The sequence below is a fragment of the Somniosus microcephalus genome, chromosome 7, assembly GCF_052327205.1.
Source record: "Somniosus microcephalus isolate GS21.2 chromosome 7, FLI_Smic_1.0, whole genome shotgun sequence".
NCBI classification, from domain to species: Eukaryota; Metazoa; Chordata; class Chondrichthyes; order Squaliformes; family Somniosidae; genus Somniosus; species Somniosus microcephalus.
Genome location: NC_140993.1, coordinates 163,942,109 through 164,014,197, shown reverse-complemented (window position 1 = coordinate 164,014,197; position 72,089 = coordinate 163,942,109). Strand labels below are relative to the sequence as shown.

The window sequence follows — 72,089 nt, the reverse complement described above, 5'->3', positions numbered from 1 at the left end:
ATGAAAAGGTCATGCCTACCTTTTTGAGTGTAATCGGGCCGAACACATTCAATTTACTTCGCAGCCTCGTGCAACCAGATAAGCCAGGAACTAAAACATATAAGCAACTAGTGGAAATTCTTGGAGCACATTTTTCACCAAAACCTCTGGTTATTGCTGAGAGATTTAGATTTCATAAATGGAATCAAGAGGAGGGGGAATCAGTGACAATGTTTATTGCTGCTTTAAAAAGGTTGTCGGAACACTGCCAGTTCAAGGAGGTGCTGAATGACACCATTAGAGACAGACTTGTGTGTGGTCTGCAAAATGCAGCCACACAGAAGCGCCTTCTTACTAAGGACAACCTTACTCTTGAAAAGGCCATTGAAGTTAGTGTCTCCATGGAGATGGTGGAAAAGGAGGCTCACCAGTTGAGTTCAACAGGGATAGTTCACAAGGTGTCGTCTGAGCCTAAAGGTGCGCGGAACGGCACATGTTACCGTTGTGGGAAAACGGGCCATCGCGCTAATGACTGCTGGTGTACGGAGCTGGAATGCCGAAATTGTGGCAAAAAGGGTCACATTGAACGCGCCTGTAGAGGTAAAAAAAGAACAGACAGAGCTGGGAAGCATGGAAGCAAAATGTCTGTATTTGGACAAGAGAGGAAAAAGAGTGTTCATTCAGCGCAGTATGATGGAACAAGCAAAACAGAGGGGAGCGACACCTCTGAGGAGGAAGAGGTGCACATACTGACGGTTGCAGGTGATTTAAATGGCTACTGGGTGTCACCACTGGTGGAGGGACAATCAGTGCGGATGGAGGTGGACACAGGCGCGGCTGTGTCCCTTGTTTCAGACACTGTCTACAACAAAATGCTAAAGCATCTTACCCTTCAGCCAACAAACATTGTGCTAAAGACGTATACCGGTGAACCTGTGGCCATGAGAGGCGTCATTGAGGTGACAGTTAAATTGAACGGGCAGACTGCAAAACTGCCACTATATGTGGTAAAGGGAAATTACCCATCGCTACTGGGACGTGCGTGGCTAGAGAAAATCACGCTGGACTGGCCTGCAGTCCGCATGATGTCAAAAGGGGAGTCAGGTCTGACTGCAGTGTTAAACAAACATGCAGAACTCTTCAATGGGGAACTTGGGAGCATGAAAAAGATCAGCGTGAGACTGGACATTAAACCTGACAGCAAGCCGAAGTTTCACAAAGCCCAACCTGTACCCTATGCAATTAGGCCAAAAGTTGAGGCTAACTTGGAGGCCTTAGTCGAGAATGGAGTCCTAGAGCCTGTGAGCGTGAGCAAATGGGCCACACCCATTGTTCCTGTCCTGAAAAAGGATGGATCTGTTCGAATCTGCGGGGATTTTAAAGTGACTATTAACCCGGTGCTGTCTGCGGAACAGTACCCTCTTCCCCTCATTGATGATCTTTTTACGGGCCTGGCCGGAGGGCAAAAGTTCAGCAAAATAGACTTATGCCAGGCTTATCTACAAATGCATGTCGATGACAAATCAAAGGAGCTGCTGACAATTGTGACACACAAGGGGCTATACAAGTACTGCCGCCTTCCGTTTGGAATTACGTCGGCCCCTGCTCTATTCCAAAGGGCAATGGATCAGATTTAGAGTGGACTGCCAGGAGTCCAGTGCTACCTGGACGACATCCTTGTCACTGGGACAAATGAGGAGGATCATCTTCTGAACTTGGATGCGACACTACAACAACTGAAAGAGTACGGACTCAGAGTTCGTAAAGACAAATGTGAATTCTTTCAGTCTTCAGTTGAGTGCCTGGGGCATGTGATTGACACTACTGGCCTGCATAAGGCGCCATCAAAGGTCAAGGCGATCGTGGAGGCCCCAGCACCCCAGAATGTGAGCCAGTTACGTTCATTTCTGGGGCTACTTAACTACTATGGGAAGTTTATTCCAGACTTAGCAACATTGCTGAAGTTGTTACATCAGTTGCTATGTCAAGGCAAAATATGGAAATGGACTGAACTGTGCAACGAAGCTTTCGCCCAAGCAAAGAACACATTGCTGAAATTGGAGGTCCTGACCCACTTCGACCCAAAGCTACCCGTGCAGCTAGCATGTGATGCATCATCATATGGTGTGGGAGCAGTCATATCCCACATCATGCCTTCTGGTGAAGAGAAACCTATCGCCTTCGCATCACGCATCTTGAACAAGGCCGAGAGTAACTATGCGCAGATCGAGCGCAAGGCCTTGGGAATCGTTTTTGGAATTCGAAAATTTCATCAGTACCTGTTTGGGAGAAGGTTCACACTCCTGACGGACCACCGTCCATTGACTTCAATCTTCGGGCCCCACACCGGAATTCCGTCTCTCGCTGCAAGCAGGATGCAAAGGTGGGCTTTATTGTTGTCAGGACACACATACGACATCAAATATCGCAAATCAGACTTGCACGGCAACGCAGACGGTCTCTCGAGGCTACCCTTGCCTGTTACTCCCCCAGAGCCTCGTCAGATAGACATCTTCTACTTTAGACAAGTGGAGGGAGCACCTGTCACTGCAGTTCAGGTGCAAAGGTACACCCACAATGATCCAGTCCTGTCTGAGGTAATGGATGATGTCATTCGAGGGAGAGCTATAGGAGATTCTCCTAGTTTGAAACCTTACGTTTCAAAAAGAAATGAGCTCTCCGTCCAGGCAGGTTGTCTTCTTTGGGGACGCCGTGTCATCATTCCGCCACCTCTGCGGGAACCTATACTGCAACAACTTCATACAGGCCACAGTGGGATGGTTCGGATGAAGGAAATGGCAAGAAGCTACTTCTGGTGGCCAGGTCTCGATGGGAATATTGAGGAGGAAGCCAAAACATGTTCCCCATGTCAAAGGGTCCGGAATGTTCCACAGCTGGCAACCCTACACCCCTGGGATTGGCCTGCAGAAGTGTGGCAGCGAGTACATGTGGACTTCGCCAGTCCTTTCGAAGAGAAGATGTTTATGGTGGTTGTGGATGCTCGTAGCAAGTGGCCGGAGGTCGCTGTGATGAGATCTACCACGGCAGAGAAAACAATTGAGAAACTTGGTGAGATGTTCAGCCGTTATGGCTCACCGGAACAACTCGTAAGTGACAACGGTCCACAATTTGTATCACAGGAGTTTGCAACCTTCCTGCATGTGAATGGTGTCCAACACATCAGGTCTGCGCCCTATCATCCCTCTACTAACGGCCAGGCAGAAAGGTTTGTGCAAACTTTGAAGCACGCCTTGAAGGCATCGCAAGGTCAGGGCTCAATCCACCAACGTCTGAACAGCTTCCTGTTGTCCTACAGGAACGAGCCGCATGCCACAACCAAAACTTCCCCCGCTTCGCTCATGATGAAGAGGCAGTTGCGGACACGTTTTGACTTACTCAAACCTCCAAGGGCAGAACAGGTTGTCCATTGTCAACAACAAGCTCAAGTTGAAAAGAGAGAGAAAAGAGCCAAGGAGAGACGGTTTCACCCTGGAGAGCACGTCCTAGCTCGAAACTACAACACTGGACCGAAATGGGTTCCTGCTACGGTGATTGCGCAGACGGGCCCTGTGTCTTACACGGTTGAGACTGCTGAGGACGTCATCTGGAGAAGACACACATATCAACTGTTGCTAGGAGCAGAGACAGCCACAGAGGCTCCAATGGCTGGTTGGCCTGAACTGTTTCCGGATGATACCGCAAACCAGCATCCTTTGCCACAGTGCTCTTCTCCAACACAGGAAGTCAAAGAGACTGTTCCACCTGTGCAAACTCCTGACTTTCAACTGACACAGGCACCTTCTCCATCTAGGCCTGTGTCAATGCCTACTGCTGTGGAAGCCAGCGATGACCGCCGGTATCCTGTCAGAGAGCGGCGGCCTCCAAGACGCTTGGATCTGTAGGCTTAGTGACTTACCCACAAGACTGGGGCGGAATAAACCCCAGGGTAAAGTCAGGGTTTGAGGCAGTCTACCTCTACCCTAGGTTCGTTGAGTGCATTGAAAGTAACTTACCTGTTGAGGAATAATGTGGACCTTCCATTTAAGAGGGGAGGAAATGTTATGTATTGTGTGTTCTATTGTGTGTTCTCCTCCCACCTGTGGTGGCGCTGTCACAGGAGATAAATGGTTGGGTGTTCTCTGTTAAGTTTAGCTCTCTTTGTTCAGAACTTTCCAGAACTTCCTTTCCTTCCAATAAAGCACTTCATGTTTGAATCTCTGAGTTCTGAGTCCTAAATTGTGTCTAGGTAGAAAGGTACCGACACAACACATATTAGCACAAGATGTGTTTTTCGAGAGGGTTAACCAGATCCTGATCCCAATCCCTGTATAAGTTGGGTTTAACTTCCCCTTTAAACCATTTGGTTTGAACTTTCCAGTGATTTTTGTCCATTCATAGATTGAAATTCATCTTTGGGCGGGAGCACGCAACGGGCTGAATCACATTGGCTGCCTGCAATACACCCCGCCCACTGTTCAACTCCGTTGAAGTGACTGACATTGGCCGGGGCAATTTTAACCTAACCCGTCATTGAAGTCAACCAAGAGTAATATTGGGCAGGGTGTAAAACCGATGTTCCACACAACCCATGATTTTGCTGGGGGGGCAGGTTTTCTTGGGCAGCAGCAGGAGATACATTGAGGGCAGGAGATACATTGGAGCCGAGTGTGCAGATGTAATTTGATCATTTTGAGGTTATACATTCTGTCCTTGTTTTTATTAATTATTTGATTTCGTATTATAGTTAAATAGCAAAACATATGGCAATTTGGGAAAGAGAGTTGGTTGGAGCATCCAATTTTTTCTCTGGTGTGTCTATTATCGCCACCATCAGCCAATGAGTTGGAGGCGGGCCAATATATACAGCAGGCCTTACAGCAAACAAAGTCTATTTACAGATTCTATTTTTAAATAGAGTCTCTACGTACCACAACAAACAGAACTCACGCATGACCAAAACTGCAGCATTTTCTCCAGCAAAAGGCAGTGAGAAGAGGATAATTAGATAACACAAATTGTGTGCTTAAAATCCATCCCAGTCACTTAGAGCAGTGGGGTCTCCAGGCGGGATTGATGGGGGAATTACCCAATCATCTCCACTTTGGTCGGGAATAATGGTATCACTATATGCAGCCAAGTTTCTCTACAATACAGATTGAGGAGCTGGGCGGCGCAGTGAAATGCTAGTGGCACCAGTGGCAGATCAATGTAATTACTGCATGACATATTTACACAGACAGTTTCCATTCAAATGTGGGCATTGGAATTTGTAATAGAAAAAATTGCCAGGGAATTGCAAAAGATTATATATGTATAAATAAATTACTATGGAGAACTATCTTCTTAGAGCCTGAGCCAGCAGAGCTGTGACACAAAAACCAAAAATTCTGGAAATACTCAGAAGGTCAGGCAGCATCTGAGGAGAGAGAAACAGTTAACGTTTCAGATCAATGACCTTTAGTCAGATTGGAAAAAGTTAGAGATGTGATAGGTTTTAAGCAAGTACAGAGGCAGGGAAAGCAGGGAGGGGAAGAAAGAACAAAAGGGAAGGTCTGTGGAAGGCAGGAGCGATTAAATGACAAAATGGACGATGGTGAAAGGAGATGGTAATGGGACAAGTAAAGAAACAAAAGATGAGTCTAGAGGAGGTGTAAATGGGAATATCTGAATCATCAGCAAAAGCTGCCATCTGAAAAAATGGGGGCAGAGGTAATGATCTGAAATTGTTGAACTCAATGTTGAGTCCAGAAGACTGTAAAGTGCCTAGTGGAATGATGAGGTGCTGTTCCTCGAGCTTCATTGGAACAGTGTAGGAGGTCAAGGACAGAGAGGTCAGAGTGGGAGTGGGGTGGAGAATTAAAATGATGGATTTCCCTCCCCCATCCCTGCCTCTGTACTTGCTTAAAACCTGTTACATTGTCATTTAATTTCTCCTGCCTTCCACAACGTTAACTCAAATTTCTCTCCACGGATGTTGCCTGACCTGCTGAGTTTTTCCAGCATTTTCTGTTGTTATTACCCTTTCAGACTTTCCCTTTTGTTCTTTCCTCCCCCCACCCCCTTTCATTGCCCCTGTATTTGCTTAAAACCTGGTGCATCTCTAACTTTTTCCCATTCTGATGAAAGGTTAACTCTGTTTCTCTCTCCACAGATGCTGCCTGGCCTGCTGAGTATTTCCAGCATTTTGTTTTTATTTCAGATTTCCAGCACCCACAGTATTTTGTTTTTGTAGAGAGCTGTGACACCTGCTGCAAGGATACCTACAGATACCATGCTGTACAGGGCTATTACATGCAAGGACACCAACAGGTAGCTGTTGCCTGGAACTTTGCTCCCTGCAGGCATTAGCCGAGAGATTCCTTATCTATCCTTTTTTTCCCCTTTCTTGAACATTTGCCACCCTCCAGTCTTTTGGCAGAATTTCCATTTCCAAAGATTTGAAATGAATAGTTGGTGCCTCAGTTATCTCATCCTCAATTTTCTGGGATGTATACCATCTGGATTTTGCGGCTTTTCTATTATTTTTCCTATACCATTTTTAATCCGTGTTCTTTTGAATTTTTATCTCCATTACTGACCATTGCACATCGTCCTACTTTCCTCAAAGACTGATGGAAAATATTTAATAAGTATCTCCACCATCCTCTCGCTCGTGAGTGAAAGAATGCCAACTTCATTTCTAAGTGATCCTAAAACGTCTTTGTTGTGCATTTCTTAAATGTTGTCAGAAATCTTATTTTGAGGCTAGTTGGCCCTCCATTCTGCACTCCCGGTTACCTGCTGTAGGCCTGGAAATCGTCCACTGGTTATAGACACACATTCCAATTCTGCACTGGCTACTTAACAGTCCATATTTGTTGAATGCCTGGTTGAGAAGTTTTAGAGGCAGAGGAGCAATGCAACACTACCAGGGGTCAACTGATCTGAGCAAAAATGCAGTTAAGTGTTTTAAAGCAACTTTAAACTGGCTCCTTGGTCATGCTTGTGAAACAAGTGTTTGGGATTTTCTTGGGGTGGGTGGGGAACAGAAGGAAAGGCATGGGTGCTTAGGATAGAGGCGAGGTTTTAGAGGACAAGAGGTTGTAGAGAGCTGTGGTTGGACAGCCTGGTCCCTCGGGCTGGTCAGGTGTGAGCAGCGGGCAAATGAGAATGAAGGTTGCAAAGTTCCATCAATTCATTCAGGCTGCAAGTTTCCACGAATTGCTTCCCTTATAAAAGTGTTTCCCCAGTAATGCATACAACTGTTATACAGTAATTACCAACTGTAGATCAGCAATTACAATAGAAGTGCTAAATATGCTTTAAATACTGAAAGCTTTCCAAACTCAGTGATGGGAAACCCTTTTAGAAATCCTAACCCTATGCCCCTTGAGGAAATCCCAACTATTTTATCTTGGATCCGGTAGGGGACTGAACACTCCACTATTGAAGAAACATGGCAGGGAGCCCATTTAACTACAAATAATGTAAAATCAAAGAATCATATCAAATTTAAGACACAATGTATGACTTAATAATGTCTATGTGCTCTGGCCCAATATGAGCTGATCAGAGAGAGCCAACATGGTTTTAAGGGTAAATCATACCTGATTAATCTAGCTGAGTTTTTTGAAGAGGTCACGAATAAGGTCGATAAGGGAGTGTCGATGGATGCTACCTATATGAACTTCCAGAAGGCACTCTAAGATGCCACAAGATTTAGCAAAAATTAGCACAAGGAAGTAGTGGTAGCCTTTTGACTTGGAGGTAGGAGATAGTGGGGATAAAGGGTTCAATCGCTAATTGGCAGGATGTGACAAGTGGTGTCCCCCAGAAATCTGTTCTGGGGCCTCAACTTTTCACCATATTTATTATGATTTGGATGAAGGAAGAAAGTTGTATATCCAAATTTGCAGATTACACTAAGTTAGGAAGGACAGAAAGTAGTGCAGATGGGAGCAGGAAGTTGCAAAGGGACATAGATTGAGTGGGGAAATTGAGTATTTTCTAAAAATGGTTAGGAACTGTAGAGGAGCAGAGAGATTCGGGAGTTTTTCTTTATTTGTTTTTATGGGATGTGGGCGTTGCTGGCAAGGCCAGCATTTATTGCCCATCCCTAATTGCCCTTCAAAAGATGGTGGTGAGCCGCCTTCTTGAACCGCTGCAGTCCATGTGGGGAAGGTACTCCCACAGTGCTGCTAGGTAGGGAGTTCCAGGATTTTGACCCAGCGACGATGAAGGATCAGTGATATACTTCTAAGTCAGGATGATGTGTGACTTGGAGGGGAACTTGGAGGTGGTGGTGTTCCCATACGTCTGCTGCCCTTGTCCTAGATGGAAGAGGTCACGGGTTTGGGAGGTGCTGCAGTGCATCTTGTAGATGGTACACACTGCAGCTACAATACGCCAGTGCTGGAGGGAGTGAATGTTTAAGTTAGTAGAGGGGGTGCCAATCAAGCAGGCTGCTTTGTCCTGGATGGTGTCGAGCTTCTTGAGTGTTGTTGGAGCTGCACTCATCCAGGCAAGTGGAGAGTATTCCATCACACTCCTTACTTGTGCCTTGTAGATGGTAGAAAGGCTTTGGGGAGTCAGGAGGTGAGACACTCGCTGCAGAATACTGAGCCTCTGACCTGCTCTTGTTGCCACAGTATTCATGTGGCTGGTCCAGTTAATTTTCTGGTCAATGGTGACCCCCCCAGAATGTTGATGGTGGGAGATTCGGTGATGGCAATGCCATTGAATGTCAAGGGATGGTGTTTAGACTCTCGCTTGTTGGAGATAGTCATTGCCTGCCACTTCTGTGACGCGAATGTTACCTGCCACTTATCAACCCAAGCCTGAACGCCGTCCAGGACTTGTTGCATGCAGGCATGGACTGCTTCATTATCTGAAAAGTTGTGAATGGCGCTGAACACTGTGCAGTCATCAGCGAACATCCCCATTTCTGACCTTATGTTGGAAGAAAGGTCATTGATGAAGCAGCTGAAGATGGTTGGGCCTAGGACGCTGCCCTGAGGAACTCCTGCAGCGATGTCCTCGGGCTGTGATGATTGAAGGTTAATCACCACAACCATCTTCCTTTGTGCTAGGTATGACTCCAGCCAATGAAGAGCTCCCACCCGCCCCCCCCATTGACTTCAGTTTTACTAGGGCTCCTTGATGCCACACTCGGTCAAATGCTGCCTTGGTGTCAAGGGCAGTCACTCTCACCTCACCTCTGGAATTCAGCTTCTTTGTCCATGTTTGGACCAAGGATGTAATGAGGTTGGCAGCCAAATGGTCTTGGCAGAACCAAATCTGAGCAGGTTATTGGTAAGTGCCGCTTTATAGCAGTCGATGACATCTTCCATCACTTTGCTGATGGTTGAGAGTAGACTGATGGGGCGGTAATTGGCCGGATTGGATTTGTCCTGCTTTTTGTGGACAGGACACACCTGGGCAGTTTTCCACATTGCCGGCTAGATGCCAGTGTTGTAGCTGTACTGGAAGAGCTTGGCTAGAGGCTCGGCTAGTTCTGGAGCACAAGTCTTCAGCACGATAGCCGGAATGTTGTCAGGGCCCATAGCCTTTGCTGTATCCAGTGAGCTCAGCCATGTCTTGATATCACGTGGAGTGAATCGAATTGGCTGAAGACTGGCTTCTCTGAGGGTGGGGACCGTCGGAGGCCAACATGGATCAACCACTCAGCACTTCTGACTGAAGATGGTTGCAAACGCTTCAGCCTTGTCTTTTGCACTAACATGCTGGGCTCCACCATCATTGAGGATGGGGATATTCATGGAGCCTCCTCCTCCTGTTAGTTCTTTAATGGTGCACCACCATTCACAACTGGATGTGGCAGGTCTGCAGAGCTTTGATCTGATCCGTTGATTGTGGGATCGCTTAGCCCTGTCTATAGCATGCTGCTGTGTTGCAGCTTCCCCAGGTTGGCGCCTCATTTTTAGGTGCACCTGGTGCTGCTATTCTACACTCCTTATTGAACCACGGTTGGTCCCCTGGCTTGATGGTAATGGTACAGTGAGGGATATGCGAGGCCATGAGGTTACAGATTGTGGTGGAATACAATTCTGTTGCTGCTGATGGCCCACAGCGCCTCATGGATGCCCAGTTTTGAGCTGCTAGATCTGGTCTGAATCTATCCCATTGAGCACGGTGGCAGTGCCACATAGAAACATAGAAGATAGGAGCAGGAGTAGGCCATTGGGCCCCCTCGAGCCTGCTCCGCCATTCAATGAGATCAGGCTGATCATCCAAATTCAGTACCCTGTCCCTGCCTTCTCCCCCTATCCCTTTAGCCTTAAGAAATATATCTCCTTCTTGAATATATTTAATGAATTGGCCTCAACTGCCTTCTGTGGTAGAGAGTTCCACAGGTTCACCACTCTCTGGGTGAAGAAATTCCTCATCTCTGTCCTAAATGGCTTACCCCTTATCTTTAGACTGTGACCCCTGGTTCTGGACTCCCCCGCCATTGGGAACATCCTTCCTGCATCTAGTCTGTCTAGTCCTGTTAGAATTTTATAAGTTTCAATGAGATCCCCTCTCATTCTTCTAAACTCCAGCGAGTGTAAGCCCAATCGACCCAATCTCTCCTCATACATCATTCCTGCCATCCCAAGTATCAGTCTGGTGAATCTTCGCTGCACTCCCTCCATGGCAAAAACATCCTTCCTCAGATAAGGCGACCAAAACTGCACACAATACTCAAGGTGCGGTCTCACCAAGGCCCTGTACAACTGCAGCAAGACGTCCTTGTTCCTGTACTCAAACCCTCTCGCTACGAAGGCCAACATACCATTTGCCTTCTTAACCGCCTGCTGCACCTGCATGCTTACCTTCAGCGACTGGTGCACAAGGACACCCAGGTCTCGTTGCACTTTCCCTTCTCCCAATCTACTGCCGTTCAGATAATAATCTGCCTTCCTGTTTTTGCCACCAAAGTGGATAACCTCGCATTTATCCACATTATACTGCATCTGCCTTGCATCTGCCCAATCACCCAACCTGTCCAAATCGTACTGGAGTTTCTCGGCATCCTCCTCACAGCACACACGCCCACCCAGCTTTATGTCGTCTGCAAACTTGGAGATATTACATCTAGTTCCCTCGGCTAGATCATTAATATATATTGTGAATAGCGACACAAGTACACAAATCATTAAAAAGGTACAAAAAGCAATAAAAAAGACAAATGGAATGTTGATTTTTCTCTCAAGGGGGCTGGAATACAAACAGGAGAAAGTCATGCTTCAGTTGCAGAGCTTTGATCAGACCTCATCTGGAGCACTGCATTCAGTTTAGGGCACCGCACCTCAGGAAGGGTAGATTGGCCTTGGCGGGGATGCAGCACATGATACCGGGACTAAAAGGGTTAAATTACGAGGACAGGTTGCATAAATGTGGCTTGCATTCCCTTGAGTATAGAAGATTGAGAGGTAATCTGATCGAGGTATTTAAAATGTTAAAAGATTTGATAGGGTAGATATTGAGAAACTATTTCCTCTGGTGGGGGAATCAAGAACAAGGGGACATAATCTTAAAATTAGAGCTAGGCTGTTCAGGAATGAAATCAGGAAGCTGTTCTTCACACAACATTCTTCCCCAAAAGTCTGTGAAGCTTTCAAGACTGAGATACACACAGATTTTTGTTAGATAAGGGCATCAAGGAGCAAAACAGATAAATGCAGCTGATGTGATCAGCCATGATCCAACTGAATGGCGGAGTAAACTCAAGGGGCTGAATGGCCTACTCCTGCTCCTAACGTTCCTATATCGCAGCGAATACCTTAAAGAACTTATTGCCAGTTCTGAGATGCAAGAGGCTAGAATGCTTTTCTCAAATAGCACCCCACAACCCAATTCGCACATCTGGGACTTCCCTCCCAGTACTCCCACATGCACCAACTCCCCTCCTCAATGCTCCCTCACTCCACCACTATTATCCCACACCCAGAGAGTGCCTTCCCACACCCACCAATATCCTTCCAACATTATCACACTCAACACATCAATCCCAGTACTTCCAGACACTGGAACTCCCCCTCCCACTAATCTGACACCCAAGGACACCACCCTCAACACAGCAACTGCCCGCCCGATCCTTCCACTACTCCACCACCCTCCCAATATCACCAAACCACATCACCCCATGCCCTCCTTTGGTACATCTGCAAGCTCCCTACATATGTGCAACATCTCCCATCATCTCCCTCTGGACCTTGAATATTTTAATGTTACTAAAGTGACACATAAAATTCATTGCATAAGTAGACACACATACATACAATTACCAAAGCCACTAATTCATAATTCTCACAAAATTACTGACAATCACATAATTCGAAACAGAAAATATTGCTAATGTTCCCAGACTACTTTGTAATAAAAACACATTTAATTTATTCAATTGTCATAAGTCTGTGGCCCCAATAATGTTACATACCATAAAGAAGCACATCCTCTGACTCACCATCATGAGGATCAGTTAATATTTAAATATATATTTGAAAATGGAAATATATAAATTGTTTTAAATGCATGCTTTGTGCCTTTAGTATTAAACAAATCTATAAATTAATTACAAGTTCAGCAGTTGTTGTAATGTGCAAATATTACACATTACAAATTCACTGACTTACATACCAAGTGCAATGTGTGTGGTAAGAAAAGGTAGAAATTATATGGAATACAGAAATGTATGATTATCAATATTATTCACAAGAATGCTTATGGGAGTTGGGGCTTCATTTTGCACAAACCAGCAAAATGTAATTGAGGATTTTTAATGGAGTTTTCAGACACTCCTAGCAAAATTACTACTAGTTATCTGAATGTTTGGTTTTTAGCAGAATTTACTATTAATGCAGCTCTGATATTTTTTTTAAAACCCAGAAGAGTTAGGGCTTCAGGTCCATGTTTTTCAGTCACGCAGATCTGTTCCTTTGATAAGGTAACATTAACAAGATGAGAAAAATGCAAAAATGAAATGAGTATAAAGGTAACACAGCAGTTAATAGTCATCAACTTGTGCATCACTGGACAGGTGCTGTAGTTTAAACATTTTTTTCTAGCAGGTTACAGAGAAGTAATTTACAGTATTTTATATGATTATACAGTCTAAAATAAAGTGGTCTACAATTTAAAATGTCGTCAGTGCTTTAAGAGGAAACATTACAGAGCTTATTACAATGTGTTTTCACCACCTAGTGGCAATACACTGAAAAATGCTTCAAATGTAGCACTGCAGTCAACATCCCAGTGCTTACCTGCACTATTCAACACATTGATTTAGCATATAATAATGACTATTAGCTGAGTACATCAGACCACTTAAAAACTGCCACCAACCTCAAGTTGCAGCATCACAAAGCTTGCCACTTTCATGTTTAGTAGCAGAAGCAAGACAAGAAAAAGTCTCATCTCCATAACTACTGGTCACAATATTGTGTTTCTGTTAGTTCACTCAGATCTCACTGTAAATATCTTAAAACACCTTTGGCTTTTTCAATTCATGATCTATGTTCACATTAAGTCGCTGACATTTTTAAATTGGAAACATGTGTACACAACATTCAACAAAGAAGGTATCTCTGGGCAATACCATCACTGATTTCAGGTCAAGTGGATTTCTGGATTTAGATAAATGCAAAATCTTCAATATTGGTTTCCAGAAGAGCCCAATATGGAGTTTCCAATACAGAGAGGACAGGCTAGAGATACCAGATTCCCTACCTCTATACCACTGCCACAGAAACTTAGTTTTCTGCTTATGATATATCAACAGCAGCCAAAAAAAAGGGCTTTCTTCAAATCTCTATCAAATATTCACATTAGACTAATTAAGAGATTTCCTCCTTCCCTCAACGATGTCTTAAAAGTTCCTGCTCCAAAAACTAATGCATGCTTACAGAACTTTTTTTTTTTTAATTAAAAAAATAAGTAGCAGCACAGCTGTGCTACAATGCGGAGGTGCCAATAGGAACCCATGTACATTCCCGCTTGGAGAGAAAATAGTCATTGTCACAAAGCCATTCTCCCACAGGTCCTCGCAAGGTCTTAACAGCAGGATTCATGTAGTCTTGACAACGGATAATCAAGCAGACCTACAGCAAATGTAAACCTTTGGGAACCTGCAAAGGGAGAAAATCGAGGGGAGATTTTTTTTTTTTTTAATTCTAAAAAAGGAATTGATAAGTACTAACCAGTGATGATAGCAATAGAGTTACCCCTTTTAATAAATCAGCCATTATCAATCACATACACTTTATTCCACTGAAATTGAAACATATTAGAAATTTATTTGGTTAGCAAATGTGTCATGGACTAATTTTTATTTGATTGTTAAGTCCACAAACTTTAAGTCGTAATAAATAACATATAGAATAAGTTCTGGATGCATTAACTGTCACTGAAGCTTCTGCTAAACCTGTACTCCACACACTGACAATCCATTAATCAACTTGTTCCACATTTTTTTTAAAAGCTAGAATCCCATCATGATGAAAAGGAAAGTAAACTGCACTTTTATCTGCAACATTATGGTAAACAGATTATCTGGTCATTATCACATTACTGTTGGTGGGAGCTTGCTGTGCACAAATTGGCTGCCAAATTTCCTACATTACATCAGTGACTACACTCCAAAAGTACTTCATTGTCTGTAAAGCGCTTTGGGACATCCTGAGGTTGTGAAAGGCGCTATATAAATGCAAGTCTGTCTTTCTTTTACTCTTACTCCAATAATGAAATTGGCTAATTTTTCATTCACTGCATAATCAGTCTTTACCACAAGGGTGACAAGTTGGAGAGTCTTTAATTTGCTGACCAATGGGACACTGTTTATAAAAAAAAAAATTAAAAAAAAATTGCCTGTGTGTCAAACAAATCTGTTAGCTTCCACAATCAGAAATGGTTTATACATACTGTTCAGTGCAAAGAAACATCCTTTGCTGGCTTTCATAAACTGTTGGAAATGGTTAATATATATTTCTAAAAAAAAATACCCTGTTCGTCCAAAAATAATTTTCCAGTTTCTGTAAAAACTGAGTAAGAATGACATGGCAGTGGGGTTGGACAGGTATTTCCCGGGTTTTCTTTCCTCTAATCAACCTAGGGGTTTTTTTTTGGCTCTCCCAGGAAATTGCATGGATGGCTGGTGGGGATGTGGATGCAAGGTATGGTGTGCATAAATTGCACTATGAAACTATGGGACGGGCTTGATGGACCAGCTTGTCTTTTCCGGTCTGTCATTTTTATATGTTCATCCATTTAAGAAACAAATCACCAGTAAAATTTAAATCAATGGAAACTAGCTTGTCAGCACGCACTGGTATTATGTAATAGTTGTCCATTTAGTAAAAAAAGACAAAGGAGATTTTAAAATGTGTTTTATGATGACATATCCCTTTTGTTTGCCCAAACTGGATTTAATAAAGTAAAACCTACCTGCCACTCCTGTGTATATTTAAAACTTGATCTTCAGGACAATATCATTGAAGAGGATGGCTATGCAATAGAAACAAATGGTACGTTTTTTTCCTCTACCCAATCGCTATGTCATTCAAGCTAATATTTTATAGAAACCGGAAAATACATTTTGGATGAACAGGGTATTTTAGAAATATATATTGGCCATTTCAACAGTTTATGAAAGCCAATAAAAGGAGGTTTCTTTGATGCACTCAACAGCAATTTCTTAGTGTCCCATCATTTAGCAAATTAGGATGCCATTTCAGTCACAAGCCTGTAGGTCTGAAGCTCACACCTAAGTGGAGTTGCCAATCACTCCAGATGGGAAAGACAAGCAAATAAAATGAGGTGGCATGGGAGCAGTGGGACAGAGATTTGATCCTCTGCCACTACATTCCTGTTCTCAACCGAGCACTTTCTTACAGAAGCAAAGGACATGAGATAGAGTGTCATCACCAGGCCGTGCTCTCACCCTCCAGCAACTAGTTCAAAGCAACAATGGCAGAGGCCGGGGTGCAGGTTGGTTGCTTACCCTCTCGATCGATGGTCAACATGAGGAAGTGAAAGTTCGAGAGGAGACTCAAGTCAGTTCTCAATGACCACAAGCACTCCCTATTGGACGGCTTCAAATGGGTGCAATTTATAAAAGGAACAAAAATACTAAAAGTAATTGGTAAATAATGTATCTACACAACAGTACATAATGGGAATAAAAACAGAAAATGTTGAAAACACTCAGCAGGTTCTAGCGAAGGGTCATAAACCCAAAACATCTCCATAGATGCTGCCTGACCGGTTGAGTGTGTCCAACATTTTCTCTTTTTATTTCAGATTCCAGTATCGGCAGTATTTTTCTTTTAGCGTATACAGGAAGATCCTTTTGTTTAATCAAAGTGCATAAAAATAAAAAGAGCACTTAGCTGACTACCAATGACGACCGAGGAAACAATTTTACTGTATAAACCCAAACGGTAGAAGTAACTTCCCTCTCCCAATGTTCATTATTTCTTCTTCTCGTTACTTTTTCAGTTCATCCAAATTAAAGGAAAAGGGCTGATCATAACCCATTAGGTGACTGTAGTCATTTGGATGCCAGAACAGTACTGGATTTACTAGCAGTGACTTTTTGTTTGCATAGAATGTGGTGAACATCTTGCTGACTCCTGGAACCTTCACATCCTTTTGATGAAAAACAGTTTTCTTCTGCTGGAGTAGAACATTGTAAGTGACTGCTGTGTAGTGGTCAGTTTCCGCATTGTGATATAAACGAACAACATAACCTTTAGTGAGGAGGTGCAATACCATAGGGCTTAAAAAAGTAAAGAACCCTATTATGCCACAGAAAGCTATTTGCAATGCAGGACTCTGAATTCCAAGGCCAGACTGCAAGAGGATATAAGGCATCATACAGAAACTGAAAATACTGGTGGAGTAGGAGAAGAACTTCACCCCTGTAAAATGAAATCGAGATATTTGACATTAGAAAAAAAAGTGCTAATTTCATAATCAAAAATTTTAATTTTTAAAGCAATATAGAAACAATATTTGGAAATAATGCTAAAAAAAATCCCCATGAACACAATGAACCATTTTAGTGCACTATAATGTTTCACATTTAAGTACTTTTAGGTAAAAATTATTAAATGGTGCAAGGAAGATTTTACATGCTTGGGAAAAATTATATTTAGCATACGGTCCTTAAAAATAAATGTTCTCCCTCAGGCAAAGATTAGAACATAAATGCAGACATATTTCCCTTCACTTCCTCCAATTCTAGCAGCATGTATTCAAACAATGAGCAGGAGGATTTCATCTCTTACCGAGTACTACCCTGGCCAAGTTTCCAGCGTAAATCAATCGCCCCTCCACAGTGTTTCCAGCTGAGCAAAAGCAGCGAAAAGGTTGACTGAATGGAAGGTTAATCTGCACACACAAGAAAGTGCTTATAGTATCTGTACAGAACTGGACAACTAGGATCAAGTAATAAGTTTTAACTTCAATAAAGGAGGTCAGATACTAAAATCTCAGTCACTAGACCCTCACCCACTTTTATTTCTGCTCCTCATCTAGCTGAGGGACGCATGGAATGGAATTTCTTTTTTGTTTTAAACCACATTTCTCCCCTTGTCAGCATCAAGCATTCACAGGTTAGATGCAAAACAAAGCATCCTTTCTTCTGCCTTAATATATCCTCATCCTCAGAATAGTACATCTTACTGCACCAACCTTCGAGTCAGATTGCCATGACTCCTTTCAGCTCTGCCACTAATCTCAAGTAACTTCTGATCCCAAACTCTCCTACTCTGCATTAAAATCTTTTCTCTTAGTTCAGCACTAGGAACATTTCACTAGAGATCAATTGTCACTAGTTTATTTAGGATATTGGTACCAATACACTATAGGAAAAATACTAATTAAACCAATGCATTTTAATGATATTGTAATATGCCAATACACATCTTGTGAGGCACTTACGTTAGGCTAGTGGTATCACTAGCACAGATGTTTACAATACAGAGGCAGCCGTTCGGCCCATCATGCCAGTGCCAGCTCTTCGCTGGAGCAATCCAAAACTAATTCTACTGCCCTGCGCTCTTCCCCATAGCCTTGTACATTCCTTTGCTTCAAATATTTATCAATTTTTCCCTTTAAATATGCAATAGTCTCTGCCTCAACCATGCCCTGTGACAAAGATCAAACAAGCATTTATATAAAGAACTTTCTCCTAACCTCTCTCCCAGTGACAATTTTACAGTGATGACCCCCCCTCATCAGCAGCTCCCAACTAGAGGCAATAGGTTTCCCTATTCAAAACCCATCATAATTTTTTTAAACATCTGTTAAATATCATCTTATTCAAGTATGAAACAGTACCACTCTCTCAATTGTCTCTTCATAATAGTTTCTCACCCCTGGTATCATCCTGGAGAATCTACACTACCATCGCCAAGACATTAACGCGCTTTCTATAGTGGTCCACCCAAAACTGTACACACTAATCCAACTTTGGCCTAACCATTGCCTTCAACAAATTTATTACACGTTTACCTTTGCAATCTATATCCCAATTTATAACCAAAAATGGCATTGGCTTTTGAAAAAAAAGTGTAATTTATCTTGCTCTTTCGGAGAATTATGTATTTGAACACCTGGTCCACTATTCTGGTAAACTGTAAACACCACAAATTCTTTGTTTGCTATGATTAATCAACAACTCTATTAGCATTATATCATGCGACTGCTCGGATACTAGGTGAACTAGATGTATGGTCTTTTTTCATCTAGCAATTCCTATGTTTATCTTATTCATAAATCCATTTATGTTCATACATTAACATATAAATTAAGGAATTTAAAAATGTTAATACAAATTATATAGTATGAACATTTTACTTAAGACTGAGTTAGACGGAGCTCAAACAGTGTGTTTTAAATTCATCACCTCAAATGAATAACATAAGCCCTGAAATTCCTGGCTGCAGTGTCACTGTTTCCTGGGCAAGCAGAGGAGGAATTTGCTGCATGCAATGTTCCCTGTAAGCTGCGCTTTGTTCAGTGCGGCCTGTTTCTTTTAGCGCGTGGTCCCTTTAAATTTCCGCGCATGTGCAGTATTTACAATGGAGAGGCCAGTGAGTGGCCTGCGCGGGACCTTTCCCATTGCTGCACAGCCACGTCAAGGGAACATTGGCTGTGGGACCTGGTTACATCAGATTTCTACTCCTTTCTGTGCAATTCCAAATTCTGCCAGAATGGGGGTGGTGTTTCTTGTTTCCACACTCCTCCAGGCAGGAATTACTTCTGTACAACAACAGCAATGTGCATTTGTATAGCGCCTTTAGGGTAGTATTCACAGGAGCATTATCAAACAAAATTTGACACCGAGTCACATACGGAGATATTAGGGCAGCTGACCAACAGTTTGGTTTTAAAGAGCGTCTTAAAGGAGGAAAAAGAGATAGAGGGACGGAGAAGTTTAGGGAGGGAATTCCAGAGCTTAGGGCCTCGGCAGTCAATGGTGGAGTGATTAAACTCAGGGATGCGCAAGAGGCCAGAATTGGAGGAGTGCAGAGCGCTGGAGCAGGTTACAGAGATTGGGGGGGGGGGGGGGGGGGGGGGGGGGCGAGGCCATGAGGGATTTCAAAACAAGAATGAGAATTTTAAAATCGAGGCATTGCTTAGCCAGGAGAAAACGTAGTCCAGCGAGCACAGGAGTGATGGGTGAACAAGACTTTGTGCGAGTTAGAATAGCAGTTTTGGATGGCCTTAAGTTTATGGAGGGTGAAATATGAGAGTCTGCTCAGGAGAGCATTGAAATAGTGAAGTGTAGAGGTAACAAGGGCATGGATGAGGGTTTCAGCATCAGATGAGCTGAGGCGGGTGGAGTCGGGCAATGTCACAGAGGTGGAAATAGGCGGTCTTAGTGATGGCGCGAATATGTCGTCAGAAGCTCATCTCAGGGTCAAATACAACACCAAGGTTGAGGACTGTCTGGTTCAGCCTCAGACAGTGGTCACAGTCACATAGGATGTAATTTGTGACTTTGATTAGGGCTGTTTCAGTACTGTGGCAGGGGCAGAAACCTGATTGGAGAGGTTCAAACATGGAGTTACAGGAAACATGGACTTGGGAGTCGACAACACATTCAAAGACTTGAGAGGAATGGGAGGTTGCAGATGGGGAGGTAGTTTTCAAGGACAAAAGGATAAAGGGTGGGTTTTTTGAGCAGAGACGTGATGACAGCAGATTTGAAGGGGAGGGGGGCAGTACCCGAGGAGAGGGAACCATTAACACTATCAGCTAACATGGGGGCCAGGAAGGGAAGTTGGGTGGTCAGCAGTTTGGTGGGGACATGGTCAAGGACGCAGGAGGTGGGCCTCATGGACAAGATGAGCTCAGAGAGGGCATGAGGGGAGATGGGAGAAAAACTAAAGAAAGTTGCAAGTTCAGGGCTAGGCCCAATGCCAAGGACACCAGCATCATGCAAGCATATATAGGTTGTCAGGATCAGATACTGGGGACAGCAGGGCCCACAGTTGTGTAAAATGTCAGTAGCATGGCAATTAATCAGTGATTGTTAAATTTACTGCTTTCCCAACAGCAGACAGTCAGTGTTTAAGGTTTCCAAATTTTGAAACCTCCTTGGCCACCACAGCAGCTCCATTGACATCATGTCACTTAGTGACGTCAAGGAGTCAGATACATCCGTTAGGCAGGCAGAAGTTCTATAGGCAGAAATGGGCTGCCCTAGGAATTTCCAGACTGTTCAGTCCAGAAACAAAATACCATTTGGCCCATCAAGTCCACCCCAGTTAGAGTTCTTGTATGACTATTATGAATTTCCAACCATTACGATCGGAATGCAAGCTGCTTGCCACTACCTACAAAAAAAAATCAAGCAGTGCTTTTTCCCATCTATAACCCTCAATCCCTCATCACAACAGATATCATTCCAACTCCCCTTTAAAGGTGTTAGTTGACCCCAATTACCTTGCTGGCAGCCTGCTTCATATGCTTCCACCAACAAAACTTAAGAACATAAGAACACAAGAAATAGGAGCAGGGGGAGGCCATACGGCCCTTCGACCTCAACGCCACTTTCCACCCCAATCCCCATATCCCTCAATTCCCCATGAGTCCAAAAATCTACTGATCTCAGCCTTGAATATACTCAACGACTGAACATCCACAGCCCTCTGGGGTAGAGAATTCCAAAGATTCACAACCCTGTGAAGAAATGTCTCATCTCAGTCCTAAACGGTTGCCCCTTATCCTGAGACTATGCCCCACCCCCTTCAGTTCTAGGCTCTCCAACCAGGGGAAACAGCCTCTCAGCATCTATCCTGTCAAGCCCTCCAAGAATCTTATGTTTCAATGAGATCACCTCTCATTTTTCTAAACTCGAGAGTATAGGTTCAATCTCTCCTCAGAGGACAACCCTCTCATTCCAAGAATCAATCTAATGAACCTTCATTGCACCACCTCCAAGGCAAGTATATCTTTCCTCAGATAAGGAGACCAAGACTACACGGTACTCCAGGTGTGGTCTCACCAAGGCCCTGTACAATTGTAGCAACACTTCCTTATTCTTGTACTCCAATCCCCTTGCAACAAAGGCCAACATGCCATTTGCCCTCCTAATTGCTCGCTGTACCTGCACGATAACTCTGTGTTTCGTGCACAAGGACACCCAAATCCCTCTGAACACCAACATAATAGTTTCTCACCATTTAAAAAATATTCTGTTTTTCTAACTTCAACGCAGTTTTGCATTATTCAAAATTCTTTCTACAGAAACAAGCCAAATTTGAATGGAAAATAATCTAACTGTGCTAAAGCATTTTTTTAGTTCACAACAACTAGTAAAATACCATGAACTAGAAAAACAGAGAAAATACAACTGCAGTGGAAATTAATAGATGTGTCTTGAAGAAAAAGCTGGTTAATGTTTGGCTAGTTTCTCAGCCCAAACCAATATGCAAAATTAGCATTGTTTGACCTTGAGCGAAGCCTTCAATCCAACATCTTTCCAATCACCAAGACCACCTTCTTCCACATACAGAACAATTCTCACTTTACACCCTTACCTCATCCTCTACTATACTTTTCCATGCTTCATCCACCATGGACTAAATCTCAAATATTCTCTTCATGGACTAAAAACTTGCCCACTTGCTAAAAAATTCTATAATCAACTCTGTGGCCTAGTCCACATCCACAATAAGTCATGCCCCAGCAAATCAACTTCAAGATGCTGGTCATCACCTTAAAATCGCTTCACAGCCTCGCTCAACCTTATTTAGGAAATCCCTTCCACTCTTACACCACAGTCTACTCCCAGGCCGCTTGCCTTTTCTGCAGCCTGGAGGAGTCCATGTTCCATCTATACACAGTGTGTGAGATGTCACATCGCCTCTTCCACTATTTGAAGGGGCTGCTCCTCGATTTTTGGCTGCACTTCAGTCCCACGCTCCTGATCTTTGGTCAGTCATAGGACTGCGCCTGGCCAAAGTGGCCATCAACTGGTCCAGGCAGCAGGCAGTCATTCGGCCCGACTGTCTGCCTCTCTTCCACGGCCGCGTTCGCACCCGGGTGGCCCTGGAGATGAAGCACGCAATGTCCGCCGACACGCTTGAGGCCTTCCGCGGCCGGTGGGCACCGCAGGAACTGGAGTGCGTTATTAACACCGGCAATTGAATTTCAATTTAATTTATTACGTTTCCTTTAATGTTTTAAGTTACAGTTTATTTGTTTATAGCATCACCAAAAAAGTAAACCAGTCTAACCCTCTACTCCTCCGACGATGGAACATTTCTTTATCCCTGTTCCCTCATCAGCAACCAATCTTGGAATCACCGTGCTCCTACCCCTATCACTTTCTCACTTTCCTGCCTTTAAAAACTTTCCAAAGATCAATTTGCTCATCGGTGCCCCCTCACATCCTGCCCTGTGCTCGGAGGCACTGCCGATTACTGTTTGCGGGCGACCTTCCTCAGGTTCCTTTACAAGCCACTGGTCAGCTCCTTCCACCCTCACCGGTCTCTTCCCGGGCCGGACCGGGTCCCCCTGCCCTTACTCTACCTGTGCGCTTGTGGCGCTGCTGGTAACCCGGGGCCCTCCCGCGCTGTCCGGCCGCTGCGTGTCCAGGAACCGGTAAGTGTAGCGGTTTGTGTAGCCACTGAAGGTGCAGAGAGGCCGGGCAGCAGTACACACAGCCGCGGCCGCCCTGCTCAGGGTAAGGGAGCGGCCCCGGAGGGTCAGGATCAGACCCACTGCCGCCATCTTCGGTGCAGCCGCCTGTACCGCCAAACACCCCGACAGCCCATTGGCCGCTTGCAGCCACCAATCACAACGCCGCTTACTCCAAGCGCCCTTTGACCTGACCCATAACTCTTGTTTCTCTCCCCAAACATGCTGTCTCACTCGCTGAGTATATCCAGCATTTTCTGTTTTTATTTTACTTATTCAAAGTTTAATTCTCCAAATAATGTAAAATACTTACAAATCAAACGAACCTGATTCGGGGAGATAGGTCTATTGAGCTCTTGAGCTCAAACTTTCCCGGTTTAAATCCACTGTCCTGTTACAATTCGGCCCTTTTTACACCTTTCTGACCCATAAATCAGTAATCTAAATGCCTGAAACTATCTCTCTAAACTACAAGGTATATTTAATCGATCAACCATTGGTGGCCGTACCTTCTGTTGCCTAGGCCCTAAGCTCGAATTCCCCCCGCCCCGCGCAAACCTCTACCTCTCTTTCCTCTAAGACACTCCTTAAAACCTACTTATTTGACCAAGTCAGCCTTAATTTCTCCTTTTGTAGCTCGGTGTCAAATTTTGTTTTATAACACTTCTGTGAATAAATACAAGTTGCTGTATATAATATTCAAAATGGGTAAAGTTATACTGTTGATTGACATGGGTGAGATCTCAATGCATTCTCTTCATTTTCCCATTGCATCTTATCATCCTCATTCTAGGTCACTGGAGCCACTTCATTGAGTTACACACAGGTGGTCTGTTGAAAATTCAAATGTCACTTAAATTTTTAATAATGAAAAAAAATAATCAATTGTGCAGTTATACTGCCCACCCTAAACTCAACTCCTGCCTCCTATTCCTTCAACCCCTTTCCCACCAAACTCCTCCTTTTAGCGCCTCAGGAACTGTCCCCCTCCCTTTCAAAACCGGCAGCATCATACCCATTCTAAAAAAAAACCTACTCTCAAGCTATCTGTTTTCACTAAGCACCATCCCATCTCCCAACTTCCCTTTCCTCTCCAAGATCCTGAAGCATGTTGTTAGCTCCCAGGTCCTTGATCATTTTTCCTGCATCTCCATTTGAATTCCGTTAATCAAGTTTCTGTTCCTCCCACAGCATCAAAACAGCCCTAGCCAAAGTCACAAATGACTGTGACCATGGTACATTGCGTCCCCCAATGATTTTTGAAGTGGGTGGAGGCAGAAAGCTACTTGGGGACTTGCTCTTTTCTGTCTGCCATATATCTTCCTCCTTATTGTAAAGTATTTTGAGATGTCTTTCTGCACATAAGGAACACTACATGAATACATGTTGGTGAAAGGGTGAGGCAGTGGGCTAGATATTAGCCTTTCACCTCTGAGATTTGGTTTTAGATCCAACCCAGACTGATGGGATGAATGTTTGCTCCGCTGGCTGTAAAGGTCCTATGTGAAATGAGTTTGGCAATTCCTAGTGGACATGGGTGTTATGTCTGACATTGGTGATAGGTACTCGATTGCCTTGGCCTGAGCACATGGAGTTTGATAGTGCTGTTATCGTTGTATTGTGTCTGACATTGGATATAGGTATTCGATTGCTTTTGCCTGGGAGAGTGTGTTTGGATCAGCCATTAAAAGCAACATGAATTGAGCTCTGCATACGGCCTCTGGATTATCTTTGCAAACGCAACAATGGGTTTACAGCACAAAAACTGCCATTAATTGCTAATTAGCAATGGCAGCAGACAGACCTGAGAATGACTGTGTTGTGTCTCCTTGTGTTCTTATACTATATATATTACAGACACTTTTAGTTAGTGCTTTTACTTAGCTGTATTCTTGCTTTGTTACAGTGCTGCCGCATGGTGCGGAGTGGTACAAGATGTCCGACCTTGCACTGTGCACTGCCCGTGCACAGTGTGCCACATAGCAATATAAATACACTAACCAAAGTAGTTCCATTTAACGATGTCATACTATAACAATGTAACAGACTGGTGTGGGAAATTGAAAAAATACCACACTGGCGCATTGCGGGGTGCTATTCTGAGTTGGAGCTGAGGCACATTGTTCTGGCATAATAAAAGGTGCTTTACTCTACATCTATCTGTGCTACACCTGACCTGGGAGTGCTTGACACTGACACTGCATACATGTAATTAAAAAAGTGAAAAAAATATTTTTTTCTTTAAAGATTGTTTTGCATCTGTAACAAACCATAAGTGTGATCGATGGCACTAGAAACAACCTTTTATAATAAATAATTTGATAACACCCTTAGTAAATTTATATTTGAGATATTTATTCAGATTAAACAACTATTTTACTGAAACAGATTTATGATGCCTTCCTCTTATCTGACTGTTTTAAGAAAGAACTTACATGTATATAACATGATTCAGAACATACAAAAGCACGCTCAGCCGTACATTATTTTTGAAGTGCAGTCACTGTTGTTTTGTAGCAAAACACAATTCTCTCATTTGCAGTTTGTGGGATCTTGTAAAGAGACAAAGGACTCTTAATTAGTTATGATTAACAGGTGAACGCAATGCTTTTCTTCAAATAGTGCTATGGGATCTTTTACATCTACCTAAGCAGGCAAATAGGGTCTTGGTTTAATACCTCATCCTACAATGCAGCATTTCTTCAGTACTGCACTGAAGTGTCAGCCTATATTATGTGCTCAAACTTTGACATGGAGCTTGAACCCAGGACCTTCTGACTCAGAAGTGTAAACGCTACCACTGAACCAAACTGACACCTTTGCCTAAATTAAAGAGATTCATTTAGTTTCCTTGTATATATGAGAGTTGCCTCCTTCAGTTTCTGGACAATGTAAGCCAGTCACATAGCCTGATTTTTAAAATAAAATTCAAATAGTTTCCTGGCCCTACGATGTGAATATTTTCAATTAATTTTCATCAAAAAAGAAAACAAAAGACTTAAGAACATAAGAATTAGGAGCAGGAGTAGGCCGTACGGCCCGTCAAGCCTGCTCCGTCATTCAATAAGATCATGGCTGATCTTCGACCTCAACTCTACTTTCCCGCCTGATCCCCATATCCCTTGATTCCCTAGAATTTTTAGCCTTGAATACACTCAACAACTCAGCATCCACAGTCCTTTCGGGTAGAGAATTCCAAAGATTCACAACCCTCTGAGTGAAGAAATTCCACCTCATCTCAGTCTTAAATGGACGACCCCTTAGCCTAAGACTATGCCCCCTAGTTCTGGACTCTGCAACCAGGGGAAACAACCTCTCAGCATCTACCCCTCAGAATCTTATGTGTTTCAATGAGATCACCTCTCATCCTTCTAAACTCCAGAGTATAGGCCCAATCTACTCAATCTCTCCTTATAGGACAGCCCTCTCATCCAAGGGAATCAAGCAAGTGAACCTTCATTGCACCATCTCTAAGTCAAGTATGTCCTTTCTCAGATAAGGAGATCAAAACTGTGCACAGTACTCCAGGTGTGGTCGCACCAAAGCCCTGTACAATTGTAGTAAGACTTCCTTACTCTTGTACTCCAATCCCCTTGCAATAAAGGCCAACATGCCATTTGCATTTATATAGCGCCTTTCACGACAGCCGGACATCCCAAAGCTCTTTACAGCCAATTAAGTACTTTTGAAGTGTAGTCACTGTTGTAATGTAGGAAACGCGGCAGCCAATTTGTGCTCAGCAAGCTCCCACAAACAGCAATGTGATATGACTAGATAATCTGTTTTTGTTAATGTTGATTGAGGGATAAATATTGGCCAGTACACTGGGGATAACTCCACTGCTCTTCTTTGAAATAGTGCCATGGGATCTTTTACGACCACCTGAGAGAGCAGACGGGGCCTCGGTTTGACATCTCATCTGAAAGACGGCACCTCCAACAGCCTAGATTTTTGTGCTGAAGGCTCTGGAGTGGGACTTGAACCCACAACCTTCTGACTCAGAGGCAAGGGTGCTACCAACTGAGCCACTAGCTGACAAACTCAAATTTTCCAGTTTTCCAATACTTTTTGTATGTTTCATACGTTTCCAGGGCCTTGCTATTTCCTTCAGGGGCCAGAGAAGAAGTTTGGCCTGGAATTCACTGCAATGGTGACATTGGCAATGAACGCCTAAAGTTAGACCATTGTGCTTCCCAACCTCCATTGACGAAGTTACACCACAATTTGCTGGAAAAATAATGGCCCAGAAATTGCCGTGAAAATAATGGCAAGTTCACGTCGCCCACCACCAATGTATAATAAACCCTGCAATTTGTGGCAAGGAAGAGAAATGCCATGAGTTGCGAATCGCCACAAATTGCTGCTTTGCAAAAACGGGAGCTCGTCGTTAACCTCCCCATGAGTGTCAAGAAATTGCTGGATTTGCACTGTAAATATGAATGAATCTCACCACAGACATTTAGGGCTGTTATTTCATGCCTTAAGGACCCTGTTAATTATGTGATTTATGGCCCTGACATGAAACCTTGGCGGCCCAGGAAGGGAACTATTTAAACTGTGGAGTTTCACTTCTGCAGGTCAGAAAATTGTTCCGAGAGGTTTTTTAAATTTGTAATTATTTTAATTACTTTTCCTTTCTGTCTCTTTCTCTCTCTCTCTCTCTTTTAATCCAATCTTTCTTTCCCTATCTTTATTTCTCTTTCAGTAACTAATTTGACTCTACTTCACCCTATTTCCTTCTCCGTCGTTCCGTTTCTTTTTGTATCCTGAAAGTTCATTGGTTAAGAAGATATACCATTAGCCCCAACGGTCAAGAGGTGCCAGCTACCTTGTTGATGTCGCTGCACCATTATCAATTTGCATTTCCAGCAATTTGTGCCACAAAAATAATACGACCTCAAGGGTCAGGGAACAACAAGATGCACCACTCCAGCAATTTCTGGGCTGATGTTGCCTCTTTTAAATGCGTTCCTGCTGTGATTCCTGTATACTCACGTGACCAGTGCTACTCTGCAACGATCTAAGTGGCAGTGGCAATCTCAGTGGTTTTAATTCAGCAAACTCAATCTCTCCATTGATTTTAATGGGTTGGAGTATGATACTTAGCTGTTCAACTGTTTTGGCGAGGGAAATGGTGGAGCTGTGCAAAACTCTCAGGAAATTATGGAGTGGCGTAAGTAATGATTTAAGTTACCTACACCAAAATTTCCTGGACCTTTTGTCCCGGCAATCGGGCGCTGCGACGTTGATGCACCATTACAGTGGCGCATATCTCCATGGAATTTTTGGGCCTCATGAGTATTTTCCAAATTGGCCCGAGGTTTATCGCCTCAGATGTAAGTTCAAGAGTGTGTGGGGTTGCACTTCAGTCCTACGCTCCTGATCTACGGTCACCCGGTGCGGAGGGGAGTGGGCGGGTTGGAGGACCCCCTCGTGAGACTGCTCCTGGGCCTGGCCAAAGTGGCCATCAACAGGGCCAGGCAGCGGGCGGCCGAGGGGGTCGTCCAGCCCGATTGCCTGCCTCCCTTTCGCGGCTATATTCACGTCCGGGTGGCCCTGGAGATGGAACACGCGGTGTCCGCCGGCACGCTCGAGGCCTTCCGAGACAGGTGGGCGCTGCGGGGACTGGACTGCATCATCTCCCCGACCAATGTTATTTTAATTTAAGTAAAAAGTGTGTGGGGTGCGTTTGTTGGTGCATGTAGATACCCCGTGTCTGTATGGACCAAATGGTCTTTTCCTATCATCCACCCAGTTCCGCTTGCTTAAACCATGAAAGCGCCCTGCCCAATGTTAGCCCCTCCAGTAACAAGTCGTCACTGAATCCAGCCTGCCCAGGTGCTGCATTGCCCACTCTGGAACACCCTCCGAGTTCCACTATGATTGACATATTATGTTCCCGCCCCACAGATACCTTCCGGGGCGAGGGCTCAATTTCTACAAACAGAGAGAAAGCGGTGACACGGAGTACCGAGCGAGCTCCTTGGTGTTGTTCTTTGTGAGGGCAGGCGGACGGAAGTGGGGTGTGTGTTTCCAGGTCAGAGCTCTAGACGGATCTTGAGGAAGAGCAGGCCGTGGGTCGGCGCCCTTTCTTGGTAAATGTTCGCCTTTCTCTTGACTTGACTCGGCCAGTGTGGGCGGGAGTGGAGGGGCTGCTCGTTGCTGTGCGGGCCGGGGTGGTCTGGAGGCAGGAGCGCGGCTCTCGGTAAAGTGGCGAAGGTCTCGAGTGCCGCCTCGCCCCTGTATTAGTGCCGGAGTCCGTCCTGTGAACGAGTGGTAGCTGAAGCGGGGCCCGCGGCCCCGGCCAATAACCGACCTGCAGGTGATCACTGAGCTTTCCTCTTTGGCGGGGGCGGTTTCAGGGGGTCTGGGCCTTTCGTGCCCTGTCGGTGAGGGTAAAACCTGTTCAGTCACCGTGACGCGCTGCCTCGGGGAGGCCGGCGCTGCTCCAAGTTCATCTGTGTTGAGGGGTTTTATTTTCTGAGAAATGTACCAGTGTGTGTGAATGTCTTATTTCCACACGTACACTGCAACTTTATCTACCAGTTCAACTCTATGGCACTCTCACTTGTTCGAAGATATATTGGGCTCAATTCCCACTCCAGGACTGGGGCATCGAATCTAAGATGGCACTTCATTGTAGTGTTGTGGAAGTGCAGCATTGCCCCCTCTTCGATGAGATGTTTTATCTCTCATTCGGGTGGCTGTGGAAAATCTGATGCTGTTATTTGAAAAAGAGTAGAAAGCTCTCCTAGTTTTTTGAATGTTGTGTTAGCAGTAATTGTAACCTGACCTAAATATTAAGTGTTTAGATTTTTTCTGTCCATATGTGGGATCAGGATTCTTTGTACATGGATTTTGTGTAAACTGATAAAGCATTAACGCGGTGGAACAAAGTGTGTTTCAGCAATGAAGAGGTTTTTGTTCCAGTTTTCTCCCCTCGGTGAAAATGGTGACTCATGCTAGGTTGTAGATCACTAGCTCTCTAATACCCTATTCTAGGGGCCATTGTTCATTTGAGCCTGGACAGTGTATTTGACCATATTGGGAAGAAAATCACAGCTAAACTTGGTCCTGTCCTCACCTTTCATTCAGCTATGCAGCTAGAGTCATGGAATTGCAATTAGAAATATGAATCTAGAGCATTATTCCACAAATGGGCCCATTTCTATCCCAGCTGAGATTAAACTGATAACCAACCTGTTCTGCATGGCTCAGAACCATAATGTTCGGTACGTTTATCTGTGTGAAAAAACAAATTTACTCCATATGTACTTTACATTATATATAATGTACTTTACATTACATTATATATAAGTTAACAGACAATGAATTACTTTTCTGAAATGCAGGCACTGTTGTTATGTTAGCAGATGGGGCAACCAATTTGTGCACAGCAAGGTCCTATATAAATGAGATAATTGAATGGGTTGAGTTAGGAGCTTATGAAAGTATGACAGTGCTGGTGAGGTAGGGATGGAGGCAAGTACTTTTTAGATGTGGGAATAGGTGGTCTTGGTGACACAGTTTTGGGGTTTTGCGGCATATGGGTTTGCATGAGCGAGTGGCTGTTCAGATAAGAGAGAGGAGACAGTTAGGCTAAGAATATTCATTAGCACAGAAGGCTCAAGGGTGGAGTCATCAAAGGTGGTAGCTGTTGGTAAGATTTGCAAAACACAAAAAAAACTTAAAACAATTAAAGCTTTTAATAGGCCCCTCATGGCATGAAAGAGTTTTGGATATATCAATTCAATCATTGCACTGAAATGATTGTATGAACTGAAGATGGGCAATCTGCGGCAGGTGGTGAGAGAACCAACACCAGGGGAAAAACCTACTTGTCCTCGTCCTCCCCAATCTACCTGTCGCAATTGCAGCTGTCCATGACAGTATTGGTAGGATTGACCACCGCACAATCCTTGTGGAAACGAAGTCTGTCTTCACATTAAGGATACCCTCCATTGTGTTTTGTGGCACTACTGTGCTAAATGGGATAGATTCAGAACAGATCTAGCAGCTCAAAACTGGGCATCCATGAGGTGTTGTGGGCCATCAGCAGCAGCAGAATTGTACTCCACCCCAATCTGTAACCTCATGACTCGGTATATCCCTCACTCTACCATCACCATCAAGCGAGAGGACCAAACCTGGACAAAGCAGCCTGCTTGACTGGCATCCCATCCACCACCTTAAACATTCACTGTTAAGTCTGTGGGTTGTATTATAAATAATCACAGACTCCACTGTTAACAAAATAAAACACGTCTTTACTATTCAGAGGCTCGGGCGATTCTGCCCTAGTTAACGTATCACAACCCTTATATACTGGTGTGGTCACTATCGGTATTACAGTATACATGAGCCAATAGATAGTGCCACCCTAAAGTAGTGCTCTTAAAGGCGAACGGTTACATTCTATAGTTCCCTTAAAGGTAAACGGTTACATACACAACACTCCTCCCTTCCTAGCTTATTACTTACAGAATCCCGTTAAACATACAATCTTCAACTTTATATAAACAGTTTGCAGATATACTCTCGATGGAGTCAACGTCATATAACAATTTACAGATATACTCTCAGTGGAATCAGTTTACAGGTTCAGTCTCTGTGGGAACAGTTCATAAATTCAGTCTCTGGTATTAATTCGTTCCAGACAGCATCCTCCATAGCCTTTTTTTTTTTAACAGCTTGTACTTTCGTCCTGTTGAACCAGCAGTGCGGACTTATACAACCCACTGGCTGTCTTGATAATGTCCCTGGATTTTTTTTACACATTTAGCACCTTTCGTAGTGTTCGGACTGAGGTAGTAGAAGTAATAATATTTTAAACAGTTATTATTTTCTGCTTTTTCTTTTCTGCCTTTTTGAAACTCTCCGAGCTCTTTTCCCGGCTGCCATCTGTAGCGCCACCAACTCTCTATGTTCCTTAGACCTTAAGTGCTTCCTCAGGATTTCAGCACTTTGGGAGTTCCCATCACAATTTGGGCAGACCACATCCTCATAACATTCGGTGTCACTCAACAGGTCAAAACCCTTCTTCAAGCAATCATATTCATCCTGCTCTTCCTCGGATGTCTGCCCTTCCTTCCCTCCTGGCCTCATTTGTGCGTTCAATCCTTTCCCTTCCTTCAGGGATTTCGTTATCAGGCTATTTAATCCTTCTACTGAAGTAGCTGTTTCCCCATTCTCCTGTTCCCCTGGACGTAATTCAGCGTACTCCTCCATTTCATCCATCATTTTCTCCAATGCTTTCATCTTCTCTTCCTCTTGTACTTTGGCTTCCAGTGCTTGGAGAAGTTGCGCCTCGATGCTCTCTAGCTCATGTTCAGGGCCCATTCCCAGTTGAAACTGTTCTTCAAGTCGGTCAACCTCGGTAATTGCCGCCTCATATTTGTCTTGGGCTTCCTTCCATATTTTTATGAGTTCTGCCATGTCTTTCACCTCCTACATCCTCATCTATGTATGGAACTTCTACCGATGAGTCTGTCTTGGCCCTGAGCTCCTCAAGAATTTCCTGCAGCCTTTGGACTTCTTGCTCATGTTCAACCTTTAGTTGCTCATATACTTCCAACGAAACTAGCTTTTCGGAGGTTGCTGAGTTAACCCCCTCCAGAATTGTAGTCTGGGCCTGTTCATACTGTTTTTTCAACTTCTCGCACTCTGCTTGTAAGGAGTCGTAGAGAAGAACTGGAATAAAATCCTGGCTTCCTGAAGATTCCTCTTCATTTGTTTCTTTCGCAATTTCCTGTTGGAGTTCAGCCAAGGCTGCTATGCTATCTGCCTCTCGAAGTCTCACTGCCATCAACTCTTCTTTATTCTTGCAGTCCATCTCAGCCATTTCCCGTTTACTTTCATTTAACTGAGTGAGTAGTCCCTTATTTTGGGCTGAGAGATATTGCACCTTCTCATGTAGACCCTTGCACTCCTTCTCTGCTTGACATAGCTGATTACCGCTGATTTGGTTCTGCGTTTCAAGTTCCAACATCCTTTGCTTAGCTTCTTTCAGTTTCGCCCCTATAAGCTCCTCTTGCAACATGGCCACATTATTCTCATCAGGTAAAGAAGCGTTTCTCTTTTCCATGTCCAAGATTTGTTTCTGCATCTCCTTAAGAGCACCCTGTGATTCAACTTCTCTTAACTTTGCCTGCACTAGCTCCGTCTCTAATTGCAGAACAAAATCCTCAGTGCAGCGTGATTTGCCCTTCTGCTGTATCTCTAGATCATGCAAATATTCTAACCCCTGAACATCATCAGGGAGATGTGATCGGTAATTGGTCACGATGGCTCTATGGTCGCTCTCTGCTTGAGCCAGTAGGTTCTGTTGTCTTTCCAGACTCTCCCATTCGGTGTCATAGAACTTTTTCATTGTTTTCATCTCTTGTACGAGGCGGTAACTTAATTGTTCTAATTGTTGTTGTACTTTGAAATAGCGTTGAGTTCGAGCCCGGTGTTCCTCCGTAATGCATATGTCTGTAGCTTGAACAGACTCAGAATTCTCTGTCTTTATGCACGCCATCGATTTTCCAACCTTAGTCTGTGAGTTAATGTTAACCTTGTTTTTCATACATAAGCTGGACTTATCGTCTTCCGGCTCAGAGTCTGAGCTGCTTGTCTGCACCGAGTCCTCACTCGTCATTGCTTGTCGGTAGTGCCATTCCATGTCTATTTTCTTGATCCACTCCCGTCCTAGAAGTGGTGGTCCTCCCTCAGGTAGTACGTACAAATTCATTCTTGGGTGTACTTTACCCCTATCTCTCACCTTGACTCTTATTTTCCCCATGGGGTATACGCGATGCCCCGTGTATGTCTGTAATACGAACTTGGTATTTCTTAAGGGTATGTGAGAGAATAGTCGGTGGTAGTCCTTTTGGTTGATGACTGATACAGCTGATCCCGTGTCCAGCTCCATTCGTACTTGGACTCCAGCTATTTTTAGTGTGACCCAGATCGTCTGTAGATCAGTTACTTTACCCACATTGTGGATTCTCAGACTATCCAACTCCTGGCTGTTTGGGTCTGAGTCTGAATTTTGTTCGTCTGAACTCTTTTCAGCCACCTGATGCACCTTGTTGTACTTTTCTTGTGGTGGCTTCCTTTGTTTGTTGGTCTTCTTTCTGGACCTGCATACCTTCGCGATGTGACCCAGTTTGCCACATTTCCTGCACTCTTGATTCTTAAACCAGCACTGATTCTGGTCGTGCGTTGTCTTTCCACAACGGTAGCATTTGGAAATGCTTGCAGTCATTTGGTCCACCCCGAGTGCCGCCGCCTTTAGCTGCATTTCCGCCGTTCCTTTCACTGCGGCTTCGTGCGATGAAGCTATGAGGACAGCCCTGTCCAGTGTGAGGTCGTTTTCCTCCAGGAGTCGCTTCTGCGTTCCTTCTTTGGCCAAGCCGCATACGAACTTGTCCCGCAGCGCCTCTGTCAAATTCCCTCCAAGCTGGCAGTATTTCGCTAGCTTACGCAGTTCGACTAAGTATTCCGCATTGCTTTCATCTTGCCTCTGGGTTCTGGCGTAAAATTTAAATCGTTCAGCCAGTATCAACGGTGTGGGGTTCAAGTGATCCTTCAGCACTGCTACGATCTCTTCGAAGGTCTGGTCCACTGGTTTAACTGGTGCTATTAGATGTTTCAAAAGCCCGTATGTTTTTGCTCCCATCGAATTTAACAAAGTTATTGCCTTGTCGTATATGGCTACGCAATATATTCCTATGCGTTCCCCATACGTGGCCCTGTCTTCTATTTCAGCATTAAAATCATTAATATTTCCTCGCTTAGGCATCTTTTTTCGAGTACAGTACAAGTATTACTTTACTTATTATTAATTTTCTTCTCTCTTCTTGAGAACACCACAAGTATTGCTGTACTTATACTTATTTTCCCTCTCTTCTTGAGAACACACCAGCCTTTCTGAAAAATCTTATTACTTTCCTGAAATTCTTAATAATTTCCAAGATGGCGGTTTCCCGCTTCTTCCTTCTTCTTCAGCGGTTTCCCCGCGAAAAATGGCGGCTTTCCCGCGCTTCTCGCTCTCCCCGCCCACTTCGATGGCGGTTTTCCCGCGCTTCTCGGCGCTCTCCGCCCACTTCAATGGCGGTTATCACCCGTTCCCCGACGCTGACTTTCAGGCCGAGTGCGGGCCTTATCAGCGGATGCAATCGATGGCCCGGCTGCGCCTCGCACTTGAAAGCGGCCCCCGGCCTCTGGCTCACCCGCTCGCGCGGCTCTTGCTCGCTCCCTCCCGGGCTCTGGCTTACCCGCTCGCGCGTTTCACCGCGGCTCTTATCAGGGATTGCGATCGCCCTGTCTTTGCAGCCAACGCTGCGGCTTACCCACGAGGTTATGGAGGCTTCAGGGTCCTAATGCCTGTCGCTTCCAGCCTGTCGGTTCCAGACTGGTGAGGATTGAAACCTCTCTTCAACGTCCTGTCTTCGGACGAAGCCGCCGTGGAACAACTGCCGCAGGGTTCGAATCCTGACTCGTCGCCAATGTTAAGTCTGTGGGTTGTATTATAAATAATCACAGACTCCACTGTTAACAAAATAAAACACGTCTTTACTATTCAGAGGCTCGGGCGATTCTGCCCTAGTTAACGTATCACAACCCTTATATACTGGTGTGGTCACTATCGGTATTACAGTATACATGAGCCAATAGATAGTGCCACCCTAAAGTAGTGCTCTTAAAGGCGAACGGTTACATTCTATAGTTCCCTTTAAAGGTAAACGGTTACATACACAACATTCACTCCCTCCACCACCAGCGTACCATGGCTGCAGTGTGTACTATCTACAAGATGCACTGCAGCAACTCGCCAAGGCTTCTTCGGCAGCACCTCCCGAACCCACAACCTCTTCCACCTAGAAGGACAAGGGCAGCGGGCACATGGGGACACCACCACCTCCAAGTTTCCCTCCAGGTCACACACCATCCTGACTTAGAAGTCTGTCGCTGATCCTTCATCATCACTGGGTCAAAATCCTGGAACTCCCTCCCTAACAGCACTGTGGGAGTACCTTCACCACATGGACTGCAGCGGTTCAAGAAGACGGCTCACCACCACCACCTCGAGGGCAATTAGGGATGGGCAATAAATGCTGGCCTTGCCAGTGACGCCCACATCCCATAAACGAATAAATAAAAACTAGTCATGCTTCTAGCCAAGCTGTTCTAGTACAGCTACAACACTGATATCTACCCGACAATATGGAAAACTGCTCCGATATGTCTGGCCACAAAGAAGATGGACAAATCCAATCTGGCCAATTACCGCCCCATCAGTCTACTTTCAATCATCAGCAAAGTGATGGAAGGTGTCGTCAACAGTGCTATCAAGCGGCACTTACTCACCAATAACCTGCTCACCGATGCTCAGTTTGGGTTCCTGCAGGACCACTCGGCTCCAGACCTCATTACAGCCTTGGTCCAAACATGGACCAAAGTGCTGAATTAGAGGTGAGGTGAGAGTGACTGCCCTTGACATCAAGGCAGCATTTGACTGTGTGTGGTATCAAGGAGCCCTAGTAAAATTGAAGTTTATGGGAATCGGGGGAACCTCTCCACTGGTTGGAGTTATGCCTAGTACAAAAGAAGATGGTTGTGGTTGTTGGAGGCCAATCATTTCCGTCCCTGAATATTGCTGCAGGAGTTCCTCAAGGCTGTGCCCAAGGCCTAACCACCTTCAGCTGTTTCTTCAGTGACCTTCCCTCCATCATAAGGTCAGAAGTGGGGATGTTCACTGATGATTTCAGTGTCCAGTTCCATTCACAACTCCTCAGATAGTGAAGCAGTCTGTGCCTGCTGCAGCAATACCTGGACAACATTCAGGCTTGGGCTGATAAGTGGCAAGTAACACAAGTGCCAGGCAATGACCATCTCCAACAAGAGAATCTAACCACCGCCCCTTGACATTCAACATTCTGGGGGTCACCATTGACCAGAAACCTAACTGGGCCATAAATACTGTGACTACAAGAGCAGGTCAGAGGCTGGGTATTCTGGGGCGAGTGCCTCACCTCCTGACTCCCCAAAGCCTTTCCGCCATCTATAAGGCACAAGTCAGGAGTGTGATAGAATACTCGCCACTTGCCTGGATGAGTACAGCTCCAACAACACTCAAGGAGCTTGACACCATCCAGGCCAAAGCAACCCACTTGGTTGGTACCCCATCCACCATCTTAAACATTCAGTCCCTCCACCACCAGCGCACTGTATCCACAGTGTGTACCATCTACAAGATGCACTGCAGCAACTTGCCACGGCTTCTTCGACAGCACCTCCAAAACCCGCAGCTTCTACCACCTAAAAGAACAAGGGCAGTAGGCGCATGGGAACACCACCACCTCCAAGTTCTCCTCCAAGTCACACACCATCCTGGCTTGGAAATATGTTACCATTCCTTCATCATCACTGGGTCAAAATCCTGGAGCTCCCTCCCTAACAGCACTGTGGGAGTGCGTTCACCACACGGACTGCAGCGGTTCAAGAAGGCAGCTCACCACCACCTTCTCGAGGGCAATTAGGGATGGGCAATAAATGCTGGCCTTGCCAGTGGCGCCCACATCCCGTGAATGAATATTTTTTTTAAAGTTGGGCATGACTGGAGGGATATGAAAATGAAGACAAGGACGTGGCAATGCTGGGGGACACGTGGAGCTCGGCAAGAATGGGGGTGCACAATCTGGGGCCTGATAGGATTACCAAGATAGTAATGATTTTTTTTGGTGAGTTTATGTATTGTCTTGTGTAGTATCTTACACCCCCTAATAATGAGGTGTTTTGCTTGCATCTAATTTACAATCTGTATTCACTTGTGTTAGGTTGATCCTTCCATGGAAAATTCCAGGTACGAGGAAAAAATATTTCAAAATGTGTACTGATTTAGACACTTGAATGACCATCAGTTTTTACAAATTAGTTGTGAAATTACTTTTTAAAATTCCATACCATCAGTAAAAACTCCAGGCTTGTTGCATGTTTAATGTAATTTGTTCTATATGCTGATTGCTGTACTTCCCCCTCCTAGCAAACCACCGTGGTAAAGGATAGACTTGTTGCAGAATCTGATCTCCTTTTGTTGCTACAAATTGCCTGAATTGCAAATTCTGAATTGGTATCAGCATAAACCAGATCCATCTTCTGAACATTGCTCATAATTATGCAGCAGTTCTAAATTATTTTTCTTTTACAGGTTTCATAAATTGCAGCATAGAGTACAAGAGTAGAAGGACTAATAAATTTGTACACTGCAATTGTTAGGCCACATTTAGAGTAGTGTGTACAGTTTTGGATGCCCCATCATAGATAGCATGTTAAACCAAACTAAAAGCATGTATAGCGTAGATTCACCAGGATGATGGCAGGGACGAGAAACTATACAGTTATGAGGAGAAAGTTGAGATACTGGGACCATCTCCAATGAAGCAGGGAAGGCTAAAAGGAGATTTAATGGAGATGTTTTGATTGAGTGAATAGGGAAATACTATTTCCTCTGGTTGGGGAGTCAGTGACAAAGGATCATTAATTTAAAATTGTCATCTGAGGAGGAAGTGAGGAGAGAGAAGTTTCTCTACACACAGCGTTGTCGGTACGTGGAATGTTTTGCTATGCGAAGTAGTTAAGGTTGCACCTTTTAAGGGAAGAGCGGAGAAGTATTTGAATCAAAAGACACAACTATGGGGAGAGAGCAGGGCAGTGGGATTAGTTTCTGGATTATTTTTTTTGTGCTGACTCAGCACCAGATACGATGAGCCAAATGGCCGCCCCCTACGCTGTAAACTAGGATTCGTTCCCTTTACTACTCTATGTCTACGGCCTGAGAAAAATGCTGCAAATAGTGTCTGGCATAAATATTCCATGAATAAAAGTTGAAAATAACAAAACTGATTCAGCAGTGAAATAAGCTGCACTGATCTCCCTGTGCAGATTTGTTTAGTCCAGATAACACACACGGTCAGTTTAACCAGGGGCGACTGCAGGTCATCAGAATATCCTAAACATCCTCCTACCCCAAAAAATGTAGCTGAAAGAGCGAGGGAAGAAAAATACCAACATTAAAAGGACTTCATTGCTTCAAAAGAACATGCTCCATGGCAAGCCCTGCAGTGGTCTTACCTTTTGAGTATTTATGGGAAAAGATACCCTGTTTCCTGATTTAAAAAAATAAAAAATAAAAAATTCCCTTTTTTTTTTGCTGATTATGGGTTTTAGATCTACAGGTGCCAGCAGGCATCTGATACCTTTCCCAGCTGACAGTTCTTTGTATGTGAGCCTGGACATTTATAGGCTATTCAAACGTGCGAGGAAGCCATTTCAGCCCATGCACTTGTCCAGCAGAGGTAAGTGAGTAGTGATCAGAAGTGAAAACCCTGGTCGGTAGTTTATTTTTCCCAGCCTTGGCTCAGGCATTGAACCCAATTGGAGCACACTCAGCCTAGCTAAGGTTGGCAAACTCTGGGCAGACTAGAAGTTAAGCCTGGAACTTTCCTGTTGTGTAGCTGCATATTTCATATTGCGCTCAAGGGATTTATCAATTTCTCAGGTAATTAAGATAGGTAAATCATGTGGTGGATAAAAATTGAAATACTTGCATTTATATAGCACCTTTCACGACCTCCAGACACCCCAAAGAACTTTACAGCCAATGAAGTACTTTTTAGAGTGTAGTCACTGTTGTAATGTAGGAAACGTGGCAGCCAATTTGCGCACAGCAAGCTCCCACAAACCGCAATGTGACAATGACCAGATAATCTGTTTTAGTGATGTTGGTTGAGGGATAAATATTGGCCAGGACACTGGGGATAACTTCCCTGCTCTTTGGAAATAGTGCCATGGGATCTTTTAAGTCTACCTGAGGGGGCAGATGGAGCCTTGGTTTAACATCTCATCCGGAAGACTGCACCTCCGACAGTGCAGCACTCCCTCAATACTGCACTGGGCTGTCAGCCTAGATTATGTGCTTCAGTTCCCTGGAGTGGGTCTTGAGCCCACAACCTTCTGACTCGGACAGGAGTGCTACCCACTGAACCACAGCTGACACACGAAGGACAAGGGTAGCAAGTGCACAGGAACACCAGCACCTCCAAGTATCACTCCGTCGTATCCTGACTAGCAGGTTTGAACTGTAAATCTGTTCTTAATCTATCCCACTTAGCATGGTGGTAATGTCATGCGACAAGATGAAGGGTGTCCTCTGTGAGGAGGGAGCTTGGTCTCCACGAAGAGCCTCAGCTGCAGGTACCAAGCCAGACAGAGAAGAGGATTAAAAGTACAAAAATGAAAGATGACAAACACAAATATTGCTGTTCAAAAAAAGAGCGATTACCTCCTTCAATGGCTTGAAGTCAGTGAGTAGCAGAGAAATGCGTATCAGGAAGGTCCCAAGTTTGTTCCTAATCCTGATGAGCTAATGGTTCAGAACTGGGGTTCCAGCACTGGGTCTTGGCCATCCTGGGTTAGGCAAGGGGAAATTGGCTGGGATCCGGAGTTCTGATTGTTACGTGACATCTAAGTGTGACATTAGATGACGAGGGGTTTTTGTCTGTGATGAAACTCCCCACCAGGGGTTAAATACCCAGTGGACACTGGCTGTCTGGGCTTGTATGGTGAGGTATTGGAAGTCAACTGGAGCTCAAGAAACCAGCAAGGAGTTTTGCCTTTTGGAGAGGAGGAGAATAGTGGGAAAAGAAGATTAAAGAAGGAAGAAAAAATGTAGGAATGCTCAAGAATAACGTCTTATCCATGAGCATCTCTACCAAAAAAAAATGGACAAGTTGGTAAGATTGCCATTTGAGCAATTCTATCAACATAACTTGCTGTACTTGAAGGGTTAATACATTGTGCAAAGTTTTTCACAATGATTCAGTGTGTCAGCCAGACTCGGTTGGTGGCATTCTTGCCTGAGTCCAAAGGTTGTGGGTTCAAGTCCCAGTCCAGGGACTTGAGCACAAAAATCTAGGCTGAGACTCCAGTACAGTACTGAGGGAGTGCTGCGCTGTCTGGGATGCTGTCTTTTGGATGAGATGTTAAACCAAGGCCCTTTCTGCTCTCTCAAGTGGATGTAAACGATCCCATGGCACTATTTCGAAGAAAAGCAGGGGAGTTATCCCCGGTGTCCTGGGGCCAATATTTATCCCTCAACCAACATCACTAAAACATTATCTGGTCATCATCACAATGCTATTTGTGGGAGCTTGCTGTGCGCAAATTGGCTGCTGCATTTCCTACATTATAACAGTGACTACACTTCAGAAGTACTTCTGTAAAGTGCTTTTGGGACATCCTGGGGTCGTGAAAGGTGCTATATTAATGCAAGTCTTTTTTATGATTCAACATTTACATAAATGTCATTAGATCTTGGCAGTGAAGCCTGGAGTTTTATTTTTTACAATGGCAAAATTTCCTTCTTCAAACCAAATTTGAAATTTTGACTTGAGAAATGGGGCCAACGGATATATTTCAAATAGTTTTTGGGAATTCAAACCGATGTTTTTTCGGCATCAAGTGAGTGTTGACAAACCATTCTTGTACACAATTGTCCCTATGAATGTATTACTGGCAGTTAAGTTTTTGTGCTCCATTTACTCAAATGGTTGTGAAGTGCTTTTTTTAAATAAAAGGTATGTGGAAATGTTTTCCATGTGCCACTTGAAAATCAGTTTATTTTTTAAATAAACCAGTGCTCCACAGACTAAAGTATGGATTTTAGACAAGTGTCAACATGGTTTTATTCAGGTTAAAATAATATAATAGCAGGTGCTGTACTATCTCTGTTGCAATCTCTGTTGGACTCCAGGGAGGACGTCACCTGTTGTTGCAAGTATTTTTTTTTCAAATTGAGACTAATTATAAATGGGGCAAGTGAAGGTCTAAAAACCAAGACAAGTTGAGGAAAGCAATTTGAAGTGCTATAACCTGAACTGGTAATGGTTTTTGTCTGCATGTCTTTTAATGGATGATGTGACATATTGGACTGCCAACAGACTGTTCAGTAATTGTAGGTTACATGTTCTCTGCTTACCTCTGCAGTTGTTGAGGGGTGGGTGGGGGGAAGAAGAGAGGGGGGAAAGAGTGGAGTCCAGACACTTCCTGACTGAAAAGGGGGTCACTTTGAACTGCTGACTGACTCCAGATTGCCAGTAACATTCAAAGCACATAGCCTGCTCACCATCTCAGCTGGCACTTGTCCGCAGCATTTCCCAGTAAATTTTTTCAGTTTTCAAATCAACTTTTTTTTATTGTCATTGTTAGTGCACAAGTGCAGTACAACGAAATGTAGGCTTGCGGCTCCCGAGAGTGTACATTTAGATTAAGACATTTAAACATTCAGCATATATTTGGCTTGTAATACATTAACATAAACATAACCATAATAAAGTGCATTGGCAGATGTGCATTGGCAGTAGTGTTTCCCAAAGATTTAAAGAATGCACAAATTTGCAATTATATAGAGCCTATCGCATCTCAAATGTCCCAAAATGCTTCGCATACATGATGCACATTTATTGTTGTGTGGATTAATAGAACAGCCATTTTGCACATAGCATTGATGTGAATTTGGATGTTTGAGGGAGGAATGTTGACCAGGGCATAGGTTTAACATCTCAACCAAAGGTCAGCGCCTCTGATACAGCACTCCCTCGATACTCCACTGAAGTAACAGCCTAGGTTTTATGCTCGAAGTGAGAGTTCTACGAACTGAGCCAAGCTGACACCGGTCTTACCCAGCCTGCAGTGGACACGGGTTTTTCTTTGCCAGTCTTCGAGCTTGGACAAGCTCTGGGAGGTGTCCTTGTGCCTGGTCCTGGTTGCATTAATAGATTAAATTTCAGCTGGCTATAGTGCCTGAGTGGAAAAACTTTTACCACAATTCTGTGGAAGTGCATTCTGAGGCACAGTCCTGCACCAAAAATTATTTGCAGCTATACTGTAGCCAAATGCATAATGCACATTTTGTTCCAGTTCTACCCACTTTCTGACAAAATCTTGCCCTATACTTCAGATTTCAACAGATTTGGAATTATTCCAGTTCCCAAAGTGCAGTGTGACCAGGGTGGTTAGCTTCTCATTCTAAAATTTATAGCTAAAATTATGTCATTGACTGACGCTCTATCAATTAATAACTAGCTGTAGTATCTCTCATACTGTTGGCTTTAGTAACTAACTGAGCCAGTTGTCCTTTTGAGATCAGCACTTGCTGTCTACAGTATTGACGTTAGGCTTTCAGTAAAGCATTATGATGGGCGTGTAAGATGAACATACTCTGCTCCTTTTGAAATGAAATTCCCTAGCAGTGAAATTAATTTGTAGATTTGTCATCTAAACTGGGTTGTGTCTTTACAGCATTATGGTTAAGACTAGTGGTGATAACAACGTGAGATGGTGAATAAAGAGTATTGTAGAAGTGTATTATAGAATCATAGAATGGTTACAGCATAGGAGAAGGCGTGTATTGGTTTATATATGATTTTGTTTTTTGTTTTTCTCTGCATTGTAATCCAATACACACCATCTTTGGGTTGAAAAGGGACTTTGAAATCATAATTTTCAGATCTATTTTGTAGCACCATGTAAATGGGAACATTAGACTGTACCAGGACTAGATCAATTGTGGAGTAATTTCTTGTGTTTGCATGTTTGTGTCTCAATGCAAGGAATACTGGGAAAGCTTTTTTAAAAAAAACACGACTTAAAAGGTCACAATTCCATTGTATGCAGGGGGGGGGGGGGGGGCGCTGTTGTTTCGCTACATTGAACTGCTGCCAGGATGAAAGATGGCTGGGCCCAGTTGCCGGGGTAACCCTCCTCCCCTCCCGATCTCCAGAGCCGGTTGCCGGGTTAACCCTCCCCCCCGAGCCCGCGCCCCGCTCTCCCGAGAGCCCCGCCCCGCTCTCCCGAGCCGGCGATGGCTCCGCGGAGCTCTCTGCTGCCCCACACACTGACGTGGCCCCGCCCTCCCGAGTTGGCTTCAAGCGAGCCGGCTTGAAGACCGCCGAGCGGGGAAGAGAGAGAGAGAGACGGGTGCAACCGCCCAGGAGACCCCGTGCTCCCGCCTGAGTCAGTGGACGCGGGAGCGACGAGACTGGGGAGACCGAAGTGAGGGGTGGGAGGAGCTTGCCACAAAACAATTGCCTAGGGTCCAGCATGGCTGGCAACAGACGCCCAGGCTTCGAGGCCTACCTGCAAAAACGGGGAAAGGTAGGAAAATTAATGAGATTAGATAAAAGATTTAGAAAGTAATTAACTTTTTTTTTTAAAAGAATTTGTGTTTTAAAAGCAACTTTTTTTTTTAAAGACGCAGAAAGCGGGAAAAAGAAATGAAAAGTTTGAAATCAAAGATGGCGGCGACTCACCTCGGTTCAGAACGATAAGACCCGCCCACACACGCACTGATTGGTCGACCGTCAGGTCACTGAAGCGTAGGATTGGTCAATCGTCCCGTCACTCTACTCTAGGAGGGCCTGCCCGCACGTGCCAGGAACCCGCTCCCGCCACGCAGCGATTGGTCGACCGTCGGGTCGGTCGACCGTCGGGTCGCTCGACCGTACGATTGGTCGACCTCGACGTCACTCAATGCTAATGAGCAGAATTTTGAACGTGTTTTGGATACCGCGGGCACAATTTTTGTCTCACCGAAACGTAAATACGCTTATGACCATTCTGGAATCGTAAGCTTTCTTTTGATGTAACACACGTGTAGGTACGCTCTATAACTTGAGAGTGTATAGCCAGACAGACAGACAGACGGAATGACAGACAGAAGAACCACTTTATCGATAGATAGATAGATATAATTTATAGTACAGGTAATCGACTTCTTTCTTTTGTTTCCTCTCTTTTAGGACCCTACCTGAATAATTTCTTCTGGAAAAATTGATAGCTCGTCACTCTAGAAAAATGGGCAAGTATTATCCTGGCACCTTTGTTGGATGATGTGTTGCGTAGTGTGCATCTTTTCCTATATCAGCATATGCTGTATGCCATATTTAAAGTTTGTCAAGAAAATAAGAATTTCATTAACGTTTAGGTACCTCTTAGCTCAGTTTCAAATTGTGGATCAATAGGCTGTAAAATGGTTATATTGATGCTTGCATTCCAATAAGAGTTCTGGAAAATAACTTGTATTTGTGTGTGTGTGCGCGTCTGTCCGTCCTTCCTTTGGCGAGTTGCTGCAGTGCATCTTGTAGATGGTACACACTGCAGCCACAGTGCGCCGGTGGTGGAGGGAGTGAATGTTGAAGGTGGTGGATGGAGTGCCAATCAAGCGGCCTGCTTTATCCTGAGTGTTGTTGGAGCTGCACTCATCCAGGCAAGTGAAGAGTATTCCATCACACTCCTGACTTGTACCTTGTAGATGGTGGAAAGGCTTTGGAGAGTCAGGAGGTGAGACACTCGCCGCAGAATTCCCAGCCTCTGGCCTGCTCTTGTAGCCACAGTATTTATATGGCTGGTCCAGTTCGGTTTCTGATCAATGGTAACCCCCAGGATGTTGATAGTGGGGGATTCAGCGATGGTAATGCCATTGACTGTCAAGGGGAGATGGTTAGAGTCTCGCTTGTTGGAGATGGTCATTGCCTGGCACTGTGGTGCGAATGTTACTTGCCACTTGTCAGCCCAAGTCTGAATGTTGTCCAGGTCTTGCTGCATATGGACACGGACTGCGTCAGTATCTGACGAGTCTCGAATGGTGCTGAACAGTGTGCAATCATCAGCGAACATCCCCACTTCTGACCTTATGATGGAGGGAAGGTCTATCAATCAACTGGTTTGGCCTAAATATGACTTCGGCCCCACATTACGTAGTTGACTGTAACACCCTCTGGGTAATAATTACTGCCTTTTCAGTGCCACCCAGATCCCAAAAACATTTTTTTTTACAGTACGAGTGAATGGACCATGTATCTGCTTTTTGGCACACTGAGCACTCCCAGGCCCACTAATTCACATTAATTTTGTAGTAATTCTTCTGAGATTGGGTTGAAGTACTTTACTGAGCAGTGTTGAGCTGTGCTCTTGAACATGCTGTTGCTGACTTGGAAAGTCTTGATGGTTAAACTTTCAGTGCATGGGAACTGAACACTATCAGTTGGAACATAGAATTCATCCTCATCCCAAAAACATTTTTAACTTCACTTGCTAATTGGATTGTCTGATATTCTATAATACTGTTTAAATGCAGTGCATCTGTATATATAAATAATTTCAACTAAAAAAAAAAAAAAAAATGCAATTTGTTTGAAATGCTGAAGTCCTATAAGCATGCATGGAAGAATGGAAGCAACTCTTGTGCTTGGTAGTGCTACAAGTGTTGTCCAGGTCTTGCTTTCAGGTGGCATTCTTCAATCAGCATAAACATACTGTTCCTATCAAAATGTTATTCCAACAAAAGTAAACTTTAATTCAAATATTGTCATAATTTATGACTCTAACTGAATTGTTGTATGCATGACATTTGAGGGTATCTGCCACAACAGTCGAGTTCCACTGATCTATTTCTTTAACACTTGCTAATTAATCTTTGAAAGATTTTTTTTAAATTTAAATGCAATCATTACTGTTTGACAATTTTAGTGTATGTCTTTCAAGCATTTTATAGCTGAGTTATAAGTTTTAAAATTACAAGTCAGTTATATCTGATCTGTTGTGACATCTGTCTCATAATGTAGAAATTAGATAAAAACACTTTGAAATTCAATGTTTCAGTCTGTAATGTAAATTAAATGTATCTACTAATTAAAACATGTGTTTTGATGCTGGTTTAGAGTCGATTTGAACTGATTTAAATTAATTGTAGAATGTTTAATTAAACATTGTTGACCTTTTACAGATGGAGAAGAGAGGACCTATGGAGGCTGTGAAGGCCCTGATGCTATGTATGTAAAGTTGATCTCCTCTGATGGCCATGAATTTATTGTAAAGCGAGAACATGCATTGACTTCTGGCACTATTAAAGCTATGTTGAGTGGCCCTGGTAAGTTGTGCAGTCACTTAACTATCAGCAATTGGTGACATGTGGTAGCGTAATGGATCCAGAGGCCTGGACCACTGATCCGCAGACAGGAGTTCAAATCCCACCATGGCATCTTTGGAATTTTAAATTCAGTTTTTTAAATAAATCTGGAAAAGGAAGCTAGTATCGGTGATGGTGATCATGAAACTACCAGATTGTCGTAAAAACCCAACGGGTTCACTAATGTCATTTAGGGAAGGAAATCTGCCGTCCTTACCTGGTCTGGCCTATATGTGACTCCAGACCCACAGCAATGTGGTTGACTCTTAGCTGCCCTCTGAAATGGCCTAGCAAGCCACTCAGTTGTATCAAACCGCTACGACAAAGTATAATAAGAATAAAATGGACGGACCACCCGGTATCGACCTAGGCATCGGATTCTTGCATGACAAAGGTACACACAGCCCAGTCGATCATGCAAAGTCCTCCTCACTAACATCTGTGGGCTTGTGCCAAAATTAGAAGAGCTGTCCCACAGACTAGTCAAGAAACAGCCCGACAGTCATACTCTGAATCATACCCTTCAGCCAATGGCCCGGACTCCTCCATCACTATCTCTGGGTATGCCCTGCCTCACCGGCAAGACCGACCCACCAGAGGTGGTATACAGTCAGGAGGGTGTGGCCCAGGGAGTCCTCAACATTGACTCTGGACACCATGAAGTCTCGTGGCTTCAGGTCAAACATGGGCGAGAATCCCTCCTGCTGATTACCACTTACTGCCCTCCCTCAGCTGATGAATCCGTACTCCTCCATGTTGAACACCATTTGAAGAAGCCCTGAGGGTAACAAGAGCACAGAATGTACTCTGGGTGTGGGACTTCAATGTCCATCACCAAGTGTGGCTTGATAGCATCACTACTGAAGTCAAAGTCCTGTCTTCACACTGAAGAGTCCCTCAGTTGTGTTGTGTGGCACTACCACTGTGCTAAATGGGATGGATTCAGAACAGATCTAACAGCTCAAAACTAGGCATCCATGAGGCATTCTGGGCCATCAGCGACAGCAGAATTGTATTCCACCACAATATGAAACCTCGAGGCCCGGCATATCCCTCACACTACCATTGCCAGCAAGCCAGGCGACCAACCCTGGTTCAATGAGGCGTGTAGAAGAGCATGCCAGGAGCAGCACCAGGTGCACCTAAAAATGAGGTGCCAACCTGGTGAAGCTGCATGATAAACAGCGGAAGCAGCATGCTATAGACAGCTAAGTGAACCACAACCAACGGATCAGATCAACGCTCTAGTCCTGCCACATCCAGTCGTGAATGGTGGTGGACAATTAAACAACTAACAGGAGGAGGAAACTTCATGAACATCCCCATCCTCAATGATGGCAGAGCCCAGCACAAGTGCAAAAGGCAAGGCTGAAGCATTTGTAACCATCTTCAGCCGGAAGTGCTGAGTGAATGATCCATCTCTGCCTACTCCTGAGGTCCCCACCATCACAGAAACCAGCCTTCAGCCAATTTGATTCACTCCACATGATATCAAGAAACGGCTGAGCGCACTGGATACAGCAAAGGCTATGGGCCTGGACAACATCCTGGCTACAATGAAGATGTATGCTCCAGAACTAGCCAGGCCTCTAGCCAAGCCATTCCAGTACAGTTACAGCACTGGCATCTACCTGACAAAGGAAAATTGCCCAAGTATGTCCTGTCTACAAAAAGCAGGACAAATCCAATTTGGCCAATTACTGCCCCATCAGTCTACTCTCAATCATCAGCAAAGTGATGGAAGCAGCACTTGCACACCAATAACCTGCTCACCGATACTCAGTTTGGGTTCTGCCAAGACCACTGCTCCAGACCTCATTACAGCCTTGGTCCAAACATGGACAAACGAGCTGAATTCCAGAGGGGAGGGGAGAATGACTGCCCAGGGCAGCAATTGACAGTGTGGCATCAAGGAGCCCTAGTAAAATTGAAGTCAATGGGAATTGGGGAAACCTCTCCACTGGCTGAAGTCATACCTACCACAAAGGACGATGGTTTGTGGTGGTTGGAGGCCAATTATCTCAGCTCCAGGACATTGCTGCTAGAGTTCCTCAGGGCAGTGTTCTAGGCCCAACCATCTTCAGCTGCTTCATCAATGACCGTCCCGCCAACATAAGGTCAGAAGTGGGGATGTTCGCTGCTGATTGCACAGTGTTCAGCACCATTCACAGCTCCTCAGATAATGAAGCAATCCATGCTGCTGCAGCAAGAACTGAGCAATATTCAGGCTTGGGCTGATGAGTGGCACATAACATTCACAACACACAAGTGCTGGGCAATCACTATCTCTGACAAGGGAGAGTCCAACCACCTCTCCGTGACATTACCATCATCTAATCCCCCACCATCAACATCCTGGGGGTCACCATTGACCAGAAACTTAACTGGACCAGCCACACACACTGTGGCAACAAGAGCAGGTTAGAAGCTAGGTATTCTGCAGAGAGTAACTCTCCTCCTGACTTCCCAAAGCCTTTCCACCATCTACAAGGCACAAGTCAGGAGTGTGATGGAATACTCTCCACTTGCATGGATGAGTGTAGCTCCAACAACACTCAAGAAGCTCGACACCATCCGGGCCGAAGCAGCCCGCTTGATTGGCACCCCATCCACGACTTTAAACATTCACTCTCTCCTCCACCAGCACACCGTGGCTGCACCTACAAGATGCGCTGCAACAACTTGCCATAGAATCCTCGGCAGCACCTCCCAAACCCACGACCTCTTCCACCTAGAAGGGCAAGGGTGGCAGGTGCATGGGCACACCAACACCTGCAAGTTCCCGTCCAAGTCACACACCATCCTGACTTGGAAATATATCGCTGTTCCTTCATCATCACTGGGTCAAAATCCTGGAATGTCATCCCTAACGGCACTGTGGGAGTAACTTCACCTCACGGACTGCAGCGGTTCAAGGCAGTGGCTCACCACCACCTTCTCGAGGGCAACTAGGTATGGGCAATAAATGCTGGCCTTGTCAGCGACGCCCACGTCCCCATAATGAATTTTTTAAAAATGTTCGGTCATGGGTTCCATACATTTGAAACTTCTAACTCCTCCCCCACCCCCCAATTCAAACATGCCTTCTCATGGAATAGGATGCCACTTTTCCCTAATCTCTTCTCCCCAGATTCCTGACACCCCCCCCTCCCCCACCATTACGGAAAAAAAAACCTTTATTTGCAAGATGGGCTTCCAAAAGTATTACAATATTTAAGAAGCTTCTGCATTAATTGTCGACATTGACTGCGTCCTAGAAATGTATATTATCAGTGTTCGAGGAGTGCTCTCTTCAAGCATACCCATCCTTGAGCACTGCAGAAGTGATGCGTAACAGCTAGAAATTGACAACTTTAAAGTTAAACGGGATTATCTCTATTGTTGAATCTCTTAACCCTCTTTGTCAACACTTCACAGCCCTATGCTTTCATTTACTGGAAATATTTCATGTATAGGGGTTGTTTCCCTCTTCTGTGCTTAAACATAAACATCTGATAAACTTTCATATACATGTGGAGTTCTATATAGTTTTTCATTAGAAAACTTTCATGAAAGTAAACTTGTTACTATAATGACATAAATCTCAAAATTATTCACTGGCAATACTGGGATTATAAATAAGTTTGTTTTTGCCAACACTTTTTTAAGTTTCTGTGAAATGAAGTGGATATTTCATATTTACACAAACTATTGTCTGCTAAAATGTAAGCTTACTGCTTTAAAAAAAAAAAAATGATCCTGAGACACACATGAATGTTTAAGCTTTTGTTTCTAAAATTGAAGAACAAATATTGTCTACAAAAGCTTTATAAATCTACTTGATTGGCATCCTTCCCCATGATTTGGACTGAACTGCATTATTCACTAAATCACAAAGATTAAATTGGAGTTTTAGGGTCCACTGCCTCAGACAACTAAGAACCAAAACAGAAAGAAATGATAGGTTGCCCATCTGTTCTGTTGCTCTTTTGTAAAACAGAGGGGTACCACTGTACAATGATTACAGATGTTGCTATCTCCTCTGTGCGTGCAATTTCAGTACCTATGGTTAGTCTGAATTGCACCTCAAAACAATCAAATGAAGTGTTTTTATAAGCGTTTTTCTTTCTGCTGACTTTTCTCTCCCTGATGACCTGGGCTCTCTGCTGGGGCAGGAGCATCTACCAATCTCTAGAAACTTCCCTAAGTTTTCAGTTTTGATGAAGGGTATATAGGCAAAACATTAATTTGGTTTATATCTTGTATTTCTAGCATTTTCTGTTTTTTATTTGAAACTTTCCTCTAATTGACATCCAGGCAAAGCTTATTTAGATGACTTCCCCAAAGGAGTAACGGAGCAATGCCGTAAAAGGGACAGGCCAGATTAAACACCGCTCCCTTTTAGCAGCTATGTTTGTTCTAAACCTCGTGCTACCTATGAGCACGCCATAGGAGATCAGCTAGTAACAACTGAAATTGCAAATGAATGGCCAAAACCAGCAAGCAATTTATGATTTGCACTTTCTATTTGCTGGTTGAGAAGTAGAAGCAGGAAGTGGGTGTAGTTTAACAGGTTTATGTTCTGAAATAGTTTGTGAAAAAAATTAGAGCATGCTATTGTCTTCATATTCCAGTACACTCCATATGAATATGTATAATATGGCAACTGACACAATTCACGATAAGCTAATTAGTGTAGTAGTCCAAAAGAGTTTTTAGTTTGTGCATTAGCTTCCAATCTGCTAACCTGGTCACTATCATTGGTTGGCTCAAGATACCAATTTTCTTTTAATCCCCAGTTGCCAGACCTATGGGATTGGGATTTGGCCATTTCCTTTTTGACTATATCCATGGCAAAAGTACCATGGTCTTGATTCTCCTACATTTGAAGGTCTATCACTCATTTTTATGTAAGGTTAAACCTAAATGCTGGATTTGGATTGCAAATTATGTATTAAAGCTTCCTGACTAAAATAGCTGCTTAAGCAACAAAATATTTGGGTTTTAGTCAGAAAGAAAAAAAACTGTACCCCTTTTACTTTCAGGTTGCAAATTCCAACTGAAGGTTCAGGAATTGTCTCAAACAGCAGGATGTTTGTGTCCTGAAAGGTGCTTGCCACGTGTCTTGGCTGAGTTTAAGTTCTCAACCAATGCTGCTGGATAGCTGTGTCAAAGTAAAACCAAGTTAACCTGCATTGATTCTTTCAGTCCTGGAGAGGTCTGCAGCACACTTCATACAGCAGCATGCTCCCACCTCCAACTGGAGGAGAATAACACAGAGCAGGATGCATGGTTAGAAGAACAAAAGCATGGGAAGGATGGTTACTGGTGTAACCCCTTCACGGTTCTCTAGATATATGTGAGATGTGGTCTCTGTTGTAGACAGTATTCTATAGTCCAGTAAGGAGATCACTACTACAATGGCTTAATTCTAATTATCTTACTTTATAGTTTTAACGTCAGACAGTATAAGAAGATTACGGGTTAATGACCTAAATTAGACATTTGCATACATTAGAATGAATCTAGACATAATAAACATACATTCTCCATTTATATGGATTCAAAGGAGAATCTGTCCCTGTGTCCAAATTCGAGTGCACTCTTTCGTTGGCGCGCTTAAGTTGGAGCTCATGGTATGTATAATGTCTGCAAGACTTACGACTCCGAACCCCTTCGTTGAATTCTCTTCACGATCACTGAATCCCACTTTGAGTTCTGGATGCAGAGCTACTAATACAAAGGGCGGCGGCCGAGTTTGGAAGCCTGGGACGGGATGCGGCAGCCATTTGCCTCCTGAGCCCTCTTTTCAGAGCTCCTGCCCTCTTCTTCCAGTCGCTCGCGTTTCCCGCTCAAAAAACCCGACTCCACTCCTTCTGGGGTTTCTGCCTGGAGACTGCGCAGCCTCACTGTCTGCAACAGTTGATACTGGTGCAGAATTATGGAAAGTCTGCTCTTAGTCACATTGTGTCCTTAAAAGTTCTGCCGTACCTTCACATGGGCAACTTTAACCCAGGGATTTATAACAATGATAATACAGTGTCTAAGTTAAAGATTGATAACCATACTTAGCGTACATAACATTTCCAGTGGGTATTACACTGGTAATTGCTAACCTACTGCTTTTTAATTATAATGCATTTGACATCAGTAGTGGTGTGTATCTTGGTGATAGCCTCCTAATTTGCTGATTCCTGGCATGGCTGGCAGTGTCTACAATTGGAAGAGTTTTGTATTTAAAAAAGGCAAACTTATACCTTTTTAGTGCATAGGAGTTCTGTACAACCATTTAATTTTTTTATTTTTTTGAGGTCAAGATGACCTACAGTGCTATAATCAAACATTTCATGTTGATAATTAATCAAGATCTTAAATGCATTATTTTGATTTAATCTTTCAGGACAGTTTGCTGAAAATGAAACGAATGAAGTAAATTTTCGTGAGATTCCATCCCATGTGCTATCAAAAGTGTGCATGTATTTTACCTACAAGGTTCGCTACACCAACAGTTCTACAGAGATTCCTGAATTTCCAATTGCACCAGAGATTGCGCTGGAGCTGCTGATGGCTGCAAACTTCTTAGATTGTTAGAAAATAAAAAATGTAACTTATAACCCAAAATAAGATGTTAAGCTTCTGTATTTAACTACTTGCACAATTAATAAGTGACTTTAAAATGGTGTTGCATATATGTCTGATAACTCGCACCAAAATCTTTTTCTTTTGTCTGAGATGTATTATTTTTCAAGAGTTAAGTAAAGATAATAGGGTTCCTTTGGCTTGTACATTACATAAATTAGACATTTTCTCTTATCCCATAATGTTCTATATTGGTGTGCTGATGGTTTCCAGCTGTTAACTTTCCTCAATTTTCAAGAAAAATTAACAATTGTAGCCCTATATATCCATAATGTACTGTTACTGCGCTGATACAGTTCCCAGCTCAATTTCCATCCGCTACCCCATAGAATTGACTAGTAATAAAGTGTCGTAAAAGTACTGTAGCCATATTGTATTAGTATGTAACTACATTGGATCTGCACCACATCATGGAGCTTCTATCAAAACTGAAATTTCACTTTTCTAGTAGTTTTAGTAATAAGTCATGGGTTTCCTTTTCTATTCCATTATCCCTACCTGAAGTTGCTATTAACTAAACAGTTCTTAAATCCAAGTTTCTCCGTATATGTGCCAAGATAACATTTTCCCCTCAAATCTTTTTCAGTTGAGAGTGTCACTACACGTAAGTAAGTTTACGGAATACCTTCCTGGTTTCATTTTTTTTTAAAAGCTTCATTTACGCAACTGTTTCAAAAAGCAGAATTCAAACCTGATGGGGGTCAGAGGGATCCCTTTGAGTATCCATCCATTACTGGTGACCATCTCTCTGCGATATTTGAAGTTTCTGTAGAGCATCTGCTTTATTTTACAGCTCTGAAATTTATGTACTTATGGTGAACTTCAGGTTATAGGATGTCCGTCCTAGGGAATGGAACTCATCTACATTTTACTCCCAGTATCTGTATCTGGCACTCAATTTAACTATAAATAGACTCAATGAAGAGTAAAGCTCCTTTGTGGCTCTAACCTGAAAAAACATTCTATTGCACAAGTGTCAATTTTCTATTTCTTTTACAAGCTCTTTTTGAGAGTTCTCTGGGCAAGATTTGTGCCAAACTATGAGCTCATGCCCACTAAGAATTGGGTTGAGGCTGTCCAAAATTCACTTTGTGTTGAATGCTTCCAGCTGACTGGCGAAAGTTCTCAGTACTACAATTGATGTACCACTCCATTTCCACTACAGTTGATTCATGCCCACATCTGCAAGTGCCAAGTATACACTAGAAGAGTACCACAAGATTGTCGAACCACGAGGTGGATAAAGCACCCTGGAGTGCTTTTATACTTGCGAGAGTAGCATTGGCAAAGTTTTGGGAGCACCTCAACTGGGAATGAAAGAGGGTAGGAAAGAATAAGTGTCAAATTATTTCAAAAGGCTCTCTGCAGAAGAAAAATCATCGTTTAGATTCTGAGATGTTCAGTACTTGGTATCTAGTCATTAACAGTCTACTCTGATTTTAAACTAATAATCTCATGTACCATTACCAAATACTTTGCATTGCACTATTTACTTCTATATTTTTATACAAAACTTGATGTTATTCAGGCTGAATATAGGAATTCATATGTGGCTAGACTGAAGTTACTCTAGTTACAGTGGTAGCTCTCTGGGGAACCTGTAAAGTCCCCACCCCCTGCCCAGCAAACAATTTATGTGGAAAAACTTTTTTAATAGACAAAATGGATATTGAACCTTTCAGATCTCATGTCTGACAAATTTGAATGCAGATGGCTGTGTGTTTAAAGATAACCTGATTCAATTGGGCTCGTATCTCTGACAAATTTTATAACTGCTAGTTTTAACGTTCCAGTTCTTGCAGTGTTGTCCAATAAACTAGTTAGTTCTGTTAAAAGCATCACGTGTCGTAGTTTTCCCTCCATACTAAATTGATACAACAAACTGCTGTTCCCATTTAAACCCTGTTCTACATTTGCACAATGACATAATAAATACTGGGAATTTTAATTCAAAGAGCTGTTCTGCAAAGGCTTTTTGTGTGTACATTTTTACTTTTACCAGTACAAACTTTTATTAAGTTTTGCGTATACCACACCCTGTACATTTCATGCGACCTGTACATTTCACCCTTTGTGTCACATTACAGATCACTTATTGCCAAGCTTACCACTTATACTTAGCTCTGGCTGATACTTCCAATCTGACCTCTGGTCCTCTCAGTTTAATATGTTCCATCTCCCATCTCTGGTGCTACTCCATCTACCTGAGGTTTATGCTTCAATCAACTGACCTTTCCAAAATGTGCTGCTAAATATTTAAAACCTGCCTTTGCCTGCAGGTTGACGGCCATCAGCTGGGAACTATAAAATTTTAGTTGGGTTATTTACCACCACCACCGCCCCCCCCCCCCCAAATAGGGCGCAGTTCTCTTGTGTCGTGCCACCTCTCCCACCAGGTACAGTGTTTTTAAATTGTTATTCGGCCATCAGGTCAACTTCAACCGTGGGTTCCTGCAAAACCTTCCACTCCAGCATTTAAGTCCAGATACCAGTGTTTCGGTTTAGTACTGTTGGTGTTTTATTAAGTACAGCTCTACCATTTGTTTTAAAGTCCAAACCCTCTGCTACCTCCTACATGCCAGCTTTGGTGTGTTTTGCTGCAGTGATGCGAAGAAATTTATAAATAGTGGCAGAGAAAACAGCTATTTTTGACTGCTGAATTTGTCAGTGAAACAGATTCTGGAGTATGGTGTACAGTTTTGGTCACCTTTCCTTAAAAAGGATATAAATATATTAAAATATTCGCAGAAGGATGGTTCCAAGCCTTCGGGGACTAAGTGATGAACAAAGCTTAAACCTGTTAAGAGACTAAGATATGACAACCAGAGCCTTTGAAATAATGAACGGTGTAGATAAGGTAGAGGTAAATAGATTGTTTAATTTAAACATTGAGTTCTAACTTTTTTAAATCTGCATATATGTGCACTCCCTGTCCACAAACCTTACTTCCTGTTGTGATTGTTGGTGTTTATTAACATTGAAGCTGCCTATGTAAACATTTTATATTAGCATTTCCCCGTGTATACCGTTGTAATGGTTTGTTAATGAATCAATTGAATCACTCAATTTATAAAAAAATCAGCTGCCATTTTTTCTCAGTTCAAATTTCTAATATCCAAAGTAAGATTTTAAACAAATAACAATGACATTTTACCATATCATGGTACCTGCATTAAAGTCTTTACTTGAAGGCCTCAGCCTCCCCCTAAAGCTGTGGAATGGACTTGATATTTTTGCCCATGGTGGTGATTTTGTTAGCTGAAGGCAAGTCCTGCAACTTGTATGCTCAATTTTGCGGGATGCATCTAGCATTTCGATAAATAAGTGATAATGCTTCTCTGTTTATTCAGGTAGTTTGTATTTGGGTTAAGATATACGTGTATGTGTGTAAGAAAATGACAACATTGCAGTGATTAAATTAGTACTGATGTGATAGATACTTTATAAACTTCAAAACATATTCAGCTGAAAAACAATATTTCCTCTTCCTAATTTGAATTTTTCTAAAGGTTACGTTTATATCAAGCAAAGCTTCTAATTATCACCTGTGTTTTGTTAATAGATAGGAAATATAGTATTCAAATTACTAACATTATGAGACAGAGAGCGAAACACACAGATTGGAGGTTGTATTCTAGTGTTCCTGCCTGTGTGTACCTTCTATTACGCGCCACCCCCTCCCGACCCATCCTCTTTTACAGGGTCAGTTCTGTCCGTGCAGAATACGTCCATTCACAGGGGGAGGGGGATGTAAACAGTGTGCAAATGAGGGAAATACATGCACTGATTGTTGGATGTAAAGGCTGTCTTGTTTGGCCCATGTATCCAGCATTTAGTGGTTGGTGGAAAGGGAAGGAAATAAATTCTGCCGCTGCCTGTGCAAGTGCTCACATGGCCTGGCCAAACTGCAGCAGGCCTGCCAAGGCACAACTCTGCACTTTTTATGACCGGGCTTCCTGGTAGAGCCAGAAAGTCAGCTGGGTCGGGGTGCGTGATTGTGGTGTGCAAAAGTCCCATTCCCTGGAGATGAATCCAAATAGAAGGGCTGGATGACTAAGCCATATTTTTCCTCAACCTCATTTCAATTTTTAAAACTAATTAAATTTTGAAAGCAAACAAAGCTTCTAATTATCTCCTGTGTTTTGATGGTTAGAAGTAAAAGAAAAACTGTAAATGCTGGAAATACACAGCAGGTCACTCCACATCTGTATATTTAAAAAATGACATTTCAGGTGTGCCTCTTTCATCAGAACAGTCTTCAGTCCTGATAAATGGTACACACCCAAAATGCCTCTCATTGTCTGTTCTGTCTAGAGAGAGACACACACACTTAGGATGGCCCCAGAAGTAAAATACAGATTTTAATGCTTGTTGAGAGCTCTGAAAGCTGCAAACCAGTGCTGGTCCTACCCAGTGTTACCAAGCCCATGCTCTTCCCTTTCCTCTTCCTGCTGATAGACTTGAGACCTTTCCAATGAGCCAACTGCCACATCCCATCCTTGCTCCCTTCTGCCAACCCTCTGGTTTCCCCCTACAAAAAATCCTCTGTGCTGCCAAACTCCAGCAGTCCTACCACTTTTAAAAAGGAAACGGGTCAAAGGAAATTAAGACTTTTGCCTTCAAGAATGTGGAGAGGACAGAGAGTCAACAATTGAGGTTGTCTTGCAGCAGTTATGGAAGAAACAGGCTTGATGGGCCCAATGATCTTTTCTCAATACAAGTTTTCATAGAAATTCACTGACATTGCCATGGATTTCTGAGTGTTATTTACTGCATTGTGTTTGAAATAGCTTGCATGTTAGTAGCAACAGCGTGAAAGAAGGGTGATATTTGTGTTGTAGAGAAAGTCAAAGCACTGATTCACTATACTGTATTCGCTGCTCACGATGCGGTCTCCTCTACATTGGGGAGATCAAACGCAGATTGGGTGATCGCTTTGCGGAACACCTCCGTTCAGTCCGTAAGGGTAACCCTGAGCTTCCGGTCGCCTGTCATTTTAATTCACCGCTCCATTCCCACTCGGACCTCACCGTCCTTGGCCTCTTGTATTGTTCCACGGAAGCTCAACGTAAACTCGAGGAACAGCACCTCATCTTCCGATTAGGCAGTCTGCAGCCTTCCGGACTCAATATCGAGTTCAACAATTTCAGATCATAAGCTCGGCCCCCATTTCATTTTCTCTTGTAATTGTTCCACTCCTTTCCCCCCCCCCCCCCCCTTTTCCTTTTGTTTCTCTCTCACACCTGGCAGCTATCTTTTGCCCTGCCAGTACACTTTACACCTAATCTCAGCCTATTACCATCTCGTATAGCTTCTAATCTCTTTTACTTCTTTTGTTTCTTTTATTCTTTTGTCCGATCGCAGCCCTGCCTTCGATCTAGTTTCTTTTCTTTCCAGTTTTGAAGAAGGGTTCGACCCAAAACGTCAACTCAAATTTCTCTCCACGGATGTTGCCTGACTTGCTGAGTTTTTCCAGCATTTTCTGTTGTTATTACTGATTCACTAAGTTTGTTTAAACGCATGACGGCCCCAGAACCTTACAAAGTGTAGTTTCTTTTCAGTTAATTCTATTTACCTTATGTATTGTGTGCTTTGTTTCAATAATTTCTGGTTCCTCAGCTGTTCCTTGATATTTTGCTGCTCATAACATGGAATGCGATGCAGCAATAAAATAGGACCCTCTAAAGTTGCTGTCGTTGCTCACATTCAACAGTGCCATCTCTCCATGTTGAGAAATCAGTTTGTTCTTTTCAGACTTTTAGTTGCTGTAAAATCCAGTGTAGATAAGTCACTTCCCAAACTTGTCGGGTGGAATGAAAACGAAACTAACCATGTGGATGCTGCGGCAGTTCCATTGCAAGACCATTTCAGTTTCCTTGTTTTCACTAGTAGCCTATATCCGGTTTCAATTACTACTTTTCCTTGCTTTCCAAACTGACTTGGATTTCCACTCAGCTGAAGTCCAGCTCTTTTGTAACTGTCACCCCTTATCTTGTTCACAGTTTTATCTCCAGCCTCCTTATTTATATTTTCTGTTGTTAAAAAAATTCTTGAAGCTATTTTAATTTTCTTTCTAAAGTTCCAATAATCCCATCCATCCAACCCAGCAGCACAGCTTTTCTCACTCCAGGGAGAAGCTCAGATTGTGTAAATTAAAAGTGCATTCTGGGTTGCTTAGAAATTGATGCGAAGGACGGACATGGTACCCAAGAAGTGTAAGCCAGGAAATGTACGTCTTTACTAAATGCACAGCGGTACTCGAGTGGGCATAACTTATTTTTAAGAACGAACTTGCTTTTATATGGGGTAATGTAGTGGTTACGTTACTGGACTAATAACCCAGAGGACTAATAACCCAGAGGACTAGATCACTAATCTGGAGAATGGGAGTTCAAATCTCACTAGCAGTTTGAGAATTGGAATTCAGTGTATAAAAAAAATATGAAAATAACCTGATACAGTCCCCACTGCCTATAGTGGGCGCGTTCGTGCAAAGGTTGGTATAACGTGGTAGTGTTGAGGCTGCCGCGGAACACGAAGGGAGGCCGAACCGATCTGAGGAACACATGGCTTTTTATTACATTCTCTTGAGAGATGGCTGCCCCAGCTCTTCTCTCTGCTAAACCCGAAAACAGAATGAGGTCGACGCCTGCGCTTTTGAGTACACACTGAGGGCGATGCCCGCTCCTTTGTCATGCCTTAAAGGCAGCATGCTTCTTAAAGGCAAGGTGCCCGATTTATTGTCCACGGACGGAAAAGTGGATTGCGCCCGTTTAGGTGGCGGTCCGTCACACAGCTCCCCCCAGAATCCACTTGGGAGGTGTGGACGAGACGGTGCGGCTGTCTGATGGGCCGGCCGGAGCGGCTCTTGTAGGACACCGGTGGACGTGGAATGGCCGGGCGTGGAGCAGCCGGGTGTACTGGCTTGAGGGCAGGTTGGCCGCGTGGCGGTGGACGAGCTATTGGGACCTGCTCACCGGGCTCCGAGTGTGCTGGCTTGAGTCGGTCCACCAACACTTTTTCAGTCCTGTCGCCCACTTGTAGGGTGAAAAATTTGTCCCCAGCCTGTAGCACTTTGTAGGGCCCGTCGTACGGGGGTTGAAGGGGTCCGCGGTGGGCGTCGTGCCGGACGAAAACGAACCGTGCCTGGTGCAGGCTTAGCGGGACGTGTGAGGTGGATTCGCCGTGCCGGGCAATGGGCACCGGGGCAAACTGTAGTGCCGGTGAGGCGAAGTCGTGGCGTTGCTGGTCGGCTGACCAGGGTGTCGTGGCGGTGGGCAGGAACTCGCCGGGTACTCGCAGCGGCTGGCCGTACACGAGCTCTGCTGCCGATGCGTGGAGGTCTTCTTTAACCGCGGAGCGCAGGCCGAGGAGGACCCACGGGAGTCCGTCGGTCCAGGTGCCGTCCTGGAGGCTGGCTCGAAGAGATGCCTTCAAGGATCTGTGGAACCGCTCACACAGTCCGTTGGCTTGGGGGTGGTACGCTGTGGTGCGGTGAATGGTCACCCCGAGATTGCGTGCGATGGCGGTTCAGAGGTAAATTGCGGACCTCTGTCCAACGTCATGTCGGAGGGGACGCCGAACCGTGCGACCCAGGTGCTGACGAAGGCTCTGGCGATGTCGGCGGTGGTGGTAGAGATCAGTGGAATTGCCTCGGGCCAGCGCGTGGTGCGGTTGACGATCATCAGCAAGTGCGTGTGGCCTTGCGACGGCGGCAGGGGCCCAACGATGACCACGTGGATGTGGTCGAATCTACGTGAAGGGACGGTGAACTCCTCGAGGGTTGCTTTCGTGTGTGGCTGCACCTTGGCCCGTTGGCAGGCTAGGCAGGAGTTGGCCCAAGTACGCACATCCTTGCGAAGGCCGCGCCACACAAAGCGGTTGGCTACCAATTTGATGGATGCGCGGGCGCCGGGATGGGAGAGGTTGTGGAGAATCTCAAATGCCCGGCGGCGCCAGGACGCTGGGATGCCGGGCCGAGGTTGAGATAGGGATATGTCGCACTTGACCGTGACTGCGGTTGGGCCGCAGGCGACGTCGGCCAGGCGTAGCCCTGGTAGGTTGGTAGGTGCGGAGAGCAGATCAGGGTCCGTGAGCTGGTCTGCTGCGAGTTGAGCGTAGTCGACTGCCAGGTGTGCGGCGTGGATGGCGGGGTGGGAGAGGCAGTCGGCTACCACGTTGTCTCGGCCGGAGACGTGTTGGATGTCCGAGGTGAACTCGGACACTGCCGCGAGCTGGTGCTGCTGCCTGGCAGACCAGGGGTCGGTTGTCTTTGCCATTGTGAATGTCAGGGGTTTGTGGTCGACAAACGCAGTGAAGGGGTGGCCCTCCAGCAAAAACCGAAAATGGCGGACCGCCAGGTACAGCGCGAGGAGCTCGCGGTCGAAGGTGCTGTACTTGACCTCTGGGGGGCGTAGTTGGCGGCTGAAGAAGGCAAGTGGTTGCCAGGCACCATCGACCCACTGCTCGTACACGGCGCCGACTGTGTGGTCAGAGGCGTCCGTGGTGAGTGCTACTCTGGCATTGGGCCGTGGGTGCGCGAGCGGGGTGGCGTCGGCGAGCGCGGTCTTGGTGGAGTTGAAGGTGGCTGATACGTCTGCCGTCCATTCGACCGCCATCTTGCCGCTCCTGCCCTGGAGGGCTTCATACAGGGGCCTCATGAGGGACGCCGCTTTGGGGATGAAGCGGTTGTAGAAATTCACCATCCCGAGGAACTCCTGGAGTCCTTTGATGGTGGTGGGGCGGGGAAATTGCTGGACGGCCTGCACCTTGGTGGGCAGGGGAATGGCCCCAGCATGGGTGATGTGGTGGCCGAGGAAGTCGATCTTGTCCAGGCCGAACTGGCACTTGGCTGGGCTGAGGATGAGCCCGTGGTCGCTGAGGCGCCCGAACAGGATGCGAAGGTGTTCAAGGTGTTCCTGCTTGGAGGAACTGGCTACCAGGATGTCATCCAGGTAGACGAACAGGAACTTCAGGTCCCGAAGGACCGAGTCCATGAGCCGTTGGAATGCCTGGGCCGCGTTTTTGAGGCCGAAGGGTATCCGCAGGAACTCGAAAAGCCCGAAGGGGGTGATTACGGCCGTCTTGGGGACGTCCGCGGAGTGGACGGGGACTTGGTGGTAGCCGCGCACCAGGTCGACTTTGGAAAAGACCGAGCGGCCGCCAGTCTAGCCGAGAAGTCCTGAATGTGCGGCATGGGGTACCGATCAGGGGTGGTGGCGTCGTTGAGGCGGCGGTAATCCCCGCAGGGGCGCCAACCCCCGCCTGGTTTGGGGGCGATGTGGAGTGGGGAGGCCCAGGGACTGTTGGAGCGGCGGATGGTGCCGAGCTGTTCCATAGTGGCAAACTCGGTCCGCGCGATCTCCAGTTTGGCCGGGTCCAGCCTGCGGGCGTGGGCATACACTGGGGGGCCTGTGGTGGGGATGAAGTGTTCCACCCCATGTTTGGCGACCTCCGCGGAGAAGGCCGGGTTGGTGAGGGCCGGGAATTCGGCCAGGAGTGCCGAGTAGTCATCCGTGGCCCGGGCGTGGCACTGTGACGCCATGTCGGCGGGTTGACGGGGGGCCATGGCGCCCAGGATGGGGGACATGGTGTTCATGTCCACGAGGCGGTGTCGAGGGATGTCTACCAGTAGGCCGTGGGCGCACAGGAAATCTGCGCCGATGAGACGGGAGAGTACCTTGGCAGTGATGAACTCCCATCGGTAGCGGTGAACAACGAGGTCAAGGGTGACTGTGCGGGTGCCGTACGTCCGGATGTCCGAGCCGTTAGCAGCAGCCAGCGCCTGTCTTCGTTCACCCTTTTGGATGTCGAGGGCGGAGGCCGGGATGATGCTGTGCTGAGCTCCAGTGTCGCACAGGAACCGGCGGCCGGTTTTGTCATCCGTGACGTACAGCAGGGAGCCCGCGTGGCCCACGGCCATCGCGGGGGCTGGTACGGGGGCGGACTTGAAGGAGCAGGGAGGTGTGCACCATTGTGCCCTGGCGCCGAACCGTGCGTGGTAGTAACAGTTGCCCGGGTTTGTGGGGCGCGACGGCCCCGTGGGCCCCATGGCTGGGCCTTGTGGCCGCGTGGTGGCCGGTGAGGGGCGCGCCCAGGCTGTGGCTGCCAGGTCCGGAGCGACGTCGCGGCTGGAGTGAGCGGACAGCAGCTTGTCGGCCTCATCGGCCAGGGCTTCTAGGTCCGTGAGGCCGGACGCCACGATCGCTGGGCGGATGCTGGGAGGTAGCTGGCGGATGAACAGCGTGCGGAAGAGGGACCCGGGTGGGCTCTCGTCGGTGAGTGAGAGCATGTGGGAGAGGAGGTCTGACGGTGAGGTGTCACCGAGGCCTGGAAGGTCGAGGAGGCGGCAGTTTCGCTGGTATGTCGAGGTCGTAAATTTTTTAAGGAGCGCGGCCTTAAGATGTGCATACTTGCCCTCCTCTGGTGAGTTCTGCAGCGCTATCCAGACCTTCATGACTGTGGAGCTACCGTGTGATGCGACGAGGTAGTCATACTTCGTCCCATCTGTGGTGCTGTGTTGCAGCCGGAATCGGGACTCAGCTTGGAGGAACCAGGCTTCGGGCTGGTTTTCCCAAAACTCCGGCAGTTTCACGGAAACTGCGTTCATGTCCACCATTGCAGTGCTCGGAATACGTTCTGAGCATCGGGGTCACCAATGTTGAGGCTGCCGTGGAACACGAAGGGAGGCCGAACTGATCTGAGGAACACATGGCTTTTTATTACATTCTCTTGAGAGATGGCTGCCCCAGCTCTTCTCTCTGCTAAACCCGAAAACAGAATGAGGTCGACGCCTGCGCTTTTGAGTACACACTGAGGGCGACGCCCGCTCCTTTGTCATGCCTTAAAGGCAGCATGCTTCTTAAAGGCAAGGTGCCCGATTTATTGTCCACGGACGGAAAAGTGGATTGCTCCCGTTTAGGTGGCGGTCCGCCACAGTAGCACTATATATATGTGTTGTCGTCACTCATCAGCATTCGCAGCTCCCTAAATCACTACCTGAAAGGTAATACCTCCTTACTGCCGGAACCCAGACCTCACCAAGGACTTAGCTATTTCAGTCCTTTCCAGCTTTTTCCCCTTCTCTGGAATTGTTACACTCCAGCGACCAAGAACCCGTCTCTCTAACGCCCCAAACAAAATCTAATCAAGGCTGCCTTTTCACTAGCCTTTTGTTGTCTCGTATGGGGAGCATAGCTTAATACTAAACTTTGACGAATACTAAACAGTGTTGCTTCATAATCTGAATAGCGACAGGCAGGTCCGTTCCCCTGGGCAGAGAAACTGAATTGCGTCATCGACAGGCATGGTGTCATTAAAATCCAGAGCTTCGAGTAGATTTTTTTTGCATTTAATTTTTCCCCCCCCAGTCGCGCTCTCCATTCCCCCCCAGTCGCTCTCTCTCTTCCCCCCCAGTCGCTCTCTCTATTCCCCCCCACTCGCTCTCTCTCTTCCCCCCCAGTCGCGCTCTCTCTCTTTCCCCCCTGCCCAGTCGCTCTCTCTCTCTCTGCCACCCCCCCCCAGTCACTCTCTCTCTCTCTTCCACCCCCCCCACCCCCCCAGTCGCTCTCTCTCTCTCTTCCAACAACAACATGCCCTCGAAAAAGCCTCAGCACCGCCGGGCACCCCCAGCTAGTATATATATATAACGGAGCACTTAAGACATTATAACTGGCATGTTTAAAATTGATAATGCAAATGGCTCATGGCTTTTGCTTTTGGGCTGATATAAGCGACTTCCCATTTTAAACATGGACATTTTAAGTGGTGGGGGATGCCCATAAAAGTGGCCATTAAGCTGTTGGATTGTTGGGGGAGGGGGGGGAACCAACTGGTTCACCAATGTGTTTTAGGGAAAGAAACCTGCCATCCTTACCCAGTCTCTCCTATACCTGACTCCAATTCCACACCGACGCAGTTGACTCTGAAGTGGCCTAGTAAGCAACTAGAAATGGTCAATAAATTACAGCCTTGCCAGTGATGTTTACATCCCATAAATGGAAAAAAATTAATTAATATATTCCACAGTGGAGTGAAAATGATTAGGACACATGATATTTTTTCAGGTTTTAATGATTGTGAAGATTTATATAAATATTAAAATTATGTGACAATAACTAGGATTAATTTAAAAAATAGAACAAGTTGTTCATAAATTGGAGACAAAAATAATCATTCAAAATAATTAAGCTTTTTTTGTATCCTTCTCATTTGGTAAAATTCATCAGTTTCCCAAAAATAGCACCCCGTTTTAGACCAGGAAAGCTCATTCCAAAGCTGCTCTACAACTTTCAACTCAGTTTAAAAAAAAATGTTTAAATGTTGTGCAATCTAAAATGTTTCAACTAATCTATTTGATCATTACTTCCATTAACTTTTTTTTATTTGTTCATGGGATGTGGGCGTGGCGGGCAAGGCCAGCATTTATTGCCCATCCCTAGTTGCCCATGAGAAGGTGGTGGTGAGCCGCCTTCTTGAATTGCTGCAGTCCTTGTGGTGAAGGTACTCCCATAGTGCTGTTGGGGAGGGAGTTCCAGGATTTTGACCCAGCGACGATGAAGGAATGGCGATATATTTCCAAGTCAGGATGGTGTGTGACTTGGAGGTAATGATGTTCCCATGTGCCTGATGCCCTTGTCCTAGGTGGAAGAGGTTGCTGGTTTGGGAGGTGCAGTCAAATAAACCATGGCGAGTTGCTGCAGTGCATCTTGAAGGTGGTAGACACTGCAGCCACGGTGCGCCGGTGGTGGAGGGCGTGAATATTTAAGCTGGTGGATGGGGTACCAATCAAGCATGATGCTTTGTCCTGTATGGTGTCGAGCTTCTTGAGTGTTGTTGGAGCTGCACTCATGCAAGCAAGTGGAGAGTATTCCATCACACTCCTTACTTATGCCTTGTAGATGGTGGGAAGGCTTTGGGGAGTCAGGAGGTGAGGCACTCCACAGAATACCTAGCCTCTGACCTGCTCTTGTAGCCACAGTATTTATGTGGCTGGTCCAGTTAAGTGTCTGGCCAATGGTGACCGCCCAGGATGTTGATGGTGGGGGATTCGGCACTGGTAATGTTGTTGAATGTCAAGGGGCGGTGGTTAGACTCTTGTTGGAGATAGTCATTGCCTGGCAGTTGTGTTGCACAAATGTTACTTGCCAGCCCAAGCCTGAATGTTGTCCAGGTCTTGCTGCATGCAGGCATGTACTGCTTCATTATCTGAGGAGTTGTAAATGGAACTGAACACTGCAATCATCAGCGAACATCCACACTTCTGACCTTATGATGGAGAGAAGGTTATTGATGAAGCAGCTGAAGATGGTTGGACCTAGGACACTGGCCTGAGGAACTCCTGCAGCGATGTCCTGGGGCTGAGATGATTGGCCTCCAACAACTGCAACCATCTTCCTTTGTGCTGGGTATGACTCCAGCCAATGGAGAGTTTTCATTGACTGATCCCAATTGACTTCTCTCTCACCTCACCTCTGGAATTCAGCTCTTTTGTCCATGTTTAGGAAGGATGTGACGACTTGAGAGGGTGCAGAAAAGATTCACAAGAATAGTTCCAGGGATGAGGGACTTCAGTTATGTGGATAGACTGGAGAAGCTGGGGTTGTTCTCCTTACAACAGTGAAGATTGAGAGGAGATTTGATAGAGGTGCTCAAAATAATGAGGGGTCTAGACAAGAGTAGATAGAGTGAAACTTTTCCATTGGCGGAAGGGTTGAGAACCAGAAGACACAGATTCAAGGTGATTGGCAGAAGATCCAAAGGTGATATGAGGGAAAACTGCTTACGCAGTGAGTGGTTATGATCTGGAATGCACTGCCTGAAAGGGTGGTGGAGGCAGATTCAATGGTAGCTTTCAAAAGGGAGTTGGATAAGTACCTGAAGGAATCAATTTTGCAGGGCTACAGGGATAGGGCAGGGGATTGGGACAAGCTGAAGTGCTCTTGCAGAGAGTGGGCACGGGCTCAATGGGCCAAATGGCCTCCTCCTGTGCTGTAACTGTAATGATCAGTAACCTGTCATTCTAGAATGGTACACTAGGTGGAGCTGTATGTCTAGCTGTATGTATGTTTAAATACTGGACTACCCACAATGCACTAGGCTACCCAGAAGGCAGTAGTCAAGATGGATGCTGTACAGAAGTCCACATGGCATGAATAAAGTGACTAGCTAGAAGCTAGCTGTTCATAATGATAATGTCTATTTATTTATGAACATAACATGGTACCAGGAGTGGGGTAAAATCTGCTGAATATTGTAAAACGCGACATGGAGACTTTGAAGCCACCGGAGGGTTTGAAACTCACGGGGAATGTCGACTGCAATTGGCGGACTTTCAAACAACAATTCGAGCACTACATTGCTGCCATCGGGTTCGGTACGAAGCCAGACGCAAGGAAAATAGCGTTGCTGCTCACGGTTGCAGGCCCGCAGGCGATAGAGGTATTTAATACATTTGTATTTGATCCAGAGCAGGACAGAAAAAAATTAGACGATGTGCTAAAGAAATTTGATACACATTGTTCTCCCAAAAAGAATGAGACCTATGAGAGGTACGTGTTCTGTTCACGGACACAGCAGCAAAATGAGACTTTTGATAGCTTTATGACTGATCTGAAACTGAAAGCACAGACATGTAATTTCTCTGATCTGAAATCATCCATGATTCATGACCAGATTGTGTTTGGTATTCATGATAAAAAGGTCAGGGCACGTCTGTTGAGAGAAACCGAACTAACATTGGAAAATGCTGTGAAAATATGCCAAGCCAGTGAGCTAGCTCAAAAGCACGCGAAGACTTTCAGTGAAAATAATAATAATGCAATTGTAGTAAGTGATAGTGCTGCTGTCGGTGCTGTGTCCTACAAAGGAAAGAAATGTGGGCAGAAAAGAAATGCAAAGCAATCGGAGGATGGAATTTTTAATTGTAAATGCTGTGGTTACAAACACCAGTTAAAACAATGCGCAGCATTTCGAAAAATGTGCACAAAATGTCATGGAAAGAATCACTTTGCCAAACAATGCTTTTCAAAAGTAAAAACAAAGAAAGGGCAACAAGTCAATATAATTGAGGACACTGATTTAAGTGAGACATTTTTTGTAGGAATGGTGTCATGTGACAATATCAAAATGGATACAGAAAATGTGCAGCCCTCGGGAATGGACAATGCTGAACATAAAGTTAATGCAGTAAAAGAGGACAAATGGATAATGACACTGTAGGTAAATGGAGCATTAGTTACATTGAAACTAGACACTGGGGCAAAAGCAAACTTAATCAGTATGAGTGACATTAAAAACATGAAAGAAAAGCCCAAAATACAGAAAAAGTCAGTACTACTGAAGGAGTATAATGGACAGAAAATAGATAGCTTAGGTGTATGCAGACTTAAAGTGACAGTCAAAGACAAAGTGCATCATCTCATGTTTTCTGTTGTGGCTAAAGGACTTGATTCACTACTAGGTGACAAAGCTTGTGAGGACTTAGAGCTGGTCAAGAGAGTCTACCGTATAAACTGTGCCATAAGCAGACCAGATGACTCGGTGGATTCTGCAGTGAGTAATTTCCAGGATGTGTTCAAAGGATTTGGAGTTCTACCATTCACTTACAAGATCCAGCTAAAGGAGGATGCTCAGCCAGTGGTATATGCTCCATGGAGAGTTCCAGCACCCCTGCGTGACCGGCTCAAGAAAGAACTGGGCAGAATGACCACACTAGGGGACATCAGGAAAGTCGAAGAGCCAACAGACTGGGTTAACTCCATGGTATGTGTAAAGAAAAAGAACAATGATCTAAGAGTATGCATGGATCCAAAGGACTTAAATGCAAACATAAAACGTGAACACTACCAGATTCCCAAGCAAGAAGAAATCACCAGTGAAATGTCAGGTGCCAGATACTTCACAAAGCTCGATGCCTCACAAGGATTTTGGCAACTAAAACTGGATGAAGAGAGTGTTATGTCTGACATTTGGTGATAGGTACTCGATTGCCTTGGCCTGAGCACATGGAGTTTGATAGTGCTGTGATCAATGTATTGTGTATAGGTATTCGATTGCTTGTGCCTGGAAGTGTGTGTGTGGCAACCATGATTAAAGCAGCATGAACTGAACTCACTGACGGTCTCTGGATTATCTTTGCAAACACAATATTTGGCGACACGGATGGCTGAAATCTCTCTTCCACCACCTCCTCCCTTCCTTGCACTACCAGGTGAGCCCCCAATCCCATGGGTTCGCTGGTTACAGTCCTTTGAAACCTATCTCATTGCTCTTGGACTAGAAACTGTGAGTACGGCTTGGAAAAAGGCACTGTTATCCCATTGCTTGGGAGCGGAGGGCCAGCGTGTTCTTGGGACATTATGCACAGCAGACTCAATCCAAACATATGATGAGGCTGTGGCTCTGTTAAGCACACACTTCTCTGCCCCACAAAGTGCCCTCCTGCGGCGATTCATTTTTAGACAGCGTCACCAACTCCTCGGCGAGTCAGTGCATCAATACGTGGCCAATTTGAGGGGGTTAGCTAGCTCGTGCAAGTTCGGTGCATTACAAGATGAGATGGTGCGTGATCAACTAATAGAGCACACAAACAACGTGAGAGTGCGTGAAAGACTGTTACTCGAGTCCGATGATCTGTCGTTGTCACAGGCAGTCAACATTGCCTTTCAAGTGGAGTCTGCAGCCGAATGTGCAGCGAAACTAGCACACACACCCAGTGACAGCGCCCTCGGCCCCGACAGCTCTGACACGGTAATGCTCGCGCGACGGCAGCAACGCGCACTACCGCGGCAACAGTGTGGAAACTGCGGATCTCGTTCACATGCTACCAGAGTGCAGAATTGCCCCGCGCGCGGCCAAGCCTGTCGCAATTGTGGAAAACAAAATCACTTTGCCAATGCCTGCCGCTCTGCCCCGGTTGCTACAAATGAACACTCTCAGTCCTCAAACACTATAGTTCACAACGTGAGCACTGGGCCAGTAGTGGCTTTCAAATCATGCACAATTAACCTGAATGATGTGTGCATCCCGCTGTTGTTGGATACCGGTGCCAGCATCTCACTGCTGAATGTGGACACATTCAAACGCTTTTTCAGCTCCCTGCCACTCTCTGCGCCCTCCACTACCCTTTGCGGGTATGGTAATTCGAAAATTGGACTAGTGGGCTCAGTCAACCTCACTGTACGCTATAGAACAAAAGTTTTGCCAGATTTTTGTTTTCATGTGGCACGCCAAGGAGCTAACCTGATGGGACTGGATCTTTTCACTGACCTGGGTTTTTCTCTCTTGGACACCGGCGGGTCTGTGATTCTGCACGTCGCCTCACCGTGGCGCCAAACATGGCCAGCACTCTTCGAGGGTCTGGGCTGCCTGACTGCCTTCACCCACCAGCCCATGGTTGACTCCACCGTTACCCCTGTCATTCAGCTACTGCGCCGCATCCCGCTTGCTCTCCGTGACAGGGTCACAGATGAACTAAAGCAGCTACTGGAAGCCGGCATCATCGAACCAGTTGATGCCTCCCCATGGGTCTCCAACCTGGTGGTCGCAACGAAAAAGTCAGGTGGTCTACGCGTCTGTGTCGATCTTCGAGCAGTGAATAAGGCCGTAACCCCTGACAAGTATCCACTGCCCACGTCAGAGGAACTCACAGCGCAGTTCTATGGTTCCATCCTGTTCTCAAAACTGGACCTTCGACAGGGCTATCTACAGGTTCCCCTCCACCCCAGCAGCAGGGACCTCACTGCTTTTGTGACACATGCTGGCGTCTTTCGGTACACCAGGATGCCATTTGGACCTGGATGACATCGTCGTGCATGGGCCCTCGACCCCCACTCACGACGAACGCCTTCACAGAGTTTTCACAGCTCTAGCAAAACACAAGCTCACACTGAATGGCGAAAAGTGTGTCTTTGCTGTTTCAGAGATCGAATTTGTGGGGTTTCGGTTGTCGGCTGACGGTATATCCCCACTCCAGTCAAACGTGGATGCCATTCACAGCATCCCAGAACCCAGCTCTGCAGCACAGGTTGCCTCCTTCCTTGGCATGACTGGGTACTACCTGAAGTTTTTGCCCCAGTACTCAGCCACCACAGCCCCACTGCGCCAGCTCCTGTGAAAGGATGAACCCTGGGTGTGGTCACAAGCCTGTACGGAAGCTGTTCACCTCCTCAAATTGTAGCTCACGTCGCCTCCAGTGTTGGCTCACTTTGACGTCGCCAGCCCCACCCTCGTCACCTGCGACGCGTCCGCTGCAGCTGTGGGGGCGGTGTTATCGCAGATACAGAATGGAGTGGAGAAACCAATCACCTTTGCCTCCCGAGCCCTTAGCCCCGCCGAACAGAAATACTCA

The 72,089-nt window shown here is 45.0% G+C and overlaps 2 protein-coding genes across 4 annotated transcripts; one reads left to right on the top strand and one right to left on the bottom strand.

The window, feature by feature from the left end:
• Positions 1-12,164: 12,164 nt before the first annotated feature.
• On the bottom strand, positions 12,165-23,254 carry tmem70 (transmembrane protein 70). 2 transcript variants are annotated; one of them, XM_085993177.1, is made up of 3 exons: positions 23,005-23,254; positions 17,247-17,349; positions 12,165-16,877 (listed from the first exon to the last, which is right to left on the bottom strand). In XM_085993177.1, the coding sequence occupies exons 1-3, from the start codon at positions 23,203-23,205 to the stop codon at positions 16,444-16,446; spliced, it is 738 nt and encodes a 245-aa protein (XP_085849303.1). In that variant the 5' UTR covers positions 23,206-23,254; the 3' UTR covers positions 12,165-16,443. The 2 variants fall into 2 exon arrangements, with proteins under 2 accessions (XP_085849303.1, XP_085849304.1); XM_085993178.1 differs by lacking the exon at positions 23,005-23,254 and adding an exon at positions 20,914-22,982.
• A 5,796-nt stretch (positions 23,255-29,050) lies between these two features.
• Positions 29,051-56,828, top strand: LOC147114987 (elongin-C). 2 transcript variants are annotated; one of them, XM_085993175.1, is made up of 4 exons: positions 29,051-29,207; positions 44,955-45,013; positions 46,940-47,083; positions 53,502-56,828. In XM_085993175.1, the coding sequence occupies exons 2-4, from the start codon at positions 45,010-45,012 to the stop codon at positions 53,690-53,692; spliced, it is 339 nt and encodes a 112-aa protein (XP_085849301.1). In that variant the 5' UTR covers positions 29,051-29,207; positions 44,955-45,009; the 3' UTR covers positions 53,693-56,828. The 2 variants fall into 2 exon arrangements, with proteins under 2 accessions (XP_085849301.1, XP_085849302.1); XM_085993176.1 differs by lacking the exon at positions 29,051-29,207 and adding an exon at positions 43,937-44,310.
• The last annotated feature ends 15,261 nt before the right edge of the window (positions 56,829-72,089 follow it).

Coding starts and splice junctions, on each gene's coding strand:
- LOC147114987 (XM_085993175.1), top strand. Junction 47,084..53,501: donor AGCTATGTTGAGTGGCCCTG/GTAAGTTGTGCA, acceptor TTAATCTTTCAG/GACAGTTTGCTGAAAATGAA.
- tmem70 (XM_085993177.1), bottom strand. CDS start 23,205: ATGGCGGCAGTGGGTCTGATCCTGACCCTCCGGGGCCGCTCCCTTACC. Junction 17,350..23,004: donor GCAGCGCCACAAGCGCACAG/GTAGAGTAAGGG, acceptor TTGTGTGTGCAG/ATTAACCTTCCATTCAGTCA. Junction 16,878..17,246: donor CTTGGCCAGGGTAGTACTCG/GTAAGAGATGAA, acceptor TTCATTTTACAG/GGGTGAAGTTCTTCTCCTAC.